The sequence below is a fragment of the Dreissena polymorpha genome, chromosome 3 (assembly GCF_020536995.1).
Source record: "Dreissena polymorpha isolate Duluth1 chromosome 3, UMN_Dpol_1.0, whole genome shotgun sequence".
Classification (NCBI taxonomy): Eukaryota; Metazoa; Mollusca; class Bivalvia; order Myida; family Dreissenidae; genus Dreissena; species Dreissena polymorpha.
The window spans coordinates 136,982,564-137,054,652 of NC_068357.1; the positions used below are offsets into that span (position 1 = coordinate 136,982,564).

The 72,089-nt window shown below is 35.5% G+C and overlaps 1 protein-coding gene, 1 long non-coding RNA gene and 1 other non-coding gene across 6 annotated transcripts; all 3 read right to left on the reverse strand.

The window, feature by feature from the left end:
• Positions 1 to 627: 627 nt before the first annotated feature.
• LOC127871613 (O-acyltransferase like protein-like) lies at positions 628 to 28,743 on the reverse strand. Of its 3 annotated transcripts, none has more exons than XM_052414709.1 (20): positions 28,582 to 28,743; positions 25,844 to 26,002; positions 25,542 to 25,656; positions 23,032 to 23,207; positions 22,294 to 22,513; positions 19,645 to 19,856; positions 18,707 to 18,797; positions 18,141 to 18,231; positions 16,970 to 17,184; positions 15,698 to 15,868; positions 14,196 to 14,381; positions 12,679 to 12,772; positions 11,589 to 11,687; positions 10,120 to 10,285; positions 9,794 to 9,873; positions 8,215 to 8,313; positions 7,050 to 7,182; positions 4,433 to 4,625; positions 3,128 to 3,270; positions 628 to 2,584 (listed from the first exon to the last, which is right to left on the reverse strand). In XM_052414709.1, the coding sequence occupies exons 2-20, from the start codon at positions 25,985 to 25,987 to the stop codon at positions 2,462 to 2,464; spliced, it is 2,751 nt and encodes a 916-aa protein (XP_052270669.1). In that variant the 5' UTR covers positions 25,988 to 26,002; positions 28,582 to 28,743; the 3' UTR covers positions 628 to 2,461. The 3 variants fall into 3 exon arrangements, with proteins under 3 accessions (XP_052270669.1, XP_052270670.1, XP_052270668.1); XM_052414710.1 differs by having other exon boundaries at positions 28,612 to 28,697; XM_052414708.1 differs by lacking the exon at positions 28,582 to 28,743 and adding an exon at positions 27,652 to 27,718.
• Positions 6,143 to 6,998, reverse strand: LOC127871614 (uncharacterized). Of its 2 annotated transcripts, none has more exons than XR_008045475.1 (3): positions 6,865 to 6,998; positions 6,438 to 6,559; positions 6,143 to 6,315 (listed from the first exon to the last, which is right to left on the reverse strand). It is a non-coding gene; the product is annotated as an uncharacterized LOC127871614 (long non-coding RNA). The 2 variants fall into 2 exon arrangements; XR_008045476.1 differs by lacking the exon at positions 6,438 to 6,559 and adding an exon at positions 6,682 to 6,803.
• Trnal-uaa (transfer RNA leucine (anticodon UAA)) lies at positions 21,493 to 21,582 on the reverse strand. The gene is given in 2 exon segments: positions 21,493 to 21,528; positions 21,546 to 21,582. It is a non-coding gene; the product is annotated as a tRNA-Leu (tRNA).
• Positions 28,744 to 72,089: the final 43,346 nt, after the last annotated feature.

The window sequence follows — 72,089 nt, forward strand, 5'->3', positions numbered from 1 at the left end:
GTACATTTATGTGTGTATGTATAACAATGTGTTGTGTGTACTGACCAGCATTTTAATGGAAAGTTGATCTTTTAATACTCGTTCGCATGTAGCAGATCTATTAAAATACTTCAAAAGACTTAACACCCGGCTTTTCCTGAATCCGCATTGAATACGTTTCAATAACACACTGGGATTATGTTGAACATTTAAGAACAAAAGGAGAACGAATACTGAGTAACTTGTTGCTGTTGTAAATTGAATGACAATTTTAGAAACGAACTAGTGTATTCTTATTACGTCTGTTAAATGCACATATGTGTTAGGTAACTATACTTTTAACCGGTTTAAATTTCTATGATTTGCAATAACCATTTCAAATCGGTGGCCCCTTTTTAAATCGTGTGTAGGTTAGCTGTTGTGTAAATTGATGTATAGTCCTGTATCTAAAAATAGTAGGTACGATTGACAATTTGTTTCTGGAATTTTTGAATGTGTCATGACACATTGTAAAACATGTATGAGAGTTATAAATAATGTGCTAATAATAATGAAATAATACTGTGGGTGTTATTGATTGTTTTGGCAATATTGATATCACGCACCCTTTCATTTAATAGTTCGTTCACTATGCCGAACACAAGACAGTTTAAAGAAATATTTATTATAACTTTGAACTCAAGCGAATTCAAAAAGCGTAATGTTACATAAAGGATGTGTTTTATTCAAAAATAATTTTTTGATAACTCCTTTTCGTTAAAAATGCTTAGTGCATTAACTTTAAAACATGCAAATTATTGATGAAAAGTAAAATATACGCCTCTTATTTACAATACGTATCTTATTATTATATAACATACATATATCTATATTTTAGACATGATACAAACATTTACTGAAGGTAAAAAATCTAGTAATATTGCAGACACAATACAAAGATATTGGTTTCTTGAAAACTCAATACGTAACGTTGAATGAATAAATGTCACATGTATTTAAGAACCCCTCGTATTTGTAAGCATGTATGTAATTTTGCGCAAGATTTATAAATGCATATTGCATACGTGTTTGCAAAACATTCAGTTAAAAACAAAAATATTGTTTTAATTTACTCAACAGGTTGATAAAGTGTCATCGGATTATAAACACTTTTACTTAACAATCAGATCAGACTTCATGGGATCAAACACATGTTGCATTATGGAATAATTGTGAAGGATTTACTTCTCTTTGCAATTACAAGCAAATGGCGTAAACGAATTACGTCCTTTCACATAAGGCAGGATTTTCGTCAGATAATTTACAATTTAATGAGACAGAAAGTGTACATATGAACATACTAAGAGATTATAACTGTGAAAAAACAACAACAACAACTTAAACAAAAACAACAACTGTTACAAATGCTCAGTTACAAATTTACAAAGACACGAATACAAAATAAAGTTCATTGTATATAAAAATGTACAAACATTTGAACATTTAAATGTACACCAGCGTATGTTAAGGTTTTTGAACTGCAATGCGTTTTTTATGGTTGTTCCTTCGTTTGTTTTCTTTTCTTAGGGTATTCTGCATTCAAAGCTTAATTGGGTCCGAAATATTTTACAATTCTTAATAGTTCATATTGCTTCTAGTTTTGATACAGCATAGGACGTAGTTTTCATAAAGAACAGTTCAATTGTGCAAACATAAGGTTTAAATGAGTCAACGTATAAGATAATACATATTTATATCATAGTGGATCAAACAGTATTTGTAATTAGTGCATGCATAGATCAGAAAGGAATAACTCACATTAAACGTGTAATTCAAATTACGTTTTCAAAATATAAAATACATGGGAAATATATTGGGAAATAATAAGAATCGTTCACCCTTTTTCGTATTTTTATAGCATTTATTTGTTATCCATGTTTGAAGAAGAGTGTCATATATGGAATAGTTTTAAATAATTATAAAAGCATAGCGTCAAAAAATGGCCTTGGCAAACAGCGTAGACCCAGATGAGACGCCGCATCACCAGGATCTCCGCTGTTTGCTTAAACGAATTTATGTAAGAAATATTCTAAATATAGAACTAATTATACTAGACATCCGTAATTTTGGAAATAAATTGATCCAATTTAGAAGAAGATTTTCGTAGTTTTACCTACTTTCTCTGCAAACTTTCGTTTTGATGGTCCATAACGACATGAGGCGAGTTACAGGGAGTTCGTTACAGTTCCATATGCAAATTCGGCACTACATTGCAATTTGTATCACATACGTAGTTTTTAATTTGCACAAAATGTACATTAACTATCACTGGTTCATAATTGATGTCAATTACAAAATGAAGCGAAGTTATTACAGTTTTAAGATCTTAATATACACATACGGTCATACATTTTAGCAATACATTATCACATCAGTAATTAAAATTTGCACAAAAATACACATCAACCATAACAGATCCACAGATCTCTACATGTCATGTCAGTTAAGACTTTCGACTTGGTCTGAACAGGACTTTTTCTAATCCCATTGCCGGGGCCTCGAACATCAGCGATACAACGAACGACACCATGTACGTCATACCGAAATGGCCCAGGAACAGGTATATCTAAAACAATTATAAAAATGTGTTTATATGCACGATGAAAGCGGTGAGCAAAATCAATCATTAACGTTATCATTATTTCTATAATGAGTTGATTAAGTATTGCAGTCGAACCTTTAATATCAAATGTTATTGCAATAACATTGACGTGAAATTGATTTGATAAGTCTTGTAATTTTAATTATGGTTTTTCGTTAGTTTTGAAGTTTTCAAATAATTTCCAATCAAAAGAGTATCACATTTTTGGAAATGAACTATATTATGACTTTATTCTATTTTTGACTTGTTTTTATGAATGTTCCGTTCAAAACGATGAAAAGTAACTACAATAACATTCAGGACAAAATATGGTCAGAATATACATTTTATAATGCAGATTTTGAACTTCTTTTTAACAGGGAAATAAAGGCCGCCAGCGGCGTCTGTATGTAACAATTGTTGAATCCCCATATTCATACGCCCTATATTGCAATAATTGACGTGGATAAGACTCTTCTCCGAGGAAAAGTAGTTCAATAATTTATATAGCTTCATATTCATACGCACTATACTGTAATCATTGACGTGGAAAAGAGTCCTCCGCGAGGAAAAGTAGACCTCCATGACGATTGGATGGACGAGATATGCGGCGTACGTGAGGCGGGAGAGAGGAATCAGGCCATTCCACGACAGCAACGAGTTGATTATGCCTATAATTGAAATAAGCCTTCATCTGAGAAAAAGGGGTTTAATGCAATTGCGTAAAGTGCCGTCCCAGATTAGTCCGTGCAGAATACACTTTCCGTGTTTATGATTTTTTTCGTATAAAAAGTATATGCTTAACAAAAATCCAGTCTAGGTTAAAAATGTCGTGGCTGATCAGAATGTGCGAACAGCATAGGCCTATCTCACCCGACACTTTATTTATTAAGCATTAAGACCCGTGTTCCAAGAGCGAGACATGGTTCAACAATGTACAACAAAAATCGTAAACAAAACGTGCATATAACATTTGCAGAAAAAAAACGTTTAGCTATTTGCAATACTTTTAACCCTTCTAAGTTCTCTAAGCATCGTTTCTTTCATTATTACATAAAATTAAATGTGATTCCTATGAGGGTGCTTTTGTAAGAATTTTGGAACAAGTAGGTTTTGACATCATTTAAAAGATTAAAGTCTAAATGCGATGCAATGATCATGTTTGCAATATTTTTCAAAAGTTGCGGTTGACATTCTAACAGAACCGACTTAATGTCTAATATAGCAAGATTGATCCCAATGGATATTACCACTCATATATGATGTATGCTAAATGGTTAAGATAATACATCGTTTCATATCTAGCAAGGATACCAGTCAATTGACACAGAACAATAATTACCGGTACACAAAGTATGTTTAATAAATGGACTGCGTTGGTATATTTTAAGTTAAGAAACGTGTAGTCCATTTATAAATTATACCTTGAAAACGCCCATTGAAGCGAAATATATCAGGAGAGAGTGATTAATATAGAGAATACTAAGTAAGTGTTGATTATAGATCAGGTTTATCATGCGAGGCTTAGAAAACAAAAAAACACGAGCCTTGGCGTGTTCGTTTCATTTTCGTGCCGAGCATGATAACCCTGATCTATAATCAACTCTAACCTATTATTCTATTTATTCCACTTTTTATTCAGTAAACATTTTTATTTAAACAAAATTAGTTTAACTGGATAATTTCGCTGGATTTATGACGTCATTTTGTCAAAAAAATGAAGTTATTTCGTTTATTGCAGAAATTTAATCAATGGGGCTTTAATGAACCAAATTCGCTGTAAAATCGGAATAAATAACGTTTGGTTTTGAAAAATAAAACTTATTAACCAACCTCCGCATCCCGTATGGCAGGCAAATATCACCCACGCAATGCAGAGACCCCAAGCCGGGCGCCCAAATCCCTCGTAAAACGCCCTCTGAGTAGGCGTCCAAACCTCGCCCCCGTCTTTGTTCTCTCCGTATGGTGAATAGATGATCGCCAAGGCTGCACCTGCAGCCGCCATCCAGCCAGTGAGAACTAGAGCCTACGAAAAAGATTAACCCACTTATGCCTAGCGTCTAGAAAAAAAGCCTTGGCAAACAGCGTAGACCCAGATGAGACGCCGCATTATGCGGCGTCTCATCAGGCTCTGCGCTGTTTGCTTAAAGGTATTTCTGTAAATATATAAATAAATATACTAGACATCCCTAATTTTGGCTGCTAAATTGATCCAATTTAGAAGGATGGGGAGTCCACTAGGCATAATCGCCGTGGTGTGGTGGATATGGTGTCCACCTAGCGAATTTGAGTTCACGCGTTCGATCCCTACTGCGGCAGCGTTGTTTCGTTCTCGCCAAAATACATCAAGTACTGGTTCTACCCTGGAAACGGGCTTGAGAACATTTTAATTAGCCGTAGGCTTTCAATTGAGCTTAAATAAATAGATTTAAACTCAAGATATATTGAGTAGCATTCTGAGAAAACGAGTCTTAATGAATTAGGTAAAGTATCGGCTCAGATTAGCCTACGAGGTCCGCACCGGCTAATCAGGATCGACTCTTTCCGCATGAACTGCCTAAGAAGATACTTTTTTAAACGAAAACAACGTAAACACGGAAACTGTCGTCCCTGAGTAGTCTGTGCGGACTGCACAGGCTAATCTGGGGCGATACTTAACGCTCATACATTAGGCTCAGTTTTCCCGGAATTCGACTCTAATGGTTTCTATCAGGTTCGCCGATGTCTTTGTTTCACCTTCCTGTAACGGAGTCGATGATGTGTTAAAATAGTTGCAGCATCAATCATACACAAAGTTAGGAAAAGTATCTTGTCTTGAAACACCATATTCATTGATTGACTGAACTAGCCGTTCTGATAAAAGCATTATCATATTTTATCAGTAAATGTATCTATTATACTGCATTATAGTTTGTATTGGTGCAATGCCATTAGTTGCATAATGGCCTCAGCACATACTATAATGATGATAATCTTCCTTTGTAGTTTTATTGAATTGTAAAGCGATAACACAATCACCGTTACAGTGACTTTATCACGCAATATCAGTAAATGTAAATATACAAATCTGCATAATAGATTATAATGGTGCAATGTCATTAGTTCGGCAAGATAAAACAAATCTTTACACAATTTACAAATCAGCCAGCAATTGACGATGATATTTCAAAAGGATAACCCGAAACAAACAGGAGAAGGTATCATTGGAATATGTTAATTAATATTCATCTGCTTGTTGCTTCTGTTTTTGTGAAGACCAATAGCATATATGATACTGGCGAATATAATAAATATAATGTACCTTAAAAAATAACTCTGCGTTTCTGTATATGTCTTGTCGGCATGTATAACATAAAGTAAATTGGCAAAAGTGTACATTACAAAGTTTTGAGCGTTACAGCATAAAGTACTTTAACAAAGTATTTTCTACATGTGTATTGGACCTTAACCATGGCTCACCTTACCTTATTACTAATGTGCTTGTTTCCCCACTTGTTTATCAGTTGTCCAAGAAGTATTGCTCACCTTATTACAAATGTACTTAGTGGCTTGTTTCCCCGCTTGTATATTAGTATTCCCAGCGGTATTTTTCACTTTATTCCTTATTGGCTTGTTTCCCCGCTTGTATATCAGTAGTCCCAGTAGTATTTCTCACTTTATTCCTTATTGGCTTGTTTCCCCGCTTGTATATCAGTAGTCCCAGTAGTATATCTCACCTTATTCCTTATTGGCTTGTTTCCCCGCTTGTATATCAGTAGTCCCAGTAGTATTTCTCACTTTATTCCTTATTGGCTTGTTTCCCCGCTTGTATATCAGTAGTCCCAGTAGTATTTCTCACTTTATTCCTTATTGGCTTGTTTCCCCGCTTGTATATCAGTAGTCCCAGTAGTATTTCTCACTTTATTCCTTATTGGCTTGTTTCCCCGCTTGTATATCAGTAGTCCCAGTAGTATATCTCACCTTATTCCTTATTGGCTTGTTTCCCCGCTTGTATATCAGTAGTCCCAGTAGTATTTCTCACTTTATTCCTTAGTGGCTTGTTTCCCCGCTTGTATATCAGTAGTCCCAGTAGTATTTCTCACTTTATTCCTTATTGGCTTGTTTCCCCGCTTGTATATCAGTAGTCCCAGTAGTATTTCTCACTTTATTCCTTATTGGCTTGTTTCCCCGCTTGTATATCAGTAGTCCCAGTAGTATATCTCACCTTATTCCTTATTGGCTTGTTTCCCCGCTTGTATATCAGTAGCCCCAGTAATATTTCTCACTTTATTCCTTATTGGCTTGTTTCCCCGCTTGTATATCCCTAGTCTCAGTAGTATTATTTCTCACCTTATTCCTTATTGGCTTGTTTCCCCGCTTGTATATCAGCAGTGCAAGTAGTATTTGTCATCTATTCCTTATTGGCTTGTTTCCCCGCTAGTATATCCCTAGTCCCATTAGTATTTCTCACCCTATTCTTTATTGGCTTGTTTCCCCGCTTGCATATCAGTAGTCCCAGTAGCATGCCGATTGCCCAACACCCGACTCGGCACCAGGGTACGGTATAAACCTCCTTCCAGTACCGGCCTCCGTCCGACTTCATTCTGAAGCAAAGTGAGCTAATGACTTATTCTCTAAAATGCAAAGATGTAACCCGCATTCTGGAAAATTTGACTTAACGCATATGCAGTCCGCACAAGCGAAGGAAAGACACTTAAGCGGGAAATGTTGCCCATGATTATTCTGTGCGGACTGCATATGCGTAGCTGGTGCAACGCTTTACGTATAAGCATAAAGCCCAACTTTCACATAATGAGGTACATATAATAAAATGGTCACCTGTATTCCGTGAGCATTGCTGCATGTATAGGACAAGGTAATATAAACTAAAAATATTCTATGAAAGCCATTTTGTAAATTTACATTTTGATAAAATAGGTACGAGTATTTGCAGACGATGTTTCGTAATCCTACTAAAATTAAACCCATTTATGCCTTGTGGACTCTCCCATCCTTCTAAATTGGATCAATTTATTTCCAAAATTAGGGATGTCTAGTTTATTTATTTCTATATTTAGAACATTTCTTACAGAAATTCCTTTAAGCAAACAGCTCAGATGAGACGCCGCCTCATGCGGCGTCTCATCTGGGTCTACGCTGTCTGCCAAGGCCTTTTTTCTAGACGCTAGGCATAAATGGGTTAAGTACAACAACAATAAAAGAAACCACATAAATGATGGCACAATTGTTTTGCTTTTGTGAAATAAAAAACACGCACACAATCTAGTGTTTATAATGGAAACAAACAAAATACGTTATGAATTTGTATACATTTTACACACATCGCGTACATGCTGGCGAGCTATACACGTATGGGCCTCGTTCTGAGAAACCAGGCTTTAATACATGTGCGTTAAGTATAGCCTGTGCAATCCGCACAGGCTTATCAGGGGTCGACACGTTCCGTTGTAATGTTGTTGTTGTTTTTTCGTTTAAAGAAATTATCTTCTGAGCGAAAATGTGGTTTAGGCGGAAAATGTCGTCCCTTATTAGCCTTTACGCACATGAATTAAGCCCCATTTTATCAGAGCGAGGCGCATATCGGAAATGACCTCATAGACACAATGCCCACTCACGAGAAGAAGTTCCCGCTGACGTCGTGCTCCTTCCAGTAGGTTATTCCTATTCCAACACATAGCAACAGGAGCGTTGACAGCGCCCCTAGCAACGGTTTGCTGGAAATGAAATGAAAAAGATCGCTATGGGAGAATGGCGTTGTGGATATGGCGTCTGCCTAGCGACCGTGTGGTCATGCATTCGACCCCAACTGTTCTTAAGATCTCCACAAAAGTCGCCAAGTAATGGTTTCACACAGGAAACAGACTCGAGAGGGTTTCAACAAGACTTAGTCTTTCGAGGCAATCGAGCTAAAATATATAGGTTTAAATTAAATGAAATTAAATTCCACAAATTCTACATAGGACCATACGAGTATGCTTATGCCATTGATACATGTTCGCAATGCCCAAATATGTGTCGAATATGTGTTTGTTTTGGTAGATTAATGGGCCCTGCTCTGTGAAAAGGAGGTTTAATGCACAAGCGTAACGCGTCGTCCCAGTTCAGCCTGTGTAGTCCACACAGGCTAATCAGGGACAACACTTTCCGCCTAGACTGAATTTTGGCTAAGAAGAGACTTTTTAAGACGAAAAATATCATAACAACGGAAAGTTGCGTCCCTGATTAGCCTGTTCTGACTGCACAGGCTAAACTGGGACGACACGTTACGCACATGCATTAAACCTCCTTCTCACAGAGCAAGGCTCATTTTAATTGATGAGTGATAAGATCAATTAAACCACGAGTGAAAATATATTCTCTAAGATCACGAAACCAACACATTTTCTTTTTATATTATACTGTTCAATCGTTAGGTTTCATTTTAAAAGGTTTTATGTACATACTTGTGCGAGCACAATAACGTACTGAACTCAAAATGGTTACGTCATTTTACAATGTTTGAGTCCGACATTGTAATAGGTTCGTTTCATTTACTATATTAATTCGGAAAACATGAATAAGAAACATGGATACATATCGATAAATGATAACTTTTTGAAACAACGAATACTACTATTTAAGCAACTGATATTTCCCTTTGAACTTCAGAAAAGCATATAATAAATTACTCCGAAACAAATTTTACTGTTGCATGTAATATGTACATGTATAGTTAAAATTAATAGCGTTAAGAAAAAGTATGTAAATGCATTTACAATATGCGTATACTATTTAAATCAATTTTAAATTTAACCCATTCATGCCTAGCGTCCTGAAAAAAGGACATTGCAAACAGCGTAGACCCAGATGAGACGCCGCATGATGCGGCGTCTCATCTGGGTCTGCGCTGTTTGCTTAAAGGAATTTCAGAAAGTAATATTCTAAATATAGAAATAAAAATACTTGACACCCCTAATTTTGGAAATAAATTTATCCAATTTAGAAGGATGGGAAAGTCCACTGGGCATACATGGGTTAAGTGAGTATCATGTTATTCATAAGTATTTTTAGTAAATATGTAAAAACATTACATTATTGTTAGTGTGTTATGGAATAATATTAAGCGATGTTGCTTTTTTTTTAAAGAACACTAACCGAACATATGTTTAAATATATGTATTTGTGTAATAGATTGTTGTCAGCGTCTCTACTTACATGTACATAAGTGCAAGAAAAATGGGTGTGATGACATAATACTGCATGTCGTCTGCCAGATACCACGTATGCCCCATACACTGAAAATAAATATGTATGTGCCTTGTTCTGTGAAAACTGGGCTTAATGCATGTGCGTAATATCCGCATAGGCTAATCATGGACGGAACTTTACACTTTTATGCAATGTTTCGTTTGAATGAAGTCCCTTCTAAACGAAAATCCAATGTAGGCGAAATTGCCGTTCTGGATTAGAATGTGCGGACTGATAAAATGCAACATTGGTAATTTAAAAATAAAAAAAAAGTGTACATCTAGAAGCCAAACCTGGGCATCGGTTGACACGAGGTTGTTCACATAGAGCAGGTTGGTCCACCAGACGGTCTTGCAGTGTTCGGCAGACCAGAGCTTGCTTGGCCAGAACGGTCCCGACCCCATGTACTGATACAGACACCCGAACGTCATCAGGACCATCATGTATATCGGCGTCAATCTGAATGGATACGCGTCTAGTGGAAAAGGGTTCAATGCTTGTGCGTAAAGCGTCGTCTCAGATAAGCTTGAGAACTCGGCACAGGCTTATCAGGGACGACACTTACCGCCTTAACTGGATTTTTCTAAGAATATACTTTCTTTAAACGGAAAATGATATACAAGCGGAAAGTGTCGTCACTGTTATTTTTGTGTGGAACGCACAGGCTAGTCATGCACAAAACTTTACGCACATGCATTAAACCCCCTGTTCACAGAGCGAGGCTCATTTAATAAGAGCGACTCCGTGTTCTGGTGCATACAGCCGAACGTCATCAGAACCGTCAGGTTAATCGGAGTCAATCAATTTAATAAGAGTTTTAATATGTGTGTGATCATATCAAATCGCAAAAATAAATTAAATAAATTATTTTGTACACAAACTCACATGTTTCGAGTAATTGTTCATACCATATTCGTGTATTGTATATTTACGACTTATGATTACATCTAAGTAGTAGAAAAACATAGACTTTGCTAAAAATAATTTCTTATCGACATCATTCCTCGCCTAAACTTAAAAAATACAGAGCTTTAAAAGCGGTAAAAAATTGCACAAAGATTTATAACATAGACCTAATTAAGTGCGTGTATCAATAGTTTCCAGTAAAATATACGTCATATACTTAAATTAGAGCACTTGACATTTAAAATAGATCGAGTTAGTTTTGGTGAATTAGTGCTTACAAAATATTTTAGAACTTCATTTATAAAGAATAAATGGTCTACGGTATATTTTTTCGAACAACACTTGTGTATACAAAAGCTATTACGAGTTATGCGTTTATATTAAATGAGTCGTGTTCTGTGAAAAGGGGGTTAAATGAATGTGCGTAAAGTGTCGTCTCAGATTTGCCTGTGCAGTCCGCACAGGCTAATCAGGAACGACACTTTCCGCTTTTATGATATTTTTCGTTTACAGAAAGTCTCTTCTTTGCATAAATCCAGTTAAGGCGGAAAGTGTCGTCCCTGATTAGCCTGTGCATGGCTTCTATTATATGAGCCTCGTTGTAGGAAAACTAGGCTGAATACATGTGCGCAAATTATCGCCCAGATTAGCCTGTGCAGTCCGCCACTGTGGCGACACTTTCCGTCTAAACGGGATTTTTGTGGAGAAGATTCTTCCTTTAAACGAAAAATACCATGCAAGCGGAAAGTGTCGTCCCTGATCAACCTATGTACACTGCACAGGCGTATCTGTGACGACACTTTGCGCACATGCATTAAGCCCTGTTTTCCAAGAATGAGGCTAATATGAATCTTACCTCCAAAACCTGTGGAAGTAGTACATTATCCAGTCACCGAGGGCGCATTTATTTCGCTTGTGCATTTCCTTCAGCTGTAGCCAGGTCACCAGAAAGCCGCTGTAATAATAATAATAATAATAATATTATTATTATTATTAATAAGAATAATAATGATATAATAATAAGTAGAAAAATATAATAAGAATAATAAGAATAATTAGTGATGATTAGGAGGATTATGAGTATGTGTTATTATGATAAGATAAATAATAAGTATAATAATAATAATAATAATAATAATAATAATAATAATAATGATAATAAAAATAATAATATTAATAATAATAATAATTATTATTATTATTATTATTATTATTATTATTATTTATATTATTATTATCATTATTATTATTATTATAAGTATTATTATTATTATTATATTCATTAGATATATATAGTGTTTTATATAGTGGCCATACTTTTAACTATTCGCTTACTGGCTAAAATTATCTCGCTTTATTACTTTAACATATAATAAATTCATAAAATAAGCAAGTTTTCACATTTTTTTTTCTTGTGTGCTTCTTTTAGGACCGTGTTCTTTAATGTTACATCAGTAAAACGTACGTAAACAGGACCTACTTCAAATAAAAATAATTGTTTATATCAAATGGTGCTTATAAATTGTTGTGTGTATTTGCTGTTAATGGATTTTTGAGGTTTCGACGGTATTCCAGTCAAATGACGACTATCTGTTTATAAAATCATACTTTCCTGGGTTAGCTTGAATACCAGTACTAAATGCATTCGCCAGTAATTGACAACTGTCGTAAGAGGTATAGGTAGAATGCCCGTAGAACGGAGTCCGTGACCAATCTCAACACAAGTTATTTATCATCGAATATAAAGGTCAGCGCTCCATCGACTAAGCAAACCACAATGAAAGAAGTATTATATTTACACACAAATATACTACTGGTATATATTCCTGACAATTCTCTTTTTTCCTACCTAGAGCAATAAAGGACATAAACACAGAAAATACACAATAGAGGAAAATGTGAGATCTTATACAATCTAAAAAAACACTACATTTGTATTTCCATACCTTAGCACAAAGAAAGTATCCACTGCAAACCCTCCTCCTATTACAGCTTGGTATGTGAACCTCTGGTAATAGGGCACGAAATCCAGAAGATTGTCTAAATTGGGATGAAAAATGTGAATGAGCCGGGAACAGGCTAATCAGGCACAACACTTCCCGCATAAACTGGATTTTCGCTAAATAGAGACTTCCTTTATACGAACAAATACCATAAAAGCGGAAAGCGTCGTCCCTGATAAGCCTGTGCTGGCTAAACATTCGGCCCGTGTTTCCCTGAGAGACATGTTGTATAAACAATCGTATCCAACGACGCATTACGCATTTTATTCATTGGAAATATGTGTGATTGTTAGTTAATTTAATATTTTTGATTACTCGATAAATCACTCTGCACACGGTTTAAATACATTGAATCAGATGTAAATCTTTTGAAAATTACAGTCGCATTGGACTCTATTTTGGTGGCCTTATCATAAGCAATAGTATAGTTTTTAATTTGTACATTTTTTGATCGAATGAGATTTGTGTTTATGGCAATCCAATTTTCAACATCAATGACCACATGTCTAGCGGTGTAGTAAGTCGAACGCTTTCCTGTAACAGAATCTTATTTAACACTTTCTTAATGAAGAATGATACCAAAATAACGTGTACACTTCGAAATCCATAAGTGTATATTTAAAAGCTGCGATTATAATATATAAAGAAGGCACTCTTTGAAAGTATTGATATTGAAAACCGATAAAATCGAATACAATTAAACAGTGAATGAAATCGGTTGCACACCAAGATTGTTTATTACAAAATTAAAGCATCTCTGTCACAATGTTTGGCATTACTCAATGCCCCTTTCGGCTAATTTGAGAAGATTTTGAAACTTGCTCCCCTTGTCCATTTAACAGAAACCAGGCTTACAAGAAACTATGTATTCATTAACTCCCTACGATTTCATGTATCGGTCTGTAGTGAATGAAGGGACATCAATCAAAAGAGCGAACAACAACACGAAATTGCAATAAAAGCGGTTTCATGGTGTACTAGCGTCCGTCGCAGGTTTGACATTCCACTCAACACTAAAATATCCTAATAACTCTTCTTTGTCACGAGCAGCTAAACAATTACACACTTCACTAGGTGCTTTTCATCGGGCACTAAAAGTCAAAAGTTTTTTTTTTGGAACGTGACTTCCCATGCAGCCCATTTTGTCCCCCGTCCAATGTATCCCGTTCAGTCCCCGTCCCTTGTATCCCGTTCAGTCCCAGTCCCATGTATCTCATTTTATCCCCGTCGCATGTATCAAACTCTATCCCCTGTCGCATGTATCCCATTCTTTTCCTAGTACCATGTATCGAATTCTATCCCCCGTCCCATGTTTACCATTTTATCCCTCTTAACTTAAATAACTTGTGATTGGAGCGATTCCCAAAAAGAGACACAATTGCATTGCTGCACATACTTGTGCATCGGTGCGATTGGACCAGAAACAAACTACGATCAACCGCAAAACGAACAATAAATACCTGCGGTGAAGGTCTCGTCCTGCGAGATTATGCCATAATTGAACGTATGTCCAATCATAACCCACGTGAGGCTTAGAAACCGGATGCCATGTATGCAGTTCACTGCGCCTGCGCCGGATGCCGCATGTAGGATCTTGGGAACGTTAGAGTAGAGAGAGAAGCAGACAACTGCCCGCTCTAATATTCCTAAAATACGGAAAAACACTTACAGGTTACAAAACGAACATGGTAGCGTAATATTTAATATGCAAAAAAGTCTCTATGTACATATTTAGTCGTATTCGAAATAAAGCTCTCATATAATTGTTATTGTAAACATGTTTGTATCAGTATTATAAATAAAATGTAAACATTACTGTTTATTTAACAATACATTAAAGATGGTTTAAGTCATATTTAGAAATGCAGTGTCGTTTACCATTATGATATTTGTGAATAACTTTCTGTTATTAATTTCAAGCATTTCGGATTTCCATTCTCTCTAATGGATAAATCTGAATAATGCTATACCAGAATGGAACGCCTGTTAATGGATTGATACCACGTTTAATGTGAACCGTAAATGGAAGACTCATACGGTCGACATGAATTGTGTCTGTAACAATACAACGCAAACAGTTATATTGGCGCCAAAACCAGTACCGCAGCATTAGAGTCAGTGAAATACAATGCATTTCCGTCAATAACAGTCATGTATGACGGAATGAGGAAATGGTAATGAAACAACTATGGTGGAATTGTCCATCAACATTGATTATCATTTTCATTTATTGCTTTGACCACTGAGGCTCGTATGACCAGTTTGGTTACACATTGACAAGTATGCTATCAGAATTGTTTTCATTTGATAGATTCATGAAATATATAGTTTGTTATTAGTTAATTACTCGTTTGGCGTATCGATGAGTTGAATGCCTCTCTTATTTTAGACAGATTCTGTTTTCGCGCCTTGGTTCTCACGTGTGTTGCTGAGTGCAGATTCTCGTTGTGTTTACTGCACTATTTATTAGTTACAGCGTTAGATCAAAAGCAAATTGAATGAGGTTTCATCATCATCATCATCATCATCATCATCATCATCATCATCATCATCATCATCATCATCATCATTATCATTATCATCATCATTATAATAATCAATATAATCATCATCATCATCAACATCATCATCATCATCATCATCATCATCACCACCACCATTACACCAACACCACCAACACCACCATCATCATTATCATAATCATCATCATAATCATCATCATATTAGTCGTCGTCGTTATCGTCATCGTCATTATCATCGTCGTTGCCGTTGTCGTCGTCGTTTTCGTCGTCGTCGTCGTCTTCATTGTCGTCGATATATTCGCTTCCATCGGCATACAAATCATTAGAATAATTATTATCAACAGCAGAATCAACAATAGCAACAAAAACATAAGCAAAATGTATATTGTAATTTATGATTATTAGGAAATTCGAATTCAATATATTCTTACAACACTAACCCTGTCTTGGTTTGGATTGTCTGTTTTCGGATTTAGAAACGCCGCCATTTTGGACACGTGGATTTATGGTGTCGCCATTTATGTGTTTTTCTGTTGACATCATGTCCCCATTGGGTATTGTTGACAAACCCTTGTATGATTCCTTATGGGGCATAAAGTCAGGTGGAAAGCCTGTCCAAACAAAGAAATTTAATATACTCAAGAGTTTGTAACGTGGAAATCAACATACGAAGAGTAAACAGTCTTGAATGTGTGCATTTTTATATATTTGGTACTGATTTTCAAAGCTTTAAAAGTACCAAGTCATCATTAGGAATGAACATCAAAACTTATGAACCAACAATAAGAGGATTTGTAATACATAAATAAATGCACTGATCATTGATGCCATTATGTCCATGTAAATCGTGCAGTTGAATATGCAATCCATTAACCCTTACAGTGCGGGAACCGAGTTGTGAAGGCCTTTGCAAACAGTTTGGATCCAGATGAGACGCCACAGAACGTGGCGTCTCATCTGGATCCAAACTGTTTGCTATTCTGATAGTATTCTTTGAAAGAAAAAAGAAGAAAATGCTAATTTTAGAAATTCTGCAGACGACATTTTAGCAGACGACAAATTTCCCAGCATGCAAAGGGTTCATTCCATTGTATCATTGATATAAGAGGTAAACGGTTGCGGTTTGAAACTACTGTTATGGTGCAGTGGACAAGGCGTCCGCAATGCGACCGGGTTGTAAGGTGCTCGATCCTTAATATGGGAACAATATCAATATATTGTCAAAGGCATCCCGTTCTGTTTTTTCTTTGCCAATTATGGAATCGAATGTGCTTCTTAAAAGCCCAAATGCTTTTATTGCAATCGCGATGTAACAAATAGGTCTGCCTTAATAATTGTTGAAGGGATGTTTAAAGCGTTAAACACATAGGCGATAGATGGCAATGTTTTTTAATTTATTTATTTATTATTATTATTAGTTTAGTTACCCGTTGTTTATTATAATGCATACACATACTAAATTAATAAAAATCTTTCGACAAAACGTCTTATTAAAAAAAAGAGATAGTTTGACTATGTACATAGATATTGTATGTACATAGTCGAACTATCTTTTTTTTAAGAAGACGTTTTGTCGGAATATTTTCTTTTATTTAGTAAGTGTATGCATTATAATAAACAACGGGTAACTAAAAAAAAAACACAAAAAACAACAACATTGCCATTGAGCGCCTATGGTTAAACATTGGAATAAGATGTGAAGATTTTATTACCGTTAACATAAATTTTGTCGTTGCTTGCGTTTTCTTTGTTCACATTATCTTGACCATTTTTAGTTATGTTGGCATATTCATTCGTTTCACGATTAGGGGTGTATTTGGCCGCTACGGCTGCCATTTCCGGGTTTCGATCACCTGACTGGTGACGTCGGATGACGTCAACGAACGTTCCGCAGACGACAAGGAATCCGAACACCGACAACACACATCTGAGCAACGATACAAATCAAGGCAGCTTTACAATAGATAAATAAAACTGATTTCAAATGTTAACGACTTTTGTATACTTAGATAGCAGTGTCTTAGTACAAGCATATGATAAAGATGGAAGAACACACACTTGTCAAATGGTGTATGCATGTTTTACAGAATAATGCTGATACTGCATTCAAAATATATTCGATACAATTTCAAAACAGCACAAATGGGGATAGAGGCTGAAGTGAAATCAAGTTGTTGTATTTGGCATCACACTTAAAGGTTCATGTTATAACTCGCACAAAATACCACTTTTTCGTACGTTTAAAAGTACCCGGGTCTTCGTAGGTAATACTATTACAAAAAGAAACATACACGTTTTGCGTTTTGTTCACCCTAACATGATTAAATAATAGTACACGTTAATATAATAAACCTTTTATTCAAGCAGGTTCCCATAATTCCTTTGTATTGTTTTGATTGCAATGCAAACGATTAAAAAGAAAGATGGCATTAATAAACGTATGCAACACAAAATGAAACTCGCTCATCTATTCATATTTAAAAGTGACAAAACGATTGTGTTGTCTGAATTAAATTTTTTGTAAGTAAAGTGTTTTTTTAGTAAAGTTTGCACGTGAAAAATGCTATGATATGTTATGATGAGATTTAATTGATGTTTGTAAAGAGTCATCACAGATTAGACTGTTCAGTCCGCACAGGCTAATCATGGAAAACTCTTTCCGCCTGCATGGTATTGTTCGAGGTATATTCCAAACGAAAATGCAATAAAGACGGAAAGTGTTGATCCAGATTAGCCTCTCCAGACTACACACGTAAGTCTGGGATAAAACATTACGCACATTCATTAAGCCCACACGTAAGTTTGGGATAAAACATTACGCACATTCATTAAGCCCAGAACGGGATTTGAAAAAAAACAACATAAAGAAACAAGTGTACCTACATGGCAGCTATGGCCGACTTATCCGCAGATAGATCTTTTTCATCATAGCAATGCACGGACTCCACCGGAATGTTCAACCGCTTGATGGCATCTGCATGAAAGAGAAGTTGGGTCAAGGACGATGAATTTAAGCCTCGCTCTGGGAAAACCGGCCTTAATGCATTTTCATTGTTTCGCCCCATATTAGCATGAGCAGTCCGCACAGACTAATCAGTGCGAAATGTTCCGCCGTAACTGTTTTTTTATAAGAAAAGACTTCCCTTACATGTTAGAGTTGCACGAAAGCGGAAAGTGTCGGTCCTGTGCGACGCATTAAGTCCAGTTTTCCCAGAGCTCGGCTCGTAAAATATATCAACACTAGTGATACTACATCACTTGATAGTGTAGCTGTTGCGTATAAAGGTACCGATATGTGTGTTGTTATTTCTACTGGTTGTAATTATTATAATGCTCACCATGCGGATGAATGAGATTATAAAAATAATATTTGAAATATGCGGTTGATTCTAACGATGACCATGATTCCTATAGCAACGCTGATGACGACGACGGCCTTTATTCGTTACCTAATTTGAACAGACCCTCCATGTCGGCACTATGGCACGTTTCTGGCACACACAGACCCATGATCAACTTCAACCTGATACCGTGCGTGTCCTGAAATTGACGTAAGGAACAAGTGACACAACCTGATACCTTGCGTATCCTGAAGTGACCTAAGAAACACTTGACATACTCTATGACCGTGCATGTCCTGAAAGTGACGTAAGAAACACGTTAAATAACCTGTTACCGTTCGTGTCCTGAAAGTTAGTTATTAAACGTGACATAACCTGATACCATGCGTGTCCTGAAATAGTGTACGTTGCGTGCAGGATAACCGTGTACATGAATGCTGTACACATCGAATGATTGCCAAGAGCACAGGCTTTATAAATAAAATTATTCGGATGTATTTCACTTTGCCATAAGTAGCATAAAATACTGTATTTTATGTACGAAGTGAAATTCTTAAAAAATTGTTTTAAAAAGTTATTCGAAAAAGACGCAGGTACCGGTGTGTTTACATCAATAAACGTTTAATTGTGAACACCACACAGTCACATGTTCCTGCACCCTGATTTGATCCAATGTAATTGGTGTAAACTTGTATTTTACTTATGTAAAGTCAGCATGTATTGAAAGCCCATTGTTGATGAAGTGTGCATTGTGAGAGTAGAAACACATTGAGTATTGTATTGTGCACACAAACACCTTAATTAATATTAATAAATAGTTCGACGCTGTTGGGTATGTTTCCTATTGCAGAGAGCAAACCCGAATTAGGAACATAAGAAAATGCCAAACATTCAACATAAATAGGAGATTAATTTTCATCGGGCGGATGACAATTCGGGTGTACTTTTCTCCATATTAATATAAAGCTATTTAAGATATTGTGACAATTTTAATTCATACAACACAGTCAAACACAAAATGAACGGCAATGGAAAGTAAAAATTACCACATGAAGAGATTCCACAAAACTGTCCGGTATCGGAATGTTGGCACGACAGAACTTTGTTGAAAATGATCGCGATGACGTCACATTGACTCCACCGATAACGTCACCAGCCTTGATTTCCGGTTTTATCTGATAGCACTGGTCGTATGACCCCAAGAAATAGAAGGAACCCCTCTGCAAACCAGCGTTAGGCTTTCCTGTTGCGTCAATCACTGAAAAACATAATGCATAAGACGCCATTTCTGCGCGCATGTCGTCCCGTTAAAGTCATATGACGTGACCAACATTCTTTGCATAATTGCACAAGATAAGTATTGATGCAAAGCATCAAAGGGCGTCGGGAATTTCAGTGTAAAAAGCACTCAATGAAGTTACATGGAACGATTTATTTTCTACTGTAAATATTAATATATTGGCCGATTATTTTAAACAAAATAGAAAAAGATACTGGTAAAACCATTATCTATAATGTTGTGTTATAACCCCCAAATAACCATTATTTATGATGTTGTGTTATAACCCCCAAATAACCATTATCTATGATTTTGTGTTGTAACCCCCAAATATTTCATAGTTCATTTTATTTACATTGGTTTCCTTTTTTTACTGGCATCCGTGTGAAGTTTTCATTAATGGAACAGAACTGTGTAGGTTTTAAAAAATCTGCTTCATCTTGTAAGTGTAATTTCATATTTTTCTCAACTTCAAGGGGAGATGATTCTGAACTTATTCTTACGTTGCTCATTTACGATAGGGGTTGAGTACTCATTGATATGAAAACACTGTAAAAGTTTGAAAAAAAAATGAAGGAAAACTGTAGATTGCATAAAGAAGCTGCATTTCACAATACTTTGTAATTCAGTAAAAGATCATAATAGATTTATTGCTCCGATATTCATCATTTTCAAAAGGGTTCGAGTAATACTGATATAAAAACACTTAACAAGTTTGGAAGATTCAGACGAAAGTTGTGAAATCTTTTAAACAAGTGGAAATTGTTTATTTTGTCAAATTTAATAGAAAAAAATTCTGGACTTATTGTCCCGATGTTTCTCATTTTAAATGAGGTAAAAATGCTCATTGATATGAAGACACTGTAAGTTTGGAAAGAATCTGATGAAAAATGTTGACATAATCACCTAAACAAGCAGTTTTTCACTTTTATTGTTAAATTCAAAGAGACATAATTCTGGACTTATGGTCCGATATTGCTCATATAGAGTTTGGATTGGGTCCTCATTGATAAAAAAAAAACAACCTGTGCAAGTTTGGGAACAATCGGATGAAAATTTTGGACTTCGAACAACGATTTCAAAATTTCTCAAATTCTAAGGAAGATAACTATGGACGTAATGGTCGGATATTGCTAAAGGGCCCATACCACCTGGATAGTATACGTGTCGCGCTTCGCGCTCTATATGTGGTTCTTAAAAAAAAACTCCGAGGAGTGCTTGACTCTAGGGAAACGGGTTGCTGGGACACAGCTCCTCCTTGATAAGCGGCTGCTTCCTTTATCGCAACTCATTGTTACAATCAATAATACGTGTCGCGCTTCGCGCTCTATATGTGAGAGGGATAGTATTTAGGGCTTATGATAGACAACCATAAAAATATATGGATGTATGGTTTGCATTTATTTGTTAATATAAAAACACGTGTATTGTTTATAAGATATTTAAGTGATGTTAGAAATTTTAATTAACGTTGTCACCACGCGGCATCCATTAATTTTAATAAAAATGTCCAATTGTAGTAAAATGGATTTTAAAATGTCTACATAAAATAAAGCTTTATTAGATTTATTAACCTGACTGAACAAAATTGTCAGCCGCCGAACTGTTCCGTTCGTGCCGGAACCCGGGATTGAACCGGGGGCCTTTAGATGATTGTTGCGTAAACAACTTAAGTCTAACGCTCTCCCAAATGAGCTATTCCGGCTGGCATCATTTATGTACCGCTATTTGGTAAAGTTGTGTATAGCGATTATTTGGATTAAAAAACTAATACATTGTACGTTTTCGTACCACTACGCCTTCCAATAAACTTGCTTGCGCGATAGGTCGTCAGGTATCGTACTACATTGACTATCCACTAAATAAGCAAATAGCAAAACCACAAAATAAATATATTTTGATTATGTTTTGTTTTTATACAAAACCAGAAAGTTTCGCGTATTTGCCCAGTCCTGTGAGCTTTCCCCTGTGATCAGTTGTGGATCAGTTATTAATTAAAACAATTAGCTTTGCATTATTGGCAATAAATGTTGTACTAAATGTAATAGGCACAAATGCAGTACTTATTTACACTAATTTACACAAAAATTCACCACTATGCAAGATATTCTTAAAACAAAAATATATACATCGATCCGTAAAATAACTTCTCCTCCCATAAGCGAAAAAAATACATTACATACTGGTCGCCGCTCTCCAGAGCGACGCCAATTACGATGTCACATTATCGATATTAATGAATGAACGAATGTATGAAAGTATGAATTAATAAATGAATGAAAGAATTTATTTATTTATTTATTTATTTATTTATTTATTTATTTATTTATTTATTTATTTATTTATGTATTTATTTATTTATTTATTTATTTATTTATTTATCTATCAAAGAAAACCTCCATCATCAACTACTTACTATCAACAGCCCACTTTTTCATTGCCACGAGCGAATCGAAGGTAGTCATGACGTCATTATAGCATACGTCACTGACCAAGCCTGAGGGTTTCAATGGAACGGCCGTTCGCGCTGGCATTGAGGCCAACAGCTGTTGTACCAGTGGAAGGGGGTGGATGAACATTAAAGGGGAGTCAACAGAGATGTTCCCTTGTTTGGCTTGCTGCTGTCCTTCAATAATCTGCAGACAAGATTTAAAAATGTTGTACCCATTTAACCCATGTCTACTTGTTACTGCATGTTCTAGTAAATGTACACGTATATTTAGCATGCATGCATAGCGCAAGGATGAAGTTCTACAGTTCTATATGACTTCAAACTGTTTACTCGTCCAAATATATCTCCGTATTGTACAGTGAAACGTCTAATAACCTTTAAATCATAAATAGTTATTTAAATATTTTCACAAAACTAAAATGAAAAGTGAATGAAAAACCGACAAACGTTAATGTTCCTCATTGCATGCCTTTTTTATATTGCAGGCGATAATGATTTTATTGTGGTATTATTCCACCTGTTGTTTGGATTGTTTATTGAACTGGTAAATACTTGTAGTTGTTATGCCATCGAATTAAAATTGTGTTTGCAAGTTATCTCTTAAGATCTCGTCTACATGTAAATAAAATAAATACTCAAGCTACCGAATTAAAATGGATATAATATAAATGTGGCGTAAACACGACGGAAATAAATCCGTACTTGTTTTGTTACAAGAGCCATAAGTTCTCTCAGCACAGCAGACTGTGTCAGTGTGTCTAGTAAATTATTCTGCCCAGAGGGTGGGGCCTGACTTTGTCCCATGGGTGGTGGCTGACTTCCGTTGATATTGTTAGTTGTCACGGGTGGGGTGGGATTTTTAAGCATGTCACCTAAACCTGGAAAAATGGTATGGAAACATAGGCCCATGATGTCAAACAGCCACGTATCTAAACAACAAAAAGTTATATTTTGACTTATAAACAAAGATGCACACACATTGGATCTTAAATGCACTTACGTTTTACTTTGCGTTGCTAAGTTTTGGGACTCATTTTCCGTCGTTAGCGCGTAATTTCATAAAGTTATTTGTTTTGCAGTTTATTATCTCTTAGAAGTCACTGTAAATTGCATAATTTCATTGCTAAAAATTGTTCATTATTAAATGTAATCTAGAAGTTTTTTTGTAGAATGTACTTAAGCACTTGTCGATTTTTTTTTTGTTAATATTTTGCCGCTGTGGGATTAATCAAATCATAAACAAATGTGAACTACATCTTTGTATTATTAGCATCCAAACAAAAAGGCTCGACGTCAAAATATAAAACTGCTTTTCATCCGTTTCCTTCTTATATATATATATATATATATATATATATATATATATATATATATATATATATATATATATATATATATATATATATATAAGCATTTGATCTAGTCAGCAACAGCTTGCTTTGATTATAATTACAATGCATATTAACTTGTTAACTTAAAAATGTTGTTGAACCGCGTTTACTAGTAAAAGGATAGCCGTGTTACTCGTAAATGGAAGGTCTAGCAGTTAACATCATTATATGCCTCACTCATCAATATTTGAAAATACAATGTTTGCTTGTGTGTCTAGTTTACCTGGTTTGATACGCCCAGGTTAAACAAGCATGACTGTGGCGATTAACAAGTCGACAAACAAAGCTTATTACCTTGTCCTTGAGACAATAATCAGTAGATGACGAAACAAGACATTTTGTCAAATGTTTTTCTTAAAATACGTCAATAACAAAGATCGAAGGCAAGCTGTTGCGTGCAATTAAATATATTCAATATATTCATGATCCGTTTTTACAAATGGTTTCTAACACTATTTGAGCCGAGTCATTTGTAAATGGGTATACGCCGGGCGCATTTGGCATAACAACCATTTCCGCATGACACATATCATATCGATGAAGCGTCCATTTACATAATTAACTTAAGAAGACGCCGACAAATTGAATCTCGGGTGCTAATGCATTTCGCGGGCTCTTCGGATGTAAACGATCGCAAAAAGGTGTATAGTTAATGCTATAATTGATACAAATGAAGCATAATAAACTATCTTATGTGTTTAACATAAGGTTATACAGAGTCGCATATGTGTGCCTGTTTTTTATTATTATATAAAAGTAAGGACGTTTTAGAGAAAGTCTAAACTCCCAAAGGATGTTCCTTCATAGACGATAACCGCCTTCTTGTAAACACACATCAAGTACTTATTAAACATGTTTTGTGATGTTAATTTGACTACGATTGACGAAGAAGTTCATATTTATTTGAACTTTTGCCAGACTTAAATGTACAAAAAATGTACTTAATTAAGGTTGTGAATATAAACTGTTATTGTAAAAAGGCCGTATAAAAAGTAATAGTTGTAGCTGAACATAATTAACTTGGAGATAACCTTTATGCATGGCTATTATTAACCCTTTACCACATAGATTCGTATTTTTATGCTTATGTAGTCCATTTGAAAGTTTAATTTATTTAAAGATCTGTTTTACTAGATTCAAGTTTTAAAGGCTCATTTTCAATCCTTAGATACTGATGAGCAGAAAACAGCATAAAACCTGAACACACTGCGAGTTACTCGCAGGCTGTTCTGGTTTTATGTTGTTTGCACATAGCCATTTTCACTTTGCCTCTGAGTGGGAAAGGGTTAAAATACGATTTATACATTTACTTCCTTACTTCAAAAGAATTTAAACGATTGACCCATTCATGGCTAAATAAAATGTGAAGGCCTCGTTAACTCTTGCAAACACGTGCACGAGCAAAATCGAAATCAGTGTCGGAAACAATTCTAGCGCATAGTAAATGCCAATTGAGTATTCGTGAGCCTGGTCAATATTGTCGAGCTGTAAACTTTAAACTTACTAACTTCCTCAAAAGAGTAAGTAACCACATAGCTCTTAAATGCTTTTGTGTGTGTGGTTACTTCCAATTACATGCATTAAATCAAAGTTAAACTTTTCTAACGAGAATATATAATTATTGTTATCCATTTTTAAAATATGACTTTCTTGTATAATTTGTATTAGTTTGTAAATGTAAAATAAAGCCTAAAACGAAGTACATGAGTACCAGAGAAAAGTATATATACAACAACTAATAAAACCTTTCATCAACTATGAATACATGCGTTCGTGCCTGATGACGTCACGACGTCATTATAGCTTATTAGCTTTACTCACTCTTCAGAAGAAGGTTCAAAAGCGGGTTGACGTGCGCCTGTGCTGCAGGAATCTCCTGCGTGTTATTAGCTGCCATCACCAGCAGCCCTAGTTGTGTTGCCAAACTGTGGTCATTCTGTAGTATATCGCATACTTTCTTTATGACATATCGGCAGAGAAAAAGGAAATGTATAAGGTATAAATAACCACAATACACTAATATCCAACTTTCTGTTGAATGAATTAAAAAATCCAAAAGCTTGCGAAATGCATGTGCGTAAGGCATAATGTCAAGTTTTATCAATACGAAGCTTAAAGTTTACCTTCATCAGTTGCTGAAGAACATATACCAGTTGGGTTTGGGTTTCAGTCAGAGTCGAAGTGTTGCCTGTATTGTTCTGGGCTAGGGAGGACCACATTGACATCAGCAGTAGAAATACTGTAATCAGGCACACTTGTCGCGTCATTGTGGTCGAAGGAATCTGAAAAACGATAGCGTGAAATTAAGTTTTAATGAGTTTTTCTTGTGCATGCTGAATAACTGTTTTAGCAACAATACGTGTATGATTGCTATACGTTTTTGCCAATGTTATTATGGGGCTTTGTCGACTTTACACAATCTAATCATAACGGCAGGATTTCATAAAGCCCCTAAGATTCCCGAGGTTTTTGTGGGGTTGGCTTATGTACGGATTTATATAAAGCTCCTTACGAATTTCTTTAGGAAAGATTGTGCTTTCAAACAAGTTTTTAAAGAAATGGCTCTCGACACGTTGCTTTTTGTTGGCTTCTTTAATACTACAAAACCATGCACAAAATCGGTCCTGAAGTACAAATTAGACTACTAAAGCCTAGAATAAATTGTCAAAGCCTAAAGCCGTGCAATGCTCTCTGCCCTTTTTGACAGGAATCATTTTAAGGAAACAAAAGTCTACCTGAAGGACATTACTAAGGTAAGTAATGTTATATGTACGTATGAACGATATTTCTTATTGAACGCGAAAAAGTACATACAACGTTTTAAATTTGCAAAAATAAGTTTTATTCTCCTTTTCGGCGTTATGAATACCGTCCTAATACTTATATTTTTGGCAGACACGGTCATGACAAGCAATTTTAGAAACATGTTCATTATGAATAAAATTTGTATCAATGTAAAAAGCAGTAATATTAATGTTATTGGTATTATTTGTCTCAATGCTATCAAACAAACAACAACAGATTTCACCGAAAACACAAGCAGCAGCAGAACTCTCTTTGTGAACGATGTCAACACCTCACGAAGACCACTAGCATACTTGTACTTATGCATTTATCTCTGAAACAACATATCCACTGGTTTTCATTTTGATTCAGCCAACGTAAAATTTTGTAAGACTTTCGAATATTCCTTAGAAGCAATTTTACTAAGAAATGCATTTCGTATAATCTTCAGGAAATCGCATTTTCTAATACTTTCGACATTCAAAGATGCAATTAAAACAGAATTTCGTGTTAAACTCGTTTTAAATAACACTTGCATGCGGACTTAATTTTACCAATCAATTACAATGGATTCTATTTTATTCCGGAATTGAATTCGTAAAATTGAACACTTTCTTTGAAAACAGTTTTGTTGACATTGTGGTAAAGTGTGTATATATGATCTCAAAGTACTCAGTTCGATGTACTTATACACCTGTTTTGTATATCAGAATAAAAAGTTCGACAAAATAGTTCGTCTAAATGCAAAATAAGCAGCCCAGAGTGGCTGACCTCTTTTGCAACACCACCCTACCTGTCATGTATTTAACTGGATGTAAGTAGCATTTTAGTGCTTCATGTCTATTGTCTTAGTTAAGGGGAATTACGGTTGTAAGTAATTGGCTTGGAAGGCGCTTAAACCAAGAGCAAGAATTTGACGGTGGGATTAAACACAAAACTAGCAAATATTTAATGAAATAAAATAAGCTTTGCAATTCAATCCGATTAGTTCAACCCCATCGGTAATATCAATATTATAAAGGCGGACAATCCTTTTCTCAACTGAACATAAGCTCTGCATTAATCGTCTTTTCGAAAAAAAAAACGCTTCAATAAAATACAATTTCTAAATTTGCAATTCTTCGAAACTGTTTCAAATCCTAGTTACCTCGCAAAAATCCATGGGGAATGGTGTTATCTCCATATATTAGCGAAACTCGGTTACATTTATTTTCTTTACAGAATCCTGCTTTTCTGACTAGCAATGAAAGTACACATAACTTCATACGGCATCATTAAAATGAAGTCTTATAAACCTATTTATGCCTAGCGTCTAGAAAAAAGGCCTTGGCAAACAGCGTAGACCCATCAGGGTCTGCGCTGTTTGCTTAAAGGAATTTCTGTAATAAATATTCTAAATATAGAAATAAATATACTAGACATCCCTAATTTTGGAAATAAATTGATCCAATGTAGAAGGATGGGATAGTCCACTAGGAATAAATAGGTTAAAGTTGAAGCGCATTGTACAGCTTATTATTTATTTTGGTTTTAAACTGATATAACGAATATCTCATGGTCGTCAATTTATAGAAATTTCACTAGTGTTTACGATTTACATTTAAGTTATTAGTTAAAGTACTCCATTAAAATATCCAATAAAAAAACTAATACTAAAGTCACACAGACAAGTTCCAGCTCCGTTTTTCTATATTTATATATTACTAGTCACTTAACAGTATAGTCCATACATTTCAAGATCCGTTAATTGACGAAATTCCATGGAAAACCACTATCCACACATGTCAAGACCCGTTTATCGTAATGGTAGTTCAGATATAAATTGTAACTTTTTTCTACCTTAAACGATGACAGTGATATTGAGTATTTAATACAAAAGTAACTTATACACACTGTCCGATTGCAATTCTGTAAAAGGCTTTCAAATTAGTATGCAAAATCGCATACCATAAAGTAGTATAAAGAGTGTATATATATATTTAGTAAATTTCTTTAGACAAATGACGGTCACAATTTAATGAGTTAGTAATATAACCATTGAACATTCAAGCATAACCTATAATGTTAAATATCATACCTTATGTTAAGTTAAACGAATATAATTTACATTAAATTTCCATAACAAAATAACGTAAACGCAAGACAAGGTCCGTTCGCAAAGTGCTCAAATGTTGACAATAAGTTTGACAACAATGTTAGATGGATACCAGATTGAGCTTCGGTTATCTAAAACCAGCATTTATATACGGAGACCGCGATGTCGGACAGTCAGTACATTCCTAAAGAGTCGGTACGTTTCTACCCAGGGATAGAGCACTTGCATATCAGCTCTGATCGACCAGGAGGAATGTTTACAAACAGCACTGCGGTTGACACTTGGCTGCTCAACTCTTCGTTCTAATATCAACATTTATTGAAGAATGATTCAGCATTATACTGTGGGAATTTGAGCGAATTTAGCTTTTGGAAAAAGTGCACTTCTGTTACAGACTGAACTTCGATGCGCCTTTGCTTTTCGTAGTCATATTCTTCTTTTTCTGTCTTCTAATTAATAGTTTTATTAATATTTTGGTTATTATAATTATTACATTAGTTATCTTCTTCTTCTTCGTAAAATTCTATTGTTTTATCATTATTATCATTATTATCATTATTATCAATATTATCATTATCATTATAATAATAATAATAATTATTATTATTATTTTTTATTTTATTATTATTATTATTATTATTATTATTATTATTATTATTATTATTATTTACTTTCATTATTTATTTGTCCTGAATATTATTTTCATAAGCATTATTATAAGAATTGCTAGAAACATAAGCATAAGCTTTTTGAGAATTAACTAAAGTAAGATAACCATTACCATTCTCGTTTATATCTATATAATGGAAGAGATCATGTTACGGTTGAATAAAGTTAAAAAAATGCTGAATTAAACCTTCCGAACGACATTAGAAGTCAACTAAAACACAAGGTAAAATATATAGTTTATACCAACTTATTTTAGCTCGATTGCATCGAACACCTACGGCTTATTAAACGCTCTCAAGTCCGTTTCTTGGGCTTACCACCAGTACTAAGTGTCTATGTGGGAGATCTAAAGACCCCCCCTCCCCCCACACAGGAGATTCGAACCCATGACCTCCCGGTCGTTATGTGGACACCATATCCATTCGAATTGGCGGGCTCCGAAATATGTATAGATGGTATTTATAAAAACATGAATGTTCATGAAATATTAAAATTGTTTTATCTACCCGAGTTATAATAGTAAATATTAGAATAAAATTGCGATTCGATTTCGAAATAAATGCGTTTGGAACGTTATAGAACATTTGCAGCACTGACTACTTTACCGTCGTCATTGCCATTAGAACAGCGGTCGACATTATACAGGAGGGTTCAAGGTTAGGTTAATCGAATTTGGTCAGTTGTTCTATAGATAAACAGGCGAATAACATACTTATCGAGAAATATACAAGGATACAATCTGGTCAGGCACTACCCTGTGCGCTATAAAGTCACACAATGTTTCGAAGTCTCATTCGCGGACAGGGTCATTCCTGCCTTGACATTTTTTCAAGGTTTTGGCAACAATGATTTGCGTGTCAGAGTGGTGTAGTGGACATGATGCCCACCTTGCGAGCGGGATGTCACGGGTTCGATCCCCACTATGGGAGCGTTCTTTAGATTTCCCCCATAGACATCAAGTACTAGTTCTAGTCCCAGGAAACGGACTTGAGAGTGTTTCAAATAAGCCGTAGGCTTTCTATGCAATCGAGCTTAATATTTTTAAATAGGTTTAAACTAAAGATTTGCGTGCGAAATACGGACGAGTTTACCTCCCTCTTTGGAATTCGGACCAATGTAATTAAATAAACATTTTCATGATTTGTCTCTGTTATGATCTTATACATGTAATTCTTTCTCTTCGTGCGTCATTACACGTAACGTGATTCCCATAATGTACCTGACTCATCCACACATACCCATACCCACACCTTTTGCACTAATACGTCTGCTTAATAAAATTTTATGAACTTTTTTCGGTTTTGAGTGCAACAGAACTGCTATATTAAGAAGAACACGAAACGGACTTTGCCTTGCTCATTTGCACAGACGAAATAATAATAATATTAGAATTTGTGGACTTTGAAACGCCCTGTCATCAGCTACTGCATGCTTGTATCACGCGGCTTACACATTCTTTGGATTTCCAATTTTATGCCTTTGAAACACAGCATTACACGGGATCCCTTGGTAACCACAATGACGTAAGCAATGTATGAACATGACAGCTTAATCTTTGTATTACGTGCAAGTAGAGAGTCATTTTTTTTTAAAGAAGACGAGAGATTAATTAATACATCTGAGCAAATAATTAAAAAAAAACAAATTCGCACAAAGACACTGAGAGTTTAAAGTTTAAGTAAGCAACACATTTCTATCATGTGTGCTGTGTTATCAAAGGTCTTGCGACACGTTTATTTAACGGTTGAATAGTGTTTCTTTATAAACTAAACATGTATGATCAATATCTTTTTTTACAAGTAAAATTATAAAAGATACAAAAATATGTAATAAAATTAAACTAAATATAAAGTAACCTTTGATATTAAGGCAAAGGATTTACATTCATGCCAAATTTGCGGCGTTATTAATTTATTGACTTTGTTAAAGCAGAATTCAGATCAATGTGGTATTAAAACGTTATAATTATTCCAATATTAACAAAACGTGTAACGTTCATTTAAGAAATCTTCCAAGAATTTTGTGTCAAAGATGTGAACTGTTATTGCGTATTTGATAAATAAATACGGTCACGTGATTTGAATGCCTCATTAAAAACACGTTCTGTAGAATAACACAACAAAAGTGTTACCATTGGGAACGTCAAATTTCTTTGTAAAACGTTTCAAAATGAAATATCATGAAGTATGAACTATCAAGCGTCAAATCTCTGTCGCAACCAGCAGGTATTCTTTTGTGAAATTAATGACGTATGATTAATTAAGTAACGAAAAAAATGTTTTAACAATTTTGTCTTACCTTTTATAATAATTACAGATATTTTATTTTCGACATTGTTCACACGTGTTTATTAGTCAGAACTGTTTTTCTTCTAGTTTGAAAATAATGCATACATTATTCTTTAACCCATCTATGCCTAGTATCTAAAAGAAAGGCCGTGGCAAACAGCGTAGACCCAGATGAGAAGCCGCATGATGCGGCGTCTCATCTGGGTTTCGCTGTTTGCTTATATAAATTTCTGTAAGATATATTCTTAATATAGAAATAAATATACTAGACATCCCTAATTTTGGAAATAAATTGATCAAATTTAGATGGATGGGAGAGTCCACTAGGCATAAATGGGTTTATCTTCTAACATTTTTGAAATCGTAATTTTCCCAAACTATGAGAAAGTCTCTTCAACGCATGTCGCACGTTCGTGTTTGATGACATGGCTGCCACTGAACTTTTAACGAAGTAAAATCATCGCCCCTGTGTGTGGGTATATATTGATTTAACTGTACTAAGTGCAAGAGGTAACTTTCTACTGCCTTCGGCAAACATGGACTTTGTATGGTAAAAAACATACAAATCGTGATGATAATAAACATTTTGCAAATACTTTAAGCATGAACATTGATAATGTCGAAAACCTTTTTTGCAATCGAGATGAAAGCATTACTCTCTAAGAGAAATGTTGAATTGTTGTTATTATTACCGTTGTTTCCTATTTTATCATACCATCGCATTGATATCTGCCTGAAATAACGTTGCCTGATATTGTTTTGTATACCATGGCCAACAGGAAGTTCTTATATCAGTCATGTGTGGAGAATGGTCATATTAATCGGGATCAACTATGAAGTAATCATTTTAATAAAATCGAATCAGATTCAACAAAACAAACAATTGTGTACATGTAATATATTTTAAACACAATATGCAACTCAAACAGCAAAAAACATTTTTTACAAATATTAAGCGCGCGTGCTCATGACGTCATTATTAACACGTCAAACGACAAAAGTAAAATTCTTTTCCGCTAAAACTGCAGCTTTTGTAATATATCAGGCTCGGCACGAATAAAATGACGGCTTGGCAAACCTCGCCGTTATATTATTATAAGCCTTGCCTGATATATTACAGAAAGATCAGGCAGTCACCTGTCATTCTCTATTTATAACGCACACACTTTACTTGTCAGCACATACAATTGAATATATTTGTGTCGTTTATATGTATGTTTAATATGTGCATAGACCCGTGCCTTGCATACATACATTTTACTCTCATTATATTTTAAATCTTAAGACCATTTTTTTATACCGTAACTGACTTTTTATAAGATTTATATCGGTATATTGTTTTTACAACACGAGTATTATTTTCGATAACAGAAGTACACTATTTCTACTCCGAGAAAAATACAAATGCATCAATGTTATATTTAGTACATTTTTTAAATCAGTTTGTCATATATATTTTTGTAATATACGATTGTCTTCGAATACATTTCTGTTTCTATTGTAGGGATACCTCTGTTCGAGTTGAAATGAATAATTTATGAATGTGCAGCAATATAAACGATCACGTCTCGTAGTGCTCAAACATTTAATGATAAAACACAACTGACAGCAACTTAAACTTAGTATGCGAATGTTACTGGATCATGTTTATAATATTCAACAATACAAACTTTAAAAGTAATTATAAATTGTTTAACATTTTTATTGTAAAAATGAATTGGGATATGCCAGAAATAAAAACTATGCGCGAAAAATGTTGAGATAAAAATATTTGGATGAAGGACTGTTCATGCAAGGACTTGTACATGAGGCAGCAGCAATTCGTGACTGAGTCAGTATCGGATTGTTATGAAAAACGCTTGGATTCGTTAATAAAATATTATTGTAGGACATGTGTACATATTATGGAATTTCAAACCAAATCAAGAGCGTTCAGCGAACACCTTTTTGAAAAAAAAAATTATTTCGTCGCCTGAATTAATTAATTACATATCCGGTACAACTAGTGATGTGGATCTCGATACACTACACTTCGGATGTACGCATAACGGCGAATAGAAAAATTCAAAAATTATTTTACAGGAAGTTTAACGTGGTAATGTACATTAACTTAATCTGCCTTTTATATGATCAATATTCTCATAAAGTTGCATGCAGCCCACGGAACAATAAGATTTTTTTGTATCGTATAACTCCGGCTCTACTGTTTAAACATTCTATTGCTGATAACCGAGCAATTTTAAAACGAATTAACACGTTCCAACCCAGATAGTCCGTGATCCAAAATCAGCTGTTATGTGTTATAATGTAGAACGTTAATGACGAATAATAATATTGATTATTGTGTCCCGTTAACAACCGATTCATTTTAAACACGTGACAAATTTAGACGACACATAAACCAATCGTAGTTGATTATCATATAAAATCAGTTATTCGACGTTTTTAAAATGTGATAGCATTTTTTGTAGATTCACCATTGTAAGCGCCTTGTGTGTGTTGCCATTTTTTAAGGATTTCCATATTAATAAATGGGTTCAACTAGTATTTCCAAATTCTTCTGCTGATTGAAAAAATAACAAACTAAGGTCACGCATAATCTCACATGGTCTTGTAACCATATGCCAAGGTTCATCTTCAGTATCTTCAGTATCTTCAGTATCTCAGCCACTTTATAGAAATTTGCTATTGTTTCTTTTCGGGTGAAATATTTTTTTCGATTAAACAGACAGACGGACGGATTAAGAGAGGAAGGGATTGCCATTAGGGGTAGCTGAAAACCAGTAGCCCATCGAATATACCAAAGTTGGTGATATTATCCTAAAATCTGTTGGACATACTATATTATTTTGCCTTTCACATATTTACAAAAAGGGGTCGTGCATAAACATCGTTTTGATTGTATGAGAATACCAAATTTTATCCAAGTATGAGTATTTCCTTTCGAGTAGTAGTAGGATCCCTTGGTTGACGGATCATCGGAAGGCAGAAATAGACGAACGGGTGTTTAACTTGATGTTCCATCCGATAAAGCCGGAAAGGACCAAAACTTTGTTCTAAATAATTACTATAAAAAACTATAAACATATGCAAAATATAACAAAGTGTAGTTTATCGAATGAGTCGCATTCTGAGAAAACTGGGCATAATGCATAATCGTAAAATGTCGTCCCAGATTAGCCTGTGCAATCCGCACAGGCTAATCAGGGACGATACTTTCCGCCAAAATTGAATTTTTGCTAAGAAGAGACTTCATCTAAAGGAAATATGACATAAAAGCGGAAGGTGTCGTCCCTGATTAGCCTGTTCGGACTGCACAGGCTAATCTGGAACGACACTTTACGCACATGCATTATGCCCAGTTTTCTCAGAGCGAGACTCAAATATGTTTAGTGTATATACATTCGCTTCCTTGGTTGTGTTGTAACGGGTTTAACAATCAGTTTGAAAAAAGAAATTTCCAGAATTGTACCTAGTTGCATATTGAGGGTTGTGGGTTATTGGTTTAATAAATATCTACAAACATACAGCATCAGTAGATTAACTGTTACCGATTCAAGGACAGATGCACATTCAATCATCTCGGGAATTCGGAATATTGCAAATCCAGAAACACTGACAGGAGTTAAATGTTTGCTATAATCAGCTGATTGTGTATTCAGGTAAGTTACTCATCTAACACGACACTTACATGAGTTAAATGTTTGCTATAATCAGCTGATCTTGTATTCAGGTAAGTTACTTATCTAACACGACACTTACATGAGTTAAATGTTTGCTATAATCAGCTGATCTTGTATTCAGGTTAGCTACTTATCTAACACGACACTTACAGAAGTTAAATGTTTGCTATAATCAGCTGATCTTGTATTCAGGTTAGCTACTTATCTAACACGACACTGACATGAGTTAAATGTTTGCTATGATCAGCTGATTTTGTATCCCTGAAAGTGACTAATCTAGCACTACACTTACAGGAGTTAAATGTTTGCTATAATCAGCTGATCTTGTATTCAGGGAGATGACTCATCTAACACGACACTTACACGAGTTAAATAATTGATATAATCAGCTGATCTTGTATTCAGGTAAGTGACTTATCTAACACGACACTTACAGAAGTTAAATGTTTGCTATAATCAGCTGATCTTGTATTCAGGTTAGCTACTTATCTAACACGACACTGACATGAGTTAAATGTTTGCTATGATCAGCTGATTTTGTATCCCTGAAAGTGACTAAACTAGCACTACACCTACAGGAGTTAAATGTTTGCTATAATCAGCTGATCTTGTATTCAGGTAAGTGACTCATCTAACACGACACTTACAGAAGTTAAATGTTTGATATAATCAGCTGATCTTGTATTCAGGGAGGTGACTCATCTAACACGACACTTACAGGAGTTAAATAGTTGATGTAATCAGCTGATCTTGTTTTCAATGAAGTGACTCATCTAGCACGACATTTACAGGAGTTAAATGTTTGCTATAATAAGCTGATCTTGTATTCAGGTAAGTTACTTATCTAACACGACACTTACAGGAGTTAAATGTTTGCTATAATCAGCTGATCTTGTATTCAGGTAAGTTACTAATCTAACACGACACTTACAGGAGTTAAGTGTTTGATATAATCAGCTGATCTTGTATTCAGGGAAGTGACTCATCTAACACGACTCTTACAGAAGTTAAGTGTTTCCTATAATCAGCTGATCTTGTATTCAGGGAAGTGACTCATCTAACACGACACTTACAGAAGTTAAGTGTTTGCTATAATCAGCTGATCTTGTATTCATGGAAGTGACTCATCTAACACGACACTGACAGAAGTTAAGTGTTTGATATAATCAGCTGATCTTGTATTCAGGTAAGTTACTTATCTAACACGACACTGACAGAAGTTAAATGTTTGATATAATCAGCTGATCTTGTATTCAGGTAAGTTACTTATCTAACACGACACTTACAGGAGTTAAGTGTTTGATATAATCAGCTGATCTTGTATTCAGGTAAGTTACTTATCTAACACGACTCTTACAGAAGTTAAGTGTTTGCTATAATCAGCTGATCTTGTATTCAGGGAAGTGACTCATCAACACGACACTTACAGAAGTTAAATGTTTGATATAATCAGGTGATCTTGTATTCAGGGAAGTGACTCATCTAACACGGCACTTACCAAAACGTTGGATAGCAATAGTTGGCAATTCTTTTTTTATTGATGTCTCAAAGGGGATACAATAAGATGAAATATGTACGAGCGCAGTAGATTTGCTATTTTAAGCCTACCACGGAGTGGACTTTGCTCACTCTCTCTTAAGACGTTATATATTTCAAACGGATGAGTAACAGATTGCCTGGACTTTTGACACACGATTGCGTAAGCCACTGCATGCTTTGCAATACCTGATTTATGTATACTTTTGATATCGTAGCCAATGTCTTTGAGTATAACATTATACGGGATCCTTTCGTATATTCAATGACGTCACCAATGTATTGAACGTGACCATTGTATATTGATTAAAAAAGAGATTTACAGTTTACTGTTTAAAGGAGCAGATAGTTGTTTTAATTATCCAAAATAAATGATTCAAAATATGGAAAATGTACACATTTATAATCTGAGCGTTTAAATGCTCACTAAGTTCACTAAGTAACAGTTTGCTATCCTGGGTGGCTCTTTAATGACGATCTTGTGACACGGTTGAATAGTGTAATTTTCAAACATTTATAATCATTTAATTGCTTATGGGAATTTCTGTAAGAAATATTCTAAATATAGAAATAAATATAAAATACATCCATAATTTTGGAAATAAATTGATCCAATTTAGAAGGATATGATAGTCCACTAGGCATAAATGGGCTTATCTTCTAACTTTTTTGAAATCGTAATTTTCCCAAACTATGAGAAAGTCTCTTCAACGCATGTCACACGTTCGTAATTGATGACATGGCTGCCACTGAACTTTGAACGGAGAAGTTAAATCACCGCCCCTGTGTGTGGGTATATATTGATTGAACTGTACTAAGTGCAAGAGGTAACTTTCAACTGCCTTCGGCAAACATGGACTTTGTACGGTAAAAAATAAAACAAATCGTGATGATAATAAACATTTCACAAATACCTTTAACATAAACATTGATAATGCCGCAAAACTTTTTTGCAATCGAGATGAAAGCATTACGCTTAAAGAGAAATGTTGTATTGTTGTTATTATTACCGTTGTATCCTATTTTATAACGTACATACTATACTTGTAAGCACATATATGAGTCTCGTTCTGAGAAAACTGAGCTTAATTCATGTGCGTAAAGTGTCGTCCCAGATTAGCCTGTGAAGTCCACACAGGCTAATCAGGGACGACACTTTACGCCTAAATTGGATTTTTGCTAAGAAGAGACTTCATTTAAACGAAAAATGTCCTAAAGCGGAAAGTGTTGTCCCTGTTTAGCCTGTCTGACTGCACAGGCTAATTTGGGACGACACTTTACGCACATTATGCCCAGTTTTCTCAGAACGTCGCTCATATAATTGAATATCATTGTGTCGTTTATCTGTATGTTTAATATGTGTATAGATCCTCTCCTTGCAGCATTTTTTACCTTCGTTATGTTTAAAATGTTAAGACCATTTTTAATAGCGTAACTAACTTTTTATCACTAAATTGGTATCTTGAGTTCATAACACAAATATTATGTTCAATAATAGAAGTACACTATTTATACTCCAAGTGAAATACAAATGCATCATTTTGTTTAATCAGTCTGTCATATATTTTTTGGAATATTCGATTGTCATCGAATACATGCCATATTTCTAATTCTATTGAAGGGATACCTCTGGTCGAATTCAAATGAATAATTTATGAATGTGCAGCAATATAAACGATCATGTCTCGTAGTCACAAACATTTAATGGTAAAAAACAACTGACGTGCACTTAAAATTTGTATGCGAATGTTACTGGATCATGTTTATAATATTCAACAATACAAAATTATAAAGATATTATAAATTGTTTGACATTTATATTGTGAAAACGAATTGGATACGCGAGAAATAAGAACTATGCGCGATAAATCTGAAAAGTGATGAGAGAAAAATAGTTGGATGAAAGACTGTTCGTGTAAGGACTCCTTCATGAGGCAGCAGCAATTCGTGACTGAGTCAGTATCGGTTTGTTATTAAAAAAAAGCCTGGATTCGTTAATATATTTTTAGATATGTATAAATATTTTGAAATGTCAAACCAAATCAAGCGCGCTCAACGAACACCTTTTTGCGAAAAACATTATTTCGTCGCCTGAATTAATTAACAACATAGTATCTCCAGTTTCTGCGTATTTCATTTTTTCGATTGGACAGACAGACGGACGGATTAACAGAGGAAGGGATTGCCATTCGGGGAAGCTGAAAACCAGTATACCAAAGTTTGTGACATAATCCTTAAATCTATTGGACATATAACATGACTTTGCCTTTCACCTCATAACAACAAGGGGTCGTGCATAAACATCGTGTTGATTGTATGAGAATACCAAGTTTTATCCAAGTATGAGTATTCCCTTTCGAGTAGAAGTAGGATCCCTTGGTTGCCGGATCATCGGAAGGCAGAAAAAGACGAACGAATGTTTAACTTGAAGTCCCATCCGATGAAGCAGTGAAGGACCACAACTTTGTTCCAAATAATAACTTAAAAGAATTATAAACAAATACAAAATATTACAAAGCGTTGTTTATCAAATGAGTCGCGTTCTGAGAAAACTTGGCATAATGCATGTGTTTAAAGTATCGTCCCAGATTAGCCTGTGCAGTCCGTACAGGCTAATCAGGGACGACACTCTCCGCCCAAATTGGATTTTTGCTAAGAAGAGACTTCATTTAAACGAAAAATGTCATAAAAGCGGAAAGTGTCGTCTGCGCAGGCTAATCTGGGACGACCCTTTACGCACATGCATTATGCCAAGTTTCTCAGAACACGACTAATATATGTTTAGTGTTCATCCACGCGCTTCATTGGTTGTATTGTAACGGGTTTTACAATCAGTTTGAAAAAAGAAATTTCCAGAATTGTACCTAGTTGCATATTGAGGGTTGTGGGTTATTGAAAACCAACAGAATTTAATAAATATCTACAAACATACACCATCAGTAGATTAACCCATTTAAGCCTAGTGGACTATCCCATCCTTCTCAATTGGATCAATTTATTTCCAAAATAAGGGATGCCTAGTATATTTATTTCTATATTTAGAATATCTCTTACAGAAATTCCTTTAAGCAAACAGCGAAGACCCTGATGAGACGCCGCATCATGCGGCGTCTCATCTGGGTCTACGCTGTTTGCCAAGGCCTTTTTTCTAGACGCTAGGGATAAATGGATTAAATGTTATCGTTTCACGGACAGATGCACATTCAATCATCTCGCAAATTCGGAATATTGCAATTCCACAAACACTGACAGGAGTTAAATGTTTGATATAATCAGCTGATCAGACTTATCTAACATGACATTTACCAAGACGTTGGGTAGCAATGGATGACAATTCTTTTTTATTGATGTCTCAGAAGGGATATAATATGACCAAATATGTACGATAGCAGTAGATTTGCTATTTTAAGCCTAGCACAAAGTGGACTTTGCTCATTCTCTAATAAGACGTTATATATTTCAAAAGGGCGAGTAACCGATTGCCTGGACTTACTCTTGCATAAGCCACTGCATGCTTTGCAATAACTGATTTACGTATACTTTGGATATCGTAGCCAATGTCTTTGAGTATAACATTATACGGAATCCTTTCGTATATTCAATGACGTTGCCGATCTATTTAACGTGACCATTGTATATTGATATAAAAGATATTTACAGTTTACTTTCTAAAAGAGCAGAAAGTTGTTTAAGTTCACCAGTTTGAATGATGCACGATATAGAAAATGTACACGTTGATTATTTGAGCGTTTAAATGCTCAAAGTTCACTAAGTAACAATTTGCTATCCTGGGTGGCTGTTTTATCGACGATCTTGTGACACATTGAATTTACGGTCAAACAGTGTAATTTTCAAACATTTATAATCATTTGTAACAAGTTAGCTGATATTAAAGTAACCGAGAACTTCAATACAATAAAACGCATTCTAATGTAGCTTTTGATATGAGCGCAAATGTTGTACATTTCTTCCAAAGATGTGGCTTAACAAAATTCGGACGTGTTTTTGTTTTCAACGAATCTCAGAACCGTATATCTTAAAACAAGTTTCGATGTGGTATCGTAACACCGCAGAACATCGTAAATTAAAACGATATTGACAAGTCACGAAGCACGTTTCAACATACCTTATTAATTAGTAAGGTTAAAACCTGTGTTGTTTTCCAATTTTAATCAACTGTGAACAAGTCTCTTTAATGCATGAAACACGTTTAAACAAGGATCGTGATTGATTACATGGCAGCCATTGAACTTTGATCTAATAAATCCGATCATATCTCTACATGTGAGGGTATGTATTGATTTAACTGTGCTACGTGCAAATAGTAGCTTTCCAAGGTCGTTGACACACATGGACTTCGTACTGTAACAAATATTCAAATATACAAATATACAAATATACAAATATACAAATATACAAATATACAAATATACAAATATACAAATATACAAATATACAAATATACAAATATACAAATATACAAATCATGATGATAGCAACATTCTGCAAATGTAGAAAACCTGGAAAATCATTCTTGCAGCAGAAGTATTTTTTATTGTTGTTATGGTAACTGTTGTAGCCTTTTTAAACGGTAATAGTACCATTAACAGAACATACATGTGTACATTTCAAAACATCACTGTATGTTTTAACTGTGTGTAAATCATAACGGATTACCTTGAAGCATAAGTACTGTATATATAAATTAAGATAAAAAAACATTTCTGATTATTTTTAAAACATAAAGATCGGTATATTGAATTCATAACATTTTTATAACTATTTGTTTCGTATTTCGTGCATTTTGAATGTTGCAAATGGGGGACGAATGCATCAATATAACTTTGAGCAGTACTATTAAAATATCAGTTTGTCATAGTAAATTTTGAAACAATTCCATCAGTTTTGTACAATATCTGGTCGAGATAAAAAGAACAATATTTTAAAAACGCCCCGAGAAATAATTTCTTGTCAAAACAATAATATTGTAAATATTTTGAACATTAAAGAAAGAAGAGGTTTGTAAATTTAAGACCATTTCTTACAGTTTGTTTCAAGAGTTCATTGCATACGTATGCGCACACATTATATTTAAACCGAGCGTGCCATCCCATAAACCTGCCGCGTTTGTGATGACCCATCGAGGGTCAAGGTCTTACACAGGATGACATGTTTAGACGCTCAGGGTAAACCGTGAGAGGAACATGTCTTTTATTACATAACAGTAATTTTATCAGTTTAAATTGACCATATATCAACCAACTAAAGCTCGGAACTTTGATAAATCTTCCCTTCCAAAGTGTTACAGCTTTTAATGTAAAATGACCAAATATAAACCAAAGAAAGGTTCAGAAATTTGATAAATCTTCTCGACGCATTACGTGGTAACGCATAAATGGGTTAAGACAATTATTTAGATACCGGTCAGTTGCACAGGGAATTTAACATGACAATAAATTACTTTATCAGCCTTGTATAAGTTTCATACCTTAAAGGGGCCTTTTCACAGATTTTGGCCTGTTTTGAAGTTTGTTATTACAAGCTTTATATTGATAAATGTTAACATTGGGTCTAAAAATCTCCAGTAGGAAAACAAGAATACAAATAAAGGATTTTAAAAAAGTAACCTCAACGGGGCTCGAACCACTGACCCCTGGAGCCATGGAGCAAAAGTCTACCGCTCTATCCACTAGACCATCCGCTCTCATGACATTCTTAGCGTATTTTTCACATTATATATGCAATCCTAGTAGTATCAAAAAATACAACGATAACAACAGAATTCTCCAAATTTTTCAATCGTTTCGCGTTGCAACGCTTTAAATAATTTTCAGGTTTTTAAATCGTCAAAAGATGCACATAATGTATATTTTAGAGCATGGTAAATGTTCAGTATTACTGTTTCCTCACAAATATCATAACGTAAAGGAAAATTTGCGAATCTGAAACATTTTTTTTTCAATTTTGTCAATTTACCAAAGCGTGAAAAGTCCCCTATAAAACAAGCAGATGCAAGGATTAAATCAAATATAATATTTCTCCGGATCTACTGTGTACACATAATATTGCTGATAAGCAAGCAATTTTAACCCATTTATGCCTAGTGGACTCTCCCATCCTAAATTGGATCAATTTATTTCCAAAATAAGGGTGTCAAGTATATTTATTTCTATATTTAGAATATTTCATATAGAAATTTCTTTAAGCAAACAGCGCAGACCCAGATCAGACGCCGCATTATGCGGCGTCTCATCTGGGTCTACGCTGTTTGCAATGTCCTTTTTTCAGGACGCTAGGCATAAATGGGTTAAAATGGAAACAACAACATTTCCATCCCATTTAATCCGCGAACCAAAATTAGCTGTTACGTGTTATCATGTAGAACGTTCATGACGAATAACGATATGAAGCATTTCGTTCCATTTACAACCGAGGCATTTCAAACCCGTGAAGTATTTGTTCAACCCATTACGTTGACAATGACCACATCAATATGATATGATTGTCATATTAAACATGATATTCAAAATTTTGAAAATGTGATTTAATAATGTGTAGATTCATCATCGTAAGCATAGTTTGTGTGTTGCTTTGTTTAAATTGTGATGTGCATTTAAATGATTGGATGCGATTAGTTTGATTCTCTCTATAAAAGGTACTGAGCAAACCGAATTTACACCGATCGCCGTGGCCTAGTTGATAAGGCGTCCGCCTCGGGATCGGGAGGTCGAGGGTTCCCCATGAGGAACGTTTGTCGAGGGATAGATGTTTGTCATGGGACTTGTTCCGATATGGCCGGCTCGTGAGCTGCGAGCGTTAAACATTAATGGTTACCGACTTCTATCCGCCTGGCGCCTGGCATAGTGATAGGAGTTGGAAGGTACATGGTATACACGCAAAAGTTGTCTCGTAAGCCAATTTGGCTGGCCCTTTGACTAGGGGAGACACTATAATAAAAAAGACCTTTACCTTATCTACAAACAGCCGACGGATAAGTAAACACACATCACTAAGGCGAACTTCAAAATGAACAATCAAAGAAACATGTGTACAATCATACATCTGTCGGACAAAAATATGCACGTGAAACCTTCCGTCATTCATTTACCATCTAATATCATAGTAATTCACTTAATATTATTATAGTATTCCACATTTAAAGTACAAAAGAGCATTTAACATTAATGCATGCAATACAGAAGTTGCTTACAGGTGAAATCCACTATTCGATAAAATATCGTTCATCAAAACCTTCATAAAGCCCTCAATACCGGTAACGTGTTATGTTCTATTTAAGATAAATGTTAACTTTATTGAAAGGTATTCTCTATCATTGCTTTTTATTTCGAATAGTGATACTATGCAGTAATTATAAACAAGTACAAGTTTTGAGTAATTGTGAGGGTTGGAGCTCGTGAACAACGTGTTTTAACCCATGTATGCCAAGTGGACTCTCCCATCCTTCTAAATTGGATCAATTTATTTCCAAAATAAGGGATGTCTAGTATATTAATTTTATATTTAGGATATTTCTTACAGAAATTCCTTTAAGCAAACAGCGTAGACCCTGATGAGACGCCGCAGGGTCTACGCTGTTTGCCAGGGCCTTTTTTTCTAGACACTAGGCATAAATGGGTTAATCTCGACAACTTGACGTGGGTCAGTCAGAGGTTTTGACCCGATGTCGCATAATAACGCATGCAAAAAAACATGAAGAATAGTTCTTTGCACTTTATTTTGTTATCATCATAAGTTTTTTTCACACAATATTTTAAATGACTAATACTATTTCCAGGAACTTCATAAAGGGCGGAGGCCCTGTTAAAACTTAAACCACAAAATGAACTGTTCTCTCATATCAGAGGGTGTAATCACGTGATAGTCAAGATGGCGACGTCCATACCGAGACGGTTATTTTTCGCCGTTTATACCTTTTATTACTTCTGTTTATTTTTTAAATGACGCTCACTGTCCAGCCATATCAGTAAAAATGTGATTAGCGTTTATTTCGTATTTAAATTCGCTTTATATCTCGACTTTACTCCCCGCAAATTTTCTTATTTGAGCCCTAATAAGGTCATCCCGCTAAGAAATTTCGCACCGGGTAACGTCGAGATATAGAGCGAATATTACTATGAAATAAAAGCCAGCAACTGTCTGGAAATGGCTGGAAATTGAGCCGAATAAAAAAAAAGCAAGTAATACAGGGTAAAAACGACAAAAAATACTTGCTTCGACATGGACGTCGCCATCTTGTTTGTCACGTGATTACCCCCTCTGCCTATGTTAGATTGTCTCTAGTTAGTGCCGCCGCAACGATATTGTGGTAGTTTGTAAGTTGCTACTGTTGTTTTGTAGCATTTGAAACCTTGGCGTCGGGAACCAGACTGTATAAGGTTCTTGTGGTTAGTTAATTTTCCTGCAGCCCCGATGCGCTCTTGTTATCTGCCCTTTCCATGCATGCTCCTTTTTGGCGCCGTTGATTTGCCAGGCATTGCAGTAGTTTATTAGCCCCGTAGAGCCCCAAAAGAGGTATATATTCGTTGTATTATAAGTAATAACCTTTGCTCTTTAAAGCGTCGTATTGTTAATGTCTAATTTTCTGTTCGTAAGGCGTTCAACTTTAAAGTTGTTTTATGTTGTCAGTTTTCGCGACTGAAATCTACCATGGCTTCCCCAAATGAACGACATTGGAGTTACCTATTACTCTTTATATATGTATTTGCCAGAATTAATCACTAGTTAGATGCGTCATTAAATTTATGTATTTTCTCCTTTAATTTGTAGTTTGACGTAGACGATTGTCAGTGACATTGTTTAATAAATTCGAAGTCAAACGTGACAAACGACATTGTCTTCAGTCAACTCAAGGGCTTAACTTAATTGCATGTTTGTCTCGTTTTATAATAAGTGTTTTTACAGCAAATGGAATATCTTCCTCCCCCTTTGAAAATCAATACGATTTTAAATTTAGTCTGTTTGGAATAAGCAATCATTTAGTTTGAAAATATTGATTTATGGATACTTGATTTGTAAACTAAATTGGAAACAATGCATTTTCCATATCCTCTTTCGTAACCGAACGGGCTGTATTTAATGTAAAGAAATTAATAGAAGAAAATCAACGTGCAACTTAAATCAATTTATATATTTATTACTGCAACATGATTAATTTTGGCTGGCTTCGTCACTCAATAAACAATGCTTAACATATAAATCGGACTTTTATTTGGTATGGATTCCGCGCATGTAACTTTAGCATGTCTAAAAGCTTGATATGCACTTGTTTTTTAATGAAGTTAACCCATGTATGGCTAGCGTCTAGAAAAAAGGCCTTGGCAAACAGCGTAGACCCAGATGAGACCCTCATCAGGGTCTGCGCTGTTTGCATAAAGGACATTTTGTAAGAAATATTCTTATTTAAAATATAGAAATAAATATACTAGACATCCCTAATATGTCTTGTCTGCTTACTCGCTCGCCGAACTATTTTATGTTCAAATATAATCGACGTTATTCCATTTAAATAAAAAAATGTGTACACGTACCATGTTTGGTTTACATGATATATAAAAACGTTATCAACAATTGGACTTTGCTCTACCAATTTCGTAATACGTTGAATGTCCCATACAGATGAATCACAATATGTGTGAACTTTGGACAAACGCTTGCAGAAGCTATGAAATTATACAGTGTCGCTATGTTATGTGTTTGATTACGAAATCATACATGGGCGGAGAGAAAGTATTTAACAGTTTCACTGAGTTCATGTATTTCAATCGGTGAGTAATTTTAAACAAAGTTACTTAATACAACCATCCGTGCTTCTCACTTTGTTGTCGTCAGTTGTTTCACATCTGTGCATATTGGCCATTAAAACGTTTTACTTTTGTATAATGACTTGGCTTAATAAACTGTTGAGACTTGGATTAATTTATTATTTGCAAAATAAGCATAGTTGTTCCTAAAGTAAAGCTATTAAAATTTTCTCTCTTCCCTCTTAGTCGTGCCGTTAAGGCATGATATTACATATCGTTACTATACATAGTAACAAAATTACGTCGCGAGCGGGCTTTTATACGAATCTAGCGAGCCTGTATAATCAGATTTCTCTTCATTTTAATAGTTTTATGACTTAATGGTAAAATATCTGATATATCATCGCATGTCAACGCAAAACATATTGAAGACATGGGACGTAGGAAGGGAAATTGTATCCTCAGCCTTCGCGTGTGGGTATATACTGATGGAGCTGAAATCAAACTTGTCAAAACATTTTTCAAACATAGACTTTGTACAGGCGCAATTCGTACAAACTAGGATAGTACTTAACATAAAAATATGCAAACACTTTTAAAGACACTTGTTACATTGTTTACAATTTATAAAATGATTTGAAATATCCTTCCATTGTGTTGACTGAATAGATTTTAGTTATTAAGCATAGTAACTAGGAAAAGACCACACATTTCACATAGGTCATCTGACATAGAAGGCTAACAATTTCACCACTTGCCGTTCCAGCACGCTTTATGAGGCTGTATTTGATATTTAATGAAGGCCATCAACTATAAATCCATCGTTTTGTTAAAGACACGCATCTTTTTCTATCGCAAATCTAACATTATGAGAACACAATATTTAAATAGTCCTTACAGTAGGTTTCTATGTCAGTTGTGCCGTTTCGCTGCTTTGTATGAATAAGTATATAACGTTGGAAATACGCAACACAAAACAATATTTTAATTCGTCAATGTGTATTAAAAGCCGTCATAACATTCGTGTGCATATAAATATGTGACACTTCAAACATTTTTCTCAGAAGTTCAATAAATGAAAGGACATTATAATGTCAGCCAACTTCACTTAGTTAAGTATGTATCATCGTGTTTCTAAGGAGCCACTTAACAGCAAGCCTGTCATAACATCATGCTCTAAGTGTGTTCTTGAGTGAAACAGAAAGTAAAAAAGAACGTCGACATATACGACATGTGACTATAGAAAAAATGGCTGGTTCATGTGAACAAATTTGAGCTTTGAGGAAATAAAATATGGCATAAAATAACACAAATACAACAAAATATAGATCATTGTCGGAGTCCTTGATCAAGTGATATTAGCAATATACATTTAGTAACAATTTAGAGGTCCCAGCGACCGGCATGTCACGGTTTCGGTCCATACTGTTGGGGCGTTCTTCAGATCTCGACCAAAGATACAAATTACTGGTTCTAGGCTCAGGAAACAGACTCAATAGCGTTTCAATAATCATGAGGCTTCCAATACAATCGAATTAAAAATAAATAGGTTTAAACTAACAATACACATACTCTAAGTTAACAAACAAAAGATCAAAATGGAAAATTGAAAAACATTGATTTGTCTTTGGCACGTCTGCCGACTACCAACTACCGATACTCGTTTTTTCTGTAATTTGTTTTTGCACTCGATTTTAGCATTCGATCAATCGACAAATAATACAATAAAACAATACCACTCATCAGCGTTACATTAAAGTATATGTGAAGTTAAAAAGAGTCGAGTTTGCAATAAAACATGAACACAGACGTGTAAATGTCCCATATAATGGTACAATTGACGAGTTTCCTGCTTTTCATGAAAAGATCAACTACTAATTGTTATAAACTTGTCAATTTTTACTTAGGGCACTCTACGACGCATTGTGTTCATTATTCGTGTTTTAAATTTATCATTTATTAATGTGTTTTTTATTAGACTACACAATACTCGGTAACTTTCTGTCTACTAATAAGTAATCGTGCATGCAACTGACTATTGCTCTTACTGTAAACAATGAAATACAAATAAAACTAGTCTGTATGGAAGCGTATATGATACACCCTGACGGCAAGTCATTTTCACAAGAGCACGACACCGAACGTTATGTTCATTTGTCGACTTAGATCATGTCGACCAAATATTTTTTCGGGAAAAGCCGGAAACATTTACGTCGAGACTTAACTTAATGTCGTTATGGCGAAAAAAAAAATAAGAGGGAAAAAGCTACAAAACTATGACGACATACCATGTTATTTCACAGTAAGTCGATATAAATTAATCCGGCATGACCATAGTATTGGTGTGTATCATATACGCTTCCGTAAGTCTGAGTGCATTTATTTAAGGGATGGTACATTTTTAATTAGGAAAAAATGATTTGTTTTGTTATTTTTTGTTTAGTTCTTTGTCAAAATATTGTTATTTTATTTTCCTTGCGAGACAATGCAACTTCAAGAAGATACACGTTCGATAAAAGAACAACCATTTAATTATGTTCTTCATATATCCCCGGTCCTATTATTCAAAGGGCACACTGATGTCACTCTTATGTGTGGTAATTTACGGACAGATACAGCACAAACAAGATCAAACAAAGAAATTCTGAACGTAAAAATCCATTTTAATCAGCTGGTTGGAGTTATAATATAGCACGTTCATGAAGTATAACGATACAAATTCATTGGCAACACAGGCATTTCAAACTCGTAAGGGATTAAAAAAGTCGATATGACAATATACAAACTTCTAGTGTTCGCTTTAAAATTAAAGCTGATATTCCACTTTTGAGATAACCTTTGAAAACAAAACATGAACGTATATGTATAATTCCTGTCCATTTAATTTCTATGCCAATATTGTATGTTTATCATCGTTGCTATAACGTCCCTATGATATTATTTGAAATATCTCAATAGTACGGCTAGTATGTACCGTCACATAGACATGTGCATTATAGCAACGCCGAATATTGCAAAGTTTCATCAAAATATTTGCAGACTACACAAAACACATACTGAATGATGTGTTTGGATGGTTTATAAGCTCATTAACCTAAATAACAGAGTAATTGAACTTTCATTGCTTCTCCTTTCCGTCTTACATCCAGAAGTCGGCTTATTGTGTTTGTCCTTTATCGTTATAACAGGGGGGGAACAAGATATTTACCCATGGTCCGTCAAAGTGTCCGTGTTTCAGTGCGTTCGTCTGTCCGTTTATCTGTCTTTATCTTGAGCATGCGATAACAAAAAAGAAGTTAAGATATGTTGATGAAACGCGGTATAAGGATGCAAGGTCAAATGGAAAATGAACGTTATTTCAGTACTTTCTTAACCCATTTATGCCTAGCGTCTAGAAAAAAGGCATTGGGAAACAGCGAAGACCCAGATGAGACGCCGCATGATGCGGAAACATCAGGATCTGCACTGTTTGCTGAAAGGAATTTCTGTAAGAAATATTCTAAATATAGAAATAAATATACTAGACATCCCTAACTTTGGAAATAAATTGATCCAATAGAAAAATTGGAGAGTCCACTAGGCATAAATGGGTTAAATAATCAGAAATAAAATCCCAATATAGTATATATCTCAAAACGAAAGTAAAAGTGGTTAGTGGAGCGCCATATGGAAAATACTCACGTAATTTCATTTTTCCGCAAATTCAATTTTTCATTAATTCCTTCGCACCGAAAAATCTGGGTTAGTGGTTTGGGTCATATCTTAACTGTGCATCTACAAACCGAAATGTTAATAATTATAAAAAACACATAATATTTTTCAATAGTTTAGCCATTCAAACGCAAATCCAATTGTTTACACCTGTACTGATTTGCGTTACTTGTATAACGTGCTTTTACCAAGGAAATGACTTAATATAAATTAATTTTTCGGATTTTGTTTTCATACTTCTTTTAGGATATATCGAATGTTCTCCGTAGTCTTTGTAGTTGAAACAGTAGAACGAACCAATATACGACGATTATTTTTGAAATCTTACTTCAGAGTCTTTAAATGTATTATCTCACACCATAATGTAAAAACCACACAATTCTCACATTAACTAAATAGCGCACTAAACAAAGAAGAAAGTTTCATGCCATCACAAAATGCCTGCGTAAGTAGTAAAATCTCGTGTGGGGATCAAGGTAAAAGAACAGCAATCAAAGGCTGTCATGTTCAGTCACACAAGTCCCGCTCGTGATAGAGACATGTCTGGAATTGACCGGTCAGTGACCGGTCCGTGAACTGTTTGAATTGACCACATCTTATCAAAGCTAAACTTGAACGAAGCCTTTTTAACGAAATACGTCACACATATGAGGATTTAACAATTGATGTTCATGGTCAGGGAAATATCTAAGCGTATGGACCTTTATAGCGGTCTTTTGGACGGGAAACATTTATGGTGGTGCAAATAATCTTTATTTGTTGTTTTCAGGATTGTTACTCCACCATGACACAATTTAACCCTTAAAGCGCTGGAGCTGAATTTTAAAGGCCTTTGCAAACAGTTTGGATCCAGATGAGACGCCACAGAACGTGGCGTCTCATCAGGATCCAAACTGTTTGCTATTCTGATAGTATTCTTTGAAAAAAATCGAAGAAAATGCTAATTTTAGAAATTCTGCAGACGACATTTTAGCAGACGACAAATTACCCAGCATGCAAAGGGTTAAATAAGTGGAATATATATCCGGATCTACACATATACTGTTACTGATACATGAGAAAACATTACCAGTTATACAACGATAAACTACCCATCTGTGATTTTCCTTATCATTGCATCCAAATGATACCTTTTTCTAGTCATTAACACCATCAGTGATTGTTTTCTTGCGTCGGTAAGCTTGTCTTTTGTTGTGAGATTTTACTGTAGTATAGATTTTGTTGTTCCATCTTTTATTTTGCAGGAAATGTGAGGGAAAGGGGAGAAGACCGTACGTTCGTTCAAGGTTGTACATATGCTGGTAGATGATCGTAATGATTTATTAGCATAGCTTTGAGTTTTGGATCTCACTGCAACGGTGCAAAGCTTGGTGGATCTCTTAATGCATAGGTACCATGCTTGTTGGATCTCACTGCATCGTTGTTAAGCTTTGTGGATCTTAATGCATCAATGCAAAGCTTGGTCGATGTCCTTGCACCGGTGCCATGCTTGTTGGATCTCACTGCATCGGTGCCATAATTGATGGATATCACTGCACCGGTACAAAGCCTGATGGATCTCACTGCATCGGTGCCATCATTGATGGATATCACTGCACCGGTACAAAGCCTGATGGATCCCACTGCACCGGTGCAAAGCTTGATGGATCTCACTGCACCAGTGCAAAGCTTGATGCATATCAGTGCACCGGTGCAAAGCTTGATAGATCTCACTGCAATGGTGCAAAGCTTGATGGATCTCACTACACCGGTGCAAAGCTTGATGGATCTCACTACACCGGTGCAAAGCCTGATGGATCTCACTACACCGGTGCAAAGCTTAGTGGAGCTCACTGCAACGCTGCAAAGCTTGATGGATCTCACTGCAACGGTGCAAAGCTATATGAAGCTCACTGCAACGCTGCATAGCTTGATGGATCTCACTGCAACGGTGCAAAGCTTGATGGATCTCACTTCACCGGTGCAAAGCTTGATGGATCTCACTGCAACGCTGCAAAGCTTGATGAATCTCACTGCAACGGTGCAAAGCTATATGGAGCTCACTGCACCGGTGCAAAGCTTAGTGGATCTCACTGCAACTCTGCAAAGCTTGGTGGATCTCACTGCGCCGGTGCAAAGCTTGATTGATCTTACTGCATCGATGCAAATCTTGATGGATCTCACTGCAACGCTGCAAAGCTTGGTCGATCTCACTGCACCGGTGCAAAGATTGATTGATCTCGCTACACGATGCAAAGCCTGATGGATATCACTACACAGGTGCAAAACTTGGTGGATCTCAATTCACCGGTGCAAAGCTTGATGGATATCAGTGCAACGGTGCAAAGGTTGATGGATCTCACTGTATCGGTGCAAAGCTTGGTGGATCTCATTGCACCGGTTCAAATCTTGGTGGAACTCACTGCATCGTTGCAAAGCTTGATGTATCTCACTGCAATGGTGCAAATCTTGGTGGACCTCACTGCACCGGTGCAAAGCTTGGTGGATCTCACTGCATCATTGCAAAGCTTGGTGGATCTTACTGCAACGCTGCAAAGCTTGACGGATCTAACTGCGCCGGTGCAAATCTTGATTGATCTTACTGCATCGTTGCAATGCTTGATGGATCTCACTGCATCGTTGCAAAGCTTGATGGGTCTCATTGCATCGTTGCAAAGGTTGGTGGATCTTACTGCACCGGTGCAAAGCTTGTTGGATCTCACTGTATTGGTGCAAAGCTTGGTGGATCTCACTGCACCGGTGCAAAGCTTGTTGGATCTCACTGCATCGTTGCAAAGCTTGATGGATCTCACTGCATTGGTGCAACGCTACGTGGATCTCACTGCATCGTTGCAAAGCTTGATGGATCTCACTGCACCGGTGCAAAGCTTGGTGTATCTCACTGCACCAGTGCAAAGCTTGGTGGATCTCACTGCAACGGTGAAACAGCTTGGTGGATCTCACTGCGCCGATGCAAAGCTTGGTCGATCTCAAAGCTTGGTTCTGGACTATGTCTGGAGCATAAATCGTGAGTTCAACAAAATGTTTGCTGCTCTTTTACAATTAAAAATCAGTAATTGGTATCGTATTAGTATTATAATGTCGGATTTATCAAAACCAAACACTCACGCTGTATTTTAATAATCATAGTTATTACTTTCAGCATTTTAGGTAAATTATATAACAAATATTGGAAATTACACGCATGCTTTATTCTTCAAAACTTCAATACCACTGCCTGTCAGTTTTGACCTACCGAGGTTAGTAAAACAACCCAGCACACGATTTTGCATACAGACGTTATTTAAAATATTGTTAAAAGCACTCATAATCAAGTAACATAAACCACTAATATACGTGTCAAATTATACCGTTTGTTGAGTTGAACGCGAACTCCGACTTCTTTTAAGTGAAGAAAATACAAACACCCCCCCCCCCCCCCAGCCCCCCCCCCCCCCCCACACACACATGTTTTTGCATTTTATCGAATGAAATGTGTCTTGTTCTGAGAAAACTGGGCTTAATTCATGTGCGTAAAGTGTCGTCCCAGATTAGCCTGTTCAGTCCGCACAGGCTAATCAGAAACGACACTTTCCGCCTAAACTTGGTTTTTGGTAAGGAGGGACTTCCTTGAAACTAAAAATACCTTTAAAGCGGAAAGTGTCGTCCCTGATTAGCATGTGCGGACTGCACAGGCTAATCTAGGACGACACTTTACGCACATAAATTAAGCCCAGTTTTCTCAGAACAAGACAAAATTATATTAGATCAATGTAAGCTCGTCACAAATATATATAAGAACAAAAGCTTCTCATAGGATAATCTAATAAACATGGCATGTTAATGAAAACCAGAGAAATAACGCAAGGTAAATTGTTCGTGGATTTTTTTTTCTCCAAATTATTTGGTATATATTTAAGCTTTATAACAAAGTGCGAGGTTAAAGGACCCTAGAACCGTAATAAACAGCCGCTGATGTAGTCTTGAATCGATAGTTTCAATGCGTTGAACCCAGATTTTGAAGTTATCATTTTCGAATTGTAGGTTTATTTGTGTTTTTCTTACTGTGGATGTTGCTATCGTTCAATCTAAGTGCAATGTCAAATTATTAGTCTTTTAGCTTCGTTATAAGTACAATGAAACGCGTGTACAACCATCTAAACCAAATCAAAGTTAAAAAAAAACCGATAACAACGAAGACACATTAAAACAATTACTTCTTATAAACCGTTAAGACCGGTTCCTTGATAAAAATGCAGTTACGATTGCTGTTCAGCATCTATCCAAATATCTGATAAAAACCAGCCGATTTGAAGGCTTTGTTGCTGCGTAAATGCTGCGTTATTTGTAAATATATTACGGACAAGAAAACTCAATTCTTATAGTGCGTCCGAAGACAGCAAGAAATTAATTGGAAACATGGGATGTTTAATAAGATATCTATATATCACAATACATCTGGCGTATATCACTTGAATCAGACGCAAATATGCTATTGGGGAAACAACACGTCCTCTGATAATGATATATCACATTTCCAGACACTAATATTGTCAAAATAATCGAATTTTTGTTAATCCAAGAAAATTGAACTTAGTGGCTCATAAATGTAGGAAAGAATGTCCGAAGGACGTTACAAAAGGACATTTTGCAATACCTACTTAATTTGCACTCATGGCCAAAGATTAACTTAACAATTTACCACACGCAACCTTAACATAGCTGATAAGCTCGATCAACTAATCAGGTATCGCTATACGATAAATACAGAATCCGGATAGTGCCAAGTTGAGTGGCGCGTGTCGACCTTCGAGGACGACACACGACATTCAAGCGACATTCTCTCGACGCTCTCTCGACGCGCGACAAATCAGTCGACAGACAATATTTCAGTGTCGCATATCGCGCTGGGTTAAAAAAAAATATCGCAGAAAATCTTGACTGTCGACTGATTTTTCGCGCGTCGTATTGAGCGTCAAGAGAATGTCGCTTGAATGTCGTGTGGCGACCTTCGAGCGCGACACTCGACATTCTCTCGACATTCTCTCGACGCGCGACAAATCAGTCGACAGTCAATATGATATATCGCGAAAATGTCGCCTGTCGATCTAAAATCACTAGGTCGACACACGACATTCTCTCGACGCTCAATACGACGCTCGACAAATCAGTCGACAGTCAAGATTGACTGTCGACTGATTTGGCGCGCGTCGAGAGAGCGTCGAGAGAATGTCGCTTGAATGTCGTGTGTCGACCGGTGTGGGAATAATTATTTTATCTGCAAGCAAGGTGTTACAGTAACTTTTTCAGCTTAAGTTAAAATAGCGGCATCTAGTAGCAGCAATAATAGCAGCAGAAGTAACAGTAGCAGCAGCAGAAGCAGCAGCAGCAATAGCAGCAGCAGTAGCAGCAGCAGCAGCAGTAGTAGCAGCGTAGTAGCAGCAGTAGCAGCAGCTGCAGCAGTAGTAGCAGCAGTAGCAGCAGCAGCAGTAGTAATAGTATTAGTAGTTGTTTAAGAAGTAGTAGTAGCTGCAGTAGAAGCAGTAGCAGTAACATCAATAGCAGCAGCAGCAGTTGCAGCAGTAGCAGCAGCAGCAGTTGCAGCAACAGCAGTAGCAGCAGTAGTAGTAGTAGTAGTAGAAGTAGTAGCAGTAGTAGTAGTAGTAGTAGTAGTAGTAGTAGTAGAAGTAGTAGTAGTAGTAGTAGTAGTAGTAGTAGTAGTAGTAGTAGTAGAAGTTGTAGTAGTAGTAGTAGTAGTAGTAGTAGAAGTAGTAGTAGTAGTATTAGTAGTAGTAGTAGCGGAAGTGGTAGTGAGACTGGTGGTAGGGGTAGTAGTAGTTGCAGTAGTAACAGAATCAGGAGTAGTAATAGCAGCAGTAGCAGTGTAGTAGCAGTACCAACACCACCAGCAGTAGCAGTAGTACAAGTTGTTGCTCTTGTAGTATAAGCTGCAGTAGAAGCAGTAGAAGCAGCAGCAGTAGGAGTAGCAGCAGTAGCGGCAGTAGCAGCAGCAGCAGCAGCAGCAGTATTATTATTATTATTATTATTATTATTATTATTATTATTATTATTAGTAGTAGTAGTAGTAGTAGTAGTAGTAGTAGTAGTAGTAGTATTAGTAGTAGTGTTAGTAGTAGTAGTAGTAGTAGTAGTAGTAGTAGTAGTAGTAGTAGTAGTAGTAGTAGTAGTTGTAGTTGTAGTAGTAGTAATAGTAGTAGTAGTAGTAGCAGCAGCAATAGCAGGAAAAACAGCAGTAGCAGCAGTAGCAGCTGTAGCAGTAGAAGCGGTAGTAGCAGAAGTAGCAGCAGTAGTAGTAGTAGTAGTAGAAGAAGTAGCAGTAGTAGTAGTAGCAGTAGTAGTAGTAGTAGTTGTAGTAGTAGTAGTAGTAGTAGTAGTAGTAGTAGTAGTAGTAGTAGTAGTAGTAGTAGTAGTAGTAGTAGTAGTAGTAGTAGGAGTAGTAGTAGGTGTAGTAGTAGTAGTAGTAGTAGTAGTAGTAGTAGTAGTAGTAGTAGTAGCCATAGTAGTAGTAGTAGTAGTAGTAGTAGTAGTAGCAGTAGTAGTAGTAGTAGTAGTAGTAGTAGTAGTAGTAGTAGAAAAAGTATTAGTAGTAGTAGTAGCAGTAGTAGTAATAGCAGCTGTAGCAGTAGAAGCAGTAGTAGCAGAAGTAGCAGCAGTAGTAGTAGTAGTAGCAGTAGTAGTAGTAGCAGTAGTAGTAGTAGTAGTAGTAGTAGTAGTAGTAGTAGTAGTAGTAGTAGTAGAAGTAGTAGTAGTAGTAGTAGTAGCCATAGTAGTAGTAGTAGTAGTAGTAGTAGTAGTAGTAGTAGTAGTTGTAGAAGTATTAGTAGTAGTAGTTGTAGTAGTAGCAGAATCAGGAGTAGTCATAGTAGCAGTAGCACTGTATTAGCAGTTGCAGCGTCACCAAATCTAGCAGTAGTAGTAGTAGTTGTAGTAGTAGTAGTAGCTGCAGTAGAAGCAGTAGCAGCAGCAGCAGTAGCAGTATCAGCAGTAGCGGCAGTAGCAGCAGCAGTAGCAGTATTAGTTGTTGTAGCAGTAGAAGTAGTTGTAGCAGCAGTAGAAGCAGAAGCAGCAGTAGCAGTAGCATCAGTAGCAACAGCATCAGTAGCAGCAGCAGCAGTAGCAGCAGTAGCAGCGGCAGCAGTAGCAACAAGAGCAGCAGTTGTTGTAGTAGTAGTAGTAGCTTCAGTAGAAGCAGTAGCAGCATTAAAAGCATCATCAGTATCATCAGCAGGAGTAGCAGCAGAAGCAGGAGCAGCAGCAGCAGCGGCAGTAGCAACAGTAGCAGCAGTAGCAGGAGTAGCAGTAGTAACAGTATAAGTAGTTGTAGTAGTAGTAGTAGTAGCTGCAGTAGAAGCAGTAACGGCAGCATCAGTAGCAACAGTAGCAGCAGTAGCAGTATCAGCAGTAGCGGCAGTAAAAGCAGCAGTAGCAGTATTAGTAGTTGTTGCAGTAGTAGTAGTAGCTGCGGTAAAAGCAGAAGCAGCAGTAGCAGCAGCATCAGTAGCAGCAGAAGCAGTAGCAGCAGCAGCAGTAGCAGTAGTAGTAATTGATGTAGTAGTAGTAGTATCTGCAGTAGAAGCAGTAGCAGCATTAGCAGCAGCATCAGTATCAGCAGCAGGAGTAGCAGAAGCAGCAGCAGTTGCAGCAGCAGAGGCAGCAGAAGCAGTAGCAGCAGCAGCATTAGTAGCAGCAGCAGCAGTAGCAACAGTAGCAGCAGCAGCTGTAGCAGCAGTAGCAGCAGTAGCAGTAGTAACAGTATTAGTAGATGTAGTAGTAGTAGTAGTAGCTACTGTAGAAGCAGTAACAGCAGCATCAGTAGCAACGGTACCAGCAGTAGCAGCAGCAGCAGTAGCAGCAGTAGCAGCAGTAGCAACAGTACCAGCAGTGGCAGCAGTAGCAGCAATAGCAGCAGTAGCAGCAGCAGCAGCAGTAGAAATAGTAGTAGTTGTAGTAGTAGTAGTAGTAGAAGTAGTAGTAGTAGTAGTAGTAGTAGTAGTAGTAGTAGTAGTAGTAGTAGTAGTAGTAGTTGTAGTAGTAGTAGTAGTAGTAGTTGTAGTAGTAGTATGAGTAGTAGTAGTAGTAGTAGTAGAAGTAGTAGAAGTAGTAGTAGTAGTAGTAGAAATAGTAGCAGTAGTAGTAGTTGTAGTGTTATGAATCAGGAGTAGTAATAGTAGCAGTAGCAGTGTAGTAGCAGTTGCAGCACCACCAACAGTAGCAGTAGTAGTAGTTGTTGTAGTAGAAGCAGTATCAGCAGCGGGAGTAGCAGCAGCAGCAGTAGCAACAGAAGCAGCAGCAGCAGTAGCAGCAGTAGCAGCAGTAGCAGGGGAAGCAGAAGTAACAGTATGAGGAGTTGTGAAAGTAGTAGTTGTAGTAGCTGCAGTAGAAGCAGTAACAGCAGCATCAGCAGCAACAGCAGCAGCAGTAGCAGTATCATCAGTAGCGGCAGTAGCAGCAGCAGTAGCAGTATTAGTAGTTGTAGTAGTAGTAGAAGTAGCTGAAGTAGAAGCAGCAGTAGCAGCAGCATCAGTAGCAGCAGCATCAGTAGCAGCAGCAGCAGTAGCAGTAGTAGTAGTTGTTGTAGTAGTAGTAGTAGCTGCAGTAGAAGCTGTAGCAGCATTAGCAGTAGTAGTAGGAGTACTCATACTTATCAATACATAGTGCATTATTTTCAACGTATATTTACTCTACAAACGAAACCTAAAGAGAGTTAAAACAAGAAACTCACACAACATACTGATTATACAGCTAAAGCAAATAGTCGGCAGCATACACAGATGAAATACTTTTAATTTAAGAGGAGTAATCCTACTTATTATTACATACTGTATTATTTCTGACATACATTTACTCAACAAAACAAACTAAGAATGTGTAAAAAAAGAACTCACACAAAAATACTCAATATACAGGATTTCATTCACATCCAAAATCAAAAAAACGACAACAGTTTACATTTTTCAGCTAGTTTATGGGTAAAAATACATCAAATGGGCGCATACATGTTCGTTGCTCTAACTAACAAAGCGGCATGGACATTTTCGCATATTTGGTATGTTTCTGTAATGAAGGTATATATTTACATCTTTAATATGTATATAAGTTTCATTCAATCACAAAATGATATTCGTCTTCTAGACGATTACAAACAGTACATGTCCTTTGCTCAACGCGTGTAGGGTTGGGCTTAGACCATCTGTAACTTTCTATTATGAATCTATGAGAGGATACTCGTAACCTAGTAACTGCTAAATCTATACTTTTTAATATAACATAAGACTAAATATGGGTAAAATTGAAAGGATGCTATATTTCTATAAAATAGAGCTCTTCTAGAGTTTACCAGTCGGCCGTTCCAATTTTGGATAAAATTATATGTAAGTTGTTGTGTAACAGCTCCAAGACATACAGTGTCGTGACCGACATCCTGGAAATACCAGGCATCGTAAAAGCCAAGTGTGCTTTACAAATCACAACACCAACTGTTTTATTATGGTATCTTTCGCAGTCACTCAACAATGCAAGGTAAACTTTGTTATTGAATGTATAACTATTAGTTAATTTAACTAATTTATCTAATAATTTAACCCAATATTTTATAATGTTATAATATCTACTTGTTTGACAGTTGAGAAGCCCAAGTTCGCCGTATATAAAATCGTTTTGAGTACTTCTTTTAACACCCAGCAGACTTTTACAAAATTGCATACGTATACGTTCGATAGCATCGCTCTTGAAAAAACCTAAAACTTCACGTCCGTAATTAAGAATAGGTGATATAAGTTTATCAAACAAATCTAATCTATGTTTCACTGTAATGTCAGTGTATTTGTAAAGGTATGTATTAATCTTGAAAATAGCCTTTAAGGCTTGGCCAGCTAATGTGCTTTGTGCATCGGAGAACAAAACCACCAGTCGTGAATACGACACCAAGGTTATTAAACTTAGTAACTATCTCAATTGCAATATCATTGTAGTGAAATGAAATATTGTTTGGCAACCGTCCCCCTTTTCTGAATATCGTGACTTTGGTTTTATCGCTGTTCACTATTTACTTCCAGCGTTTACAATATTCATGAAATACATTTAGATTTTGTTGCAATTCGTCTGCGTTATTTGCAAAAATAATGATATATACATAATGATTTTGTACTGTTTTACTGTGTTTTATGTACATAAGTGAGACAGTAATAAACTATTATGTCTTTCTGTCTGCCTGTCTGTCTTTAAAATATTCTCAATCATGCAAGTTGTGTTTGTTGCGTAAAATAAGTAAAATGTAATTAAACAAAACACTATATTTTGATCGAACATATCACCGACAGACAGTATTTACGCAATTTTATTGACATTCGAAATCCGCTTAAGAAACAAGCGTTGTATTCTTATAAAATTAAATGCGGAATGTATAAAGTTTACAATTGTTTTATGACTATACATTTATTTCAGTTACGCTTTCCTAAAACAGCTTAAATTGTTTTATTTTGCTCGCATATTATGAAACTGTTCATTAAATGTATTAACAACAAAATATGTAAAAAAAAAAGCCATAACAATTATATAACAGAATATATAGTATATTCGCGACTAAAGCATATAAGCTCATCGTACATAATGCGTCAAAATAACAACACATTTATATGTTATGCATTTAAAAAACATGATTTTAAGTGAATGTAATATGTAAGAGAAGGCTCTTAATTTTTTGACAAAGTGAAGTGAATGTTTACATTCCGTTATTTATTTTAAAGAAACGTATGCATTTTTAAATCATATACCCTATTACGATTGTATCGGTCTTTCCCCGCATGCTGATCCCAACCCAAACCATTACTGAGCCCACAGCATGACGATCATGGTTTGCGATGCATACTGGTGCAAATCGCTCATTGGTTATTCTCCACACCCGGGCATGTCTATCTGTAAAGTCAACACAGAATCTAGACTCGTCTATGAAGAGTACTGGTGTTCATTCATTTAAAGACCAGGTTATATGATCTTATGCCCATTGGAGACGTGTCTGGATGTGGTTGCGCATCAATGGAACACGAATGGCAGGTCGTCTAGCCCTTATGCCAACACTATGCAGTCTGTTTCGAACGTTTTGAGTTAAAACCGAACCCCTGATGCATTCTGTAAGTCATTTTGAAGGGCCGTGGCGTTCATAAAGCGATGACGTTGGGCTTGTACCACGATTAAACGGTCTCGTGTCTGCGAAGTAGCCCTCTGACGACGTCCCCTGTATCTGGGGCTAACATCACCATTCATTTCGTAGCGGCTCCACATCCTGGCTACAACGCTCTGTAAAACGCCAAGCTGACGTGCCACATGACGTTGTGACGCTCCTCCTTCCAGCATTCCAACCCCCCTGTTCATTTCTTCTAAGCTAACACGTCTTCCTATGCGATAGTTAGCCATTTTATATATTGTCGGCTCTAAGTTTGATTGCTTTAATATGGAAATCAGGTAGAAGTATCAAAATAGATTTTCTGGTCTCATTAAACAATTGTAAAAAAATAAAAATAAAATTAATTATAATAGACAAAACCAATCGTCCAATAAAGGTTTGTTTCTCCCGAGATCTGAACACGGATAAAGACGAGTATCCTTCTTGTGTACAATCGGCCATTTTGACTTTCAATGTCGGGTGCGTGTTATAAACGATATGGGTTCAATAAACGTTGTTTTAAAATTATAAATTAAATTTTAAAGCACTGCACTAGCTGTATTCTTTAACGTATGAATATTATCCCACAATAAACCAGTATTTGCGATGAATGCATTACAGTGTAGTCTAATTTGTTCTCAAGCTCAATTCTTAGGGAGTCATAAACATACGAAGATTTTTTATCATGAAATAACATTGTTGTTTGAAGCTTTTGAGGATAATATGCACGAAATGTCAAGTAATCATTTTCACAAAAGTACAACTGCAATCTAAGTATTATATTAGTATACAGCCTTTGCAATGTACAGCTTAACCTTTATATGGAGCCATTTTATTATGGCTCTTGTGCAATTTACCCGTGTCGCAACGACAAAACACGTGATGTTACCTTTATATGGAGCCATTTTATTATGGCTCTTGTGCAATTTACCCGTGTCTCAACGACAAAACACGTGATGTTACCTTTATATGGAGCCATTTTATTATGGCTCTTGTGCAATTTACCCGTGTCTCAACGACAAAACACGTGATGTAATTTGCATGTTCAAAACAATTCCCGTTTCCATACACGACATTTTAACCAAACGGTTTCGCATGAACATGGAGAATTTGTCAAGTTTTAATACACAACATTTTCTTAAGCGATGCTAAAATAACGTGAACCATGAGCCTTGACAAATAGTATATTTCATAATGCAATACTTAAAAAATAAACGTATACTAAGAGTATTTCATTTCAATGTTTTTGGTATTCTATTTATTCAAATGCCCTAAACATTCAAGTCATTATTTAAAGAGAAACCAACGATAATAATCGGAGAATTGCAATTATTATTTTTTAGTAATAAAGTTCAGTTCTCTATATGCACGTAGGTGTATCATCATTTTTACAATTACTATTAATAAACGAGCATACGTGATGATACGTGATAACAACACATTCTACAGTCCAATTTCGTTGTAGCTTTAATTGAAAACGATCCTATAATCGATTATTCTTGTGGTGTTGAGAACATCTCAGTATTTTCTAGTGTGATCCTAAGTTTGATATTAACCCCTATTGCTGTACCTGTAACAACACAAAGACACTGTTTGCTTTTCAGTATGACAGCCCAATATCAAACAATATATACCCCCACACGTGAGGAATAAGGGGAGAAATAGCTCGTTCAAAGTCCAATAAGATAGGAAATGTCAATGTTATAGTGCATTCAACCTTTTTAAAGCAAGCTTTTTGTTCTATATTGGTTTGTATAGAAACCTGTTAATGTTTACAGTAACCCTTTGATGATGATTTAAAGGAACGGTCAACCACGACGACGAAGAAAAGAAAAGTTTTAAAATACCGTATTTTTACAATCATTAGTTTTTATTGATTAAAATATCACGACTGGTATATTACATTATTTGAAAAAAAGTTGTCAAGTTTTCCTATTTTCAATATATTCGGTAATAAATTTTACTGGGTATATGTTCGCGATGTTCTTTCGATTTGACATCGCGAAATTTTATTACCGAATATACTGAAAATATGAACTTTGTTCAAGTAATGTAATATACTTGTCTAGATATTTTAATCAATATGAACTAATAATTGTAAAAAAATACGGTATTTTAGATCTTTTCTTTTTTCGTCATTCGTGGTTGACAGTCCCTTTAAAGTATGAAGTTGATCGTGTGAATTGTCAAACAGATATTATATGAACATAATGGATGCAACCTCGTTTATGTTTACTTCAATGGGGCTTTTTTATATCTGGAATCATTAATGCGGTCAACGTCTTAATTATATATTTTGTTTCAACTCTCAAAACTACTTGCCTTTTGGAGCAGTTTGAGAAGGTACAAATATCCATAAGCAAAAGAGACCGCGTTAAATACAACGAACTAATTCTATAAGATGTAAAGGGATAATGGTAAAATATGGCCGTCTCTTAAGATGACACATCGCATATAAAGACATAATATTGTCCAACTAAACGATTCTTATTTCCCTTTCAGATTTAACTTGAAGTCTTATTTATTACCTAAGAGAACAGTGTATATGCAGAGTGATACAAAACATGTCAGCTCTTATTAAATGAAATTACATATTCAATTAAAGTTGTACGACCAATTAACCAAACTGAATGGCGTATAGTCGGTAATATTAGGTAAAGTATTTAATCTTCAAGTACGCCGACAGATTATATATTACAGAATGCGACTGTCCCTCAAATAGGTATTAAGACAAAAATGCACTTTTAAATTCGAATATCAATATAAAAATACTTTAATGAACCATGTTTTGACAAAAACATTTAAAGGTTTGAAATAAAAGGCGTGATAACATAGTATATGGTACACAAAATACATATACTCCTTGTGCGACAAAGTGTTTTGGATCTTAGTTAAAGGTTGTTATACTTCACGACCATCTATTCGCCGTCTTAAAACATTATGTAACAACCTTTTAAATTGTGGGGGTATTGTGTGGGTATATTATTGTTTCAGAATTGTTATATGGCCTCTTTTATTTGCTAATCCTTTTGTTTTATGACTTAAATTTAATTTGGCATATCCATGCACGATTTTACTTCCAACAGTAAACTGCTAATAATTTCAACAAAACAACACATGGACAAATGTTGACAAAGTCTATTACAATAAATGAGACGACCATGGTGATCCTGAAGCAATCTTACACTTAAGTTGACTTCGAAGAACAATTGGTCTAAGATAGAACAAACCTGGCTTCATATGACCCCTTCTTATATTTTCTAAAATTTGTTAAGATGAAACATTCAGGATATGTCTCATCGTAATTATATCACAAGTGAAGCATACAGAGTGTTAAGTTAATAAGTTTTTATAACATTTCTGATCTGCTTACCTAATGTTCAACCCAACTGTACTAACATTCGGCTAGACTTTCGGAAGTTGTAGCATGTTAACTCCGAATCGTGTAAGGTTTTTTCTAACATTTGACCCGATTAGCTAGTTGTAGACCTTATTTCACAAACATTAGAACGATGATGTGATAATGTGACTTCTAGCGAAATAGCAACGTCAAAGATTAAATTTATGACCTAGTTTTTTTCTTCATCAAATCCAGATTTATGATGAGGTTTTATATTGTCTATATTACTTTTCTGACGAATTGTCCTCAACATTGAGTTTTAAAAACTGCGGCTTCTATAGTGGTAACAGTTTTGGTCTAATCTTGGACCCGGTTACCTCATTTTTCATCCCACTTGACCCGCATTCAAAATTTGCCTAGATAATGTCGAAATGCATTCTGACAATGATTACATACTGTATTAAAAGAGTGCCATCTACATGTATATCGGAAACGAAATAAATAAACGATAAAAAGGTTTTCTTATATTTGGACAAGTGGCCTTGTTTTTTACCCCACCATATCCAGAATTTAACTCTTGTGATATTGTAATATGCCTTACTATGGGCCATGGGACCACGTTCGTGACCATATCTAATCCCTATTCGAATTCTACATTTTTTACGTTATTATCAATATTTTGACCAACTTTTATCGAAATAAACGTGGCCTATTGTGTGGTAACGAGCTCACTATGGAAGACGCACGATAACGGAAATCGGGTACTTATTGACTTAAATAGCTCACATTGAGAACATTTTTGATGATATTTTGTTAGTATTATTTATATGGGAGTATTTAAACTCCATGAAACGTATCAGGAGCCACAACCGTATTAATATAGGAATGTTTAAGGCAAAGGACCACGTGCCTATACAGTACAGGATAAAACATACAGCACAAAATTCAGCATCAAAGAACACACCAATCGAACCGGTGTCATAGTTGGGGATCAAAACATGGATATTTTAACACGTTTAATCGATTAACTTTGTCTTGCGTTCATTATAACCTTTACTTTTTAATGTTGTAAAAATCCGATAAAGCATGATTTCGTCTTCACTTCTATTCTAGTTCATTTAGCAGCGATGCTTGATTGGTGTGAAGTTCAGCTATGTACTTTTTAAACAAAACATTATCATGTCATGAATAACCGCTATATTTTATCAGTAATGATCCGTCACATAGTCTTATTATATATTTTTATCTTGAAAAAATAACCGTGATGACAACAGGTAGATGCAGCTCGCTGATTTGACATCACCGAAAAAAGGTGTTTGTCAACGAATAAACATAACAGTTGGTATGTTATCATCGACACCGACCCATATATCTATTAACCGACTTACACCATGGCTTGTTTGTCACAAAATAGCACTTGAAATTCGGTTATCAAAATATTTTTGCTACTGATCATTCAATGTCAGGGGATATGCAGTCAATGACCGAGTTATTCTGTCTTATTCCATATATTCAATATTTCTTGCGCTTGTACACGACAGTATCGACTTAGAGGGGAAAGCGTACGCAAATATATACTCTACATGTATATGCCATGTAAAATACAGGTTGAAACCATTCGGTTTACCTGGTAATACAAACTTCGTACATATCACGAATACTTATTTTGTGAATATACTAAGTTTGTACTACAAGTATAATATAAAATACATTATTTTGATCTTAAACGTTATCCAGTGCGTGTACATGGTCGTGTGTTTGTTCAATATATGTGAGTAAAATTGAAAAAAAAATACAACTAAATATTTAAATTGATTATGTAAATAATACGATTACTAAGTTAATATGTTATTTAGTTTTCAAGAAACCAATCGCCTCCGTCGTAAATTGATTTTAACCCATGTGTGCCTAGCGTCTAGAAAAAGGGCCTTTGCAAACAGCGTAGACCCAGATGAGACGCCGCATGATGCGGCGTCTCATCAGGGTCTGTGTTGTTTGCTGGAAGGAATTTCTGTAAGAAATATTCTAAATAAAGAAATAAATATACTTGACATCCATGATTTTGGAAATATATTGATCCAATTTAGAAGGATGGGAGAGTCCACTAGGCACAAATGGGTTAAAGTAAAAACTTCCGAAAGCAACGCACAAGATGCGGTAATGCTGACAACCTGGATTTAGCGTTGCTTGCATTTATTTAAGCATGCTTTTATTTTTTATAATACGTGGGTTAAACAGAGGATCGAATTTTCGAAAGATTATGAAGACGCTCTAGTTTGATAATCAAGCTTTATTGTTGGTGTCGCTCTGGAGAGCGGCGACTAGTATGTAATGCTTTTTTTTCGCTTATGGGAGGAGCAGTTATTGTACGGTTTTGTTTTAAGAATATCTTGCATAGTGGTGATTTTTTGGTGTTAATTAGTGTAAATAAGTACTGCATTTGTGCCAATTATATTTATTACAACATTTTTTGCCGATAATGCAAAGTCATTTCTTTTAATTAATAGCTAAACACAAGGATTGGGCACTAATAAAAGAACACAGGGACTGGGAAAATACGCAAACCGGTGAAACTTTAAATAAATAGTCAACATTTCTGTCAGAAACTTTCAATTTCCCCTGAAAGGTCACATGGGCAGGTCTGCACATAAGGCAGTCGTGAAGACGCAGCGAGACCTGTAAATGAACTCTGACATTCACACAACGAAACTTTCAACATTAGCCGTGGTGTAGTGGATGAGGTGTCCGCCTAGCGATCGTGAGTTGGTGGGTTTATTCCCAGGCGGGGCGCATATTTTATATATTATATATATATAAATAAATAAATAAATAGATAAATAAATATATATATTTATTTATAATAGAATAATAGAATTTAAAAATACTGCGTTTTAATGCGACCTAAATACAACGTTGCACATTTTATTAAAATTAATGGATGCCGCGTGGTGACAACGTTAATTAAAATTTGATACATCTCTTAAATATCTTGTAAAAAATACACGTGTTTTTATATTAACAAATAAATGCAAACAACACATCTATTTTGCATGTATTTTTGTTGTTGTTTATGGTTGTCTATCATAGGCCCTAAGTACTATCCCTACCACAAATAGAGCGCGAAGCGCGACACGTATTATTGATTGATTATTGATTGTAACAATGAGTTGTGATAAAGGAAGCAGCCGCTTATCAAGGAGGAGCTGTGTCCCAGCAACCCGTTTCCCTAGAGTCAAGCACTCCTCGGAGTTCTTTTTTAAGAACCACATATAGAGCGCGAAGCGCGACACGTATTACTATCCAGGTGGTATGGACCCTTTGGTATGGACTTTTTTTATGTGACACGCATTTTGTGAGATGAAGCATATTTTTTAAAACCTACACAGTTCTGTTCCATTAATGAAAATTGCACACGGATGCCAGTAAAAAAAGGAAACCAATCTTAATAAAATGAACTATGGAATATTTGGGGGTTACAACACAAAATCATAGATAATGGTTTCTTGGGGGTTATAACACAACATCATAGATGATGGTTATTTTTGGGTTATAACACACAATCATAGATAATGGTTATACCAGTTTCTTTTTCTATTTTGATTAAAATAATTGGCAAATATATCAGTATTTACAGTAGAAAAAAATCGTTCCATGTACCTTCATTGAGTGCCTCTTACACTGAAATTCCCGACGCCCTTTGATGCTTTGCATCAATACTTATCTTATTTTGTATTGTTACACATAACATGACGTTAAATCCCTCACGCCTTTGAAATGCGCTGGTTTTCCACATCATGAGCGTGCTACATAATAACACTTTGCAGCTAATTTGTATGCGCGGTATATCCGCATTTAAAATGTATTTTTGTTTTGCTGAAATTGACTATGTATTTGTTACTATTTGAGTTTAAGGAATAGCAAATTGGTGTTTTTGGTGTAGAGCTGAAATTTGTCCTTTCAAGAGCTTGTTTAAAAGGTTGTATCTTGTTAATGCACTAAGTGTTGTTTTAATAATTCGTTTTGAAACAAAAACGACACAATTTAATAAAAAATGAAAATTATTCTAGCGTTATAGATATTCTTTAGAATAATTGAAATACTTAATCTTATATTTAACAATTTTGCTTATCATATTGATGAAAACGTCGCCTACTTGGTCTTCAAAAACATTGCCATTCAAATCGTGTAAGAATTTTAATGTTAATACAAAGAAATTAAAACCCCGACTAATGTTTGCAAACATGTTTCATAAATCCCCTTTACATTCAATTCATCATTTATTACGTTACAAAGTCCATGTTTGCCAGAAGCTTTGAAATGCATTTTTTTGCTTTCGACAATGTTTACTCATTATATGCCCAAAGTAGGTGGATTAATACTAGACTTCCGTGGCCAAAGTCCGAATAAGTTTCACATTGCCAATTTTAGCGGTTATCACGACGTAATAATGTATCTATGAATCCAAAATTATAATAAGGAGTTTCCTCCCTTGGAAAAAAATATCGATAACTATGCTGAGCATGTACAAGCTGGGATAACATGGCAACAGAACAAAACGTTCAGTTGTGCCTTTATACAAGAAATAGCGCTAATAAAAACACATATATTTCGACAAATGTTCTTTCAGTAAGACAGAAAGGCGACGTATTAATTCCAAACCTTGTGTGATTAAATAATTGTTCATAATATGTTGAAGAAAACATGATTACTTTTATACCAGATTGGGTAAAAGTGGGTAATAATTTGGCTAAAACGTAATCAACATGGTATCATAACAATATGGGTGGTGATCAATGGGTTACTGCCTCATCAATGGTGGCTCTGACTTCGTGAAATGTGGATAGAAGTAAGGCATCATTTAATTTTAGTTAAAAGTACATAATTGATTTAACCCTTAAAGCGCTGGAGCTGAATTTTAAAGGCCTTTGCAAACAGTTTGGATCCAGATGAGACGCCACAGAACGTGGCGTCTCATCTGGATCGAAACTGTTTGCTATTCTGATAGTATTCTTTGAAAAAAAATGAAGAAAATGCTAATTTTAGAAATTCTGCAGACGACATTTTAGCAGACGACAAATTTCCCAGCATGCAAAGGGTTAAGACCGAAAACACATATACATTATTGCTCAGTGTGATGAAAAGTTGTTGTTAGTAACGCGCGTGTTTGTAAGAGAATCTCTTAAATATGCACAAAAAATATCTACAATGATCGCAAAAACGTTTAACGTCATAGAATTACCCATCCTTTTTGAGGAGGGGGTTGGTTGTGTCACCATTTAATAAACTAATTTGCTATTTTTGATATGTTATTACCTGCTTGTGATCTGTTTATGTTACAGTCGATTGGTGTATAACGGATAGCTAAGGACTTTGAGTCTCATTTCAACGTAAACACCATGCATTCAGTAATTAAACCATCAAACCTACATAGACACATGTCTTTCCTATTGAAACGTCAGCGGTTTTAAATTTCCATAAATATTATTTGTTTACAGCGCGAATTTCATGGTACGCTGATTCAGCCATTACCGGATCGCTTAGGTCTTTATCGGATTACATGTGTATCGTGTTATTTCTTGAAATTTGACAGAGCTTTTGTAGAAAATAATTGCAATATATGTACATTTCCAGAAAAGAAATTCATTTCTGCGTTTAATAGAACCGAGTTCATGGAAATCGCTGCACAATTGATGAAGTAATGGCTGTTCAAAGCGATGCACCCTATATTCGGGTCATTTTGAGTTGAATACCTTGTTATATATATAGATTTGATAGTGAAAAATATGTTTTCAAAGAAATCGATTGTTCGTTATAATTTGATTATTTTTCATTAGAAATGATGTTGTCACTAATTAATATCATAGCCACACGCTAACCACATGTGTATTGGACAACTTCAGTTGAGTTTATATTTATTTTGAGACAATCTCCACATTCCTGAATATGGGTCACCACATGTCCGTAATTCACTAAATCCCGAGTTGCAGCTTTCATGCTTATTTTATATGGTACGCGTCAATTTGGTTTCTGAGCTTTTGTAAAGGACACATAATACTAAAATATTACTTCAATTAACATTATGTTTATCAAACAAAATCTGCAAAATTCAAGAAACCATTCGTCTGCACTTTTCCTGTTGTCACAAAAACGGTACGTACATAACGTGACCTTGTTTTGCTTTTGAAAAAAAGAAACAGTTGTAAACATTGACACACGTCAACAAAAACATGAATCGACTTAACAATGATAGGCTTTTTTGTACTCAATTCATAGAAAACTATAAATCTTAACATAAATAAAAGAATTTTGCAAAAAACGTTTAACCTATCCGTTACTCACTAAAATCCGCTATACACCAATCGACTGTATTAACGAACCTTTTAACACGCTATGGTCACAAAGCAAAGAAAATTTGCTTCTAGTTGTTAACTTATGTCTTTGACAATGGGCTAATCTCAATTAGAATTACCAAGATCGCAATAATACGAAATTATTGTAATTCCAGTATCAAACGTTACGCTAAATTTCAATTTAATTTTGTTAGTGTACTGAACGTTTTGTAACATTAACACTATACCGTTGCCATGTTATCCCAGCTTGTACATGCTCAGCAAAGTTATCGATCCTTTTTCCAACGGAGGAAATTCCAACAGATCTCGATATCGAGGGTATCGAGATAACAGCATGGAATTTAGCGTAGTTTTTCATAAAAAAACTACTGTCTAAGCCCGGTATATACAGTTTACATATGAAATGGATTGAGGAAAGGTAAGGTAAAATCGTTTAAATAAGTTTTCGGCGTTTTTTAGATAAGCCTGTACAGTGATTTTATAAGGAAAAATCTTTGAAATAGTTGACATTGCTTAGCATTCCCAACCGAAGTATCGGCCCTCTTAATGAATACATTCGAATTGTGGAAGTGAACAAAAACAAAACACGCATGTGTTATATGTCAATATATAGATAAATGTGTATTCTTGACAACGAAAACTGCTTTTAAATCGACATTTTGTGACATAATACTGGCTAGACTAAGCTCCCTGTAGAAAACTGTATCATGTACAATGGTTCTCATACTATCGACCGTTCTTGTCGGTGTCTAGGGTTTGTTACTATGCGTATGTGTATGTTCTATCATGTACGATGGTTCTCATAATATCGGCCCTTTTGATTGGTTCCTAGAGTTTGTTACTCTGTGTCTACAAAAGTATCTTAATCTGAAAACGTAAGTGTTGCTCATATTGTTCTAAATAGTTGTCACATTGTGTGCAAATATAAGCGGCATACAAAACATTTGATAAAGCTATTATGAATCCATAAACAAACTAATAGTTTTGTGTG

Bases quoted from the DNA above. Each gene is read 5' to 3' on its own strand.
- LOC127871613 (XM_052414708.1), bottom strand. From the start codon at position 27,687: ATGGAGATAACACCATTCCCCATGGATTTTTGCGAG. The intron at 22,514-23,031 runs GTACGGATTTAT...TCTTGTCTGCAG, and splicing joins TGGCTCTTGTAACAAAACAA to ATTATTGAAGGACAGCAGCA. The intron at 18,232-18,706 runs GTAACGAATAAA...TCTTTCATGCAG, and splicing joins GGAGGGTCTGTTCAAATTAG to ATGCCATCAAGCGGTTGAAC.